This window comes from Populus trichocarpa, chromosome 1 (assembly GCF_000002775.5).
Source record: "Populus trichocarpa isolate Nisqually-1 chromosome 1, P.trichocarpa_v4.1, whole genome shotgun sequence".
Taxonomy (NCBI): domain Eukaryota; kingdom Viridiplantae; phylum Streptophyta; class Magnoliopsida; order Malpighiales; family Salicaceae; genus Populus; species Populus trichocarpa.
Genome location: NC_037285.2, coordinates 14,220,270 through 14,292,358, shown reverse-complemented (window position 1 = coordinate 14,292,358; position 72,089 = coordinate 14,220,270). Strand labels below are relative to the sequence as shown.

The 72,089-nt window shown below is 31.7% G+C and overlaps 7 protein-coding genes and 1 non-coding gene across 10 annotated transcripts; 2 read left to right on the top strand and 6 right to left on the bottom strand.

Moving 5' to 3' along the window:
- Nucleotides 1-20,640: 20,640 nt before the first annotated feature.
- Nucleotides 20,641-21,450, bottom strand: LOC18094716 (uncharacterized). The gene has a single exon (XM_006369069.3). The coding sequence runs from the start codon at nt 21,229-21,231 to the stop codon at nt 20,833-20,835; it is 399 nt and encodes a 132-aa protein (XP_006369131.2). The 5' UTR covers nt 21,232-21,450; the 3' UTR covers nt 20,641-20,832.
- Nucleotides 21,451-28,037: 6,587 nt separating this feature from the next.
- LOC18094715 (RING-box protein 1a) lies at nt 28,038-30,465 on the top strand. The gene is made up of 5 exons (XM_006369068.3): nt 28,038-28,287; nt 28,370-28,420; nt 28,500-28,559; nt 30,056-30,127; nt 30,220-30,465. Exons 1-5 carry the CDS (start codon nt 28,176-28,178, stop codon nt 30,255-30,257), a joined length of 333 nt encoding a protein of 110 aa, XP_006369130.1. The 5' UTR covers nt 28,038-28,175; the 3' UTR covers nt 30,258-30,465.
- Nucleotides 30,466-31,934: 1,469 nt separating this feature from the next.
- TRNAS-GCU (transfer RNA serine (anticodon GCU)) lies at nt 31,935-32,016 on the bottom strand. Its single transcript has one exon. It is a non-coding gene; the product is annotated as a tRNA-Ser (tRNA).
- Nucleotides 32,017-32,582: 566 nt separating this feature from the next.
- LOC18094714 (subtilisin-like protease SBT1.4) lies at nt 32,583-35,299 on the bottom strand. The gene has a single exon (XM_006369067.3). It carries the CDS (start codon nt 35,080-35,082, stop codon nt 32,764-32,766), a length of 2,319 nt encoding a protein of 772 aa, XP_006369129.3. The 5' UTR covers nt 35,083-35,299; the 3' UTR covers nt 32,583-32,763.
- A 3,765-nt stretch (nt 35,300-39,064) lies between these two features.
- On the bottom strand, nt 39,065-41,611 carry LOC18094713 (cation/calcium exchanger 4). The gene has a single exon (XM_006369066.3). It carries the CDS (start codon nt 41,212-41,214, stop codon nt 39,268-39,270), a length of 1,947 nt encoding a protein of 648 aa, XP_006369128.3. The 5' UTR covers nt 41,215-41,611; the 3' UTR covers nt 39,065-39,267.
- Nucleotides 41,612-44,464: 2,853 nt separating this feature from the next.
- Nucleotides 44,465-50,718, top strand: LOC7475079 (aldehyde dehydrogenase family 7 member B4). 3 transcript variants are annotated; one of them, XM_052455467.1, is made up of 15 exons: nt 44,465-44,649; nt 45,257-45,393; nt 45,629-45,715; nt 45,908-46,039; nt 46,195-46,267; nt 46,530-46,552; nt 46,641-46,704; nt 47,086-47,131; nt 47,877-48,057; nt 48,513-48,689; nt 48,778-48,946; nt 49,111-49,247; nt 49,547-49,644; nt 49,999-50,148; nt 50,329-50,718. In XM_052455467.1, the coding sequence occupies exons 2-15, from the start codon at nt 45,259-45,261 to the stop codon at nt 50,381-50,383; spliced, it is 1,527 nt and encodes a 508-aa protein (XP_052311427.1). In that variant the 5' UTR covers nt 44,465-44,649; nt 45,257-45,258; the 3' UTR covers nt 50,384-50,718. The 3 variants fall into 3 exon arrangements, with proteins under 3 accessions (XP_052311427.1, XP_002299720.4, XP_024444373.2); XM_002299684.4 differs by having other exon boundaries at nt 44,468-44,649; nt 48,778-48,942; nt 49,107-49,247; XM_024588605.2 differs by lacking the exon at nt 44,465-44,649 and adding an exon at nt 44,662-44,806 and having other exon boundaries at nt 48,778-48,942; nt 49,107-49,247.
- A 2,267-nt stretch (nt 50,719-52,985) lies between these two features.
- On the bottom strand, nt 52,986-56,071 carry LOC127904906 (protein argonaute 4A-like). The gene is made up of 4 exons (XM_052450017.1): nt 55,865-56,071; nt 55,573-55,771; nt 53,955-54,035; nt 52,986-53,759 (listed from the first exon to the last, which is right to left on the bottom strand). The coding sequence occupies exons 1-4, from the start codon at nt 55,913-55,915 to the stop codon at nt 53,692-53,694; spliced, it is 399 nt and encodes a 132-aa protein (XP_052305977.1). The 5' UTR covers nt 55,916-56,071; the 3' UTR covers nt 52,986-53,691.
- Nucleotides 56,072-64,746: 8,675 nt separating this feature from the next.
- LOC18094711 (uncharacterized) lies at nt 64,747-66,606 on the bottom strand. The gene is made up of 2 exons (XM_006369064.3): nt 66,152-66,606; nt 64,747-65,537 (listed from the first exon to the last, which is right to left on the bottom strand). The coding sequence occupies exon 2, from the start codon at nt 65,524-65,526 to the stop codon at nt 65,035-65,037; it is 492 nt and encodes a 163-aa protein (XP_006369126.1). The 5' UTR covers nt 65,527-65,537; nt 66,152-66,606; the 3' UTR covers nt 64,747-65,034.
- Nucleotides 66,607-72,089: the final 5,483 nt, after the last annotated feature.

The following is a 72,089-nucleotide window of genomic DNA, read 5'->3' as shown; positions in this document are numbered from 1 at the left end:
ATTATGAACTGAAATATCTCTTCACTTGAATAATAACAATAGTCTATTACATTGTTTATATAGACTAGTATGGAAACAGAATAATCAACGGTTAATTAACAGAATAACAAACTCTTATAACAACTTTAACTAACTCTAACAACTTTAACAAACACTAACTTCTTCACTGTTGCTTGCTGAAGAAGTTAACTGAAGATTGCAGGATTGCTTGTTACTATTGCTGCTAGAGATTTGCACTGCTGAATTCATTGTTGTAGCTATTGATGTGGAGAAAACAGAGAAGACAGAACTGTTGGCTTCATTGTGGACGTGAAGAAGATTGAGCTGCATGCAATTCAATACTGGTCAACATATGGTTAAGCATATATTGATGTTGGAGGGGAGCTTGCTGCAATACTAAACAAAGTTATCCGAAATATTCTTAAGGTTAAATAAAAAACAAATATTTAATTATGTTCAATCATCATCTAAACTTACATCTTGCCTAAAGTTGATTAAGTTACAAAAACAATTGAAAGAAATTAAAAGATATCGACATTTTATTGTTTTTTTTATTGTTAACAAAGAAATTAATGGACCGTTGATTGCTACACTGCAATATTCATAGTGGTTCTCTCTTCTTCTTTTTTTGTCTTCCAAAAACTATAAAATACACAATCATTGAACTTTATCATTTTTTTTAATTTTATAATTCCATGTTACGGTTATTGTGATTTTGTATTTTAGAATTTATTTCAATTTGTATACTCTATTGTATTTGAAGCATCATATAAATATTTCAATATTAAATTGAAAGGTTCATATTATAAAATAGAATTTTAAATTATATTTTAAAAAAATTAAAACAACAAGAACCAAAATTAAAATTTAATTTTTAAGGGTAAAACTTGACTTTTCAGTCATTAAAGATAATCAAAAGTTGAACTAGAAAATAATGTGTCGTCCATTTATTAAAAATAAAAAAGGATGGACAACTTGCCAACCATTCATTTTAAAAAAGAAAAAACAAGGAAAGCTAGGTACATAGGACTTACCTTCTAAGCTCATGCGCGTCTAGGCTTTTTTTGATTATGACACCAATGATATCATCAAAAATATTTTGACAAAACGAATACAACAACAACAAGAAGGTTATTAATAATAACTAGAGTGGGCTACATGAATCGCCCACAAAAACAAGTGAGTCTTATCATCTTTATGTAGCTCGTGTGACCACTTCATTCACAATTAATACCTTTATTAGTATTGTTGGTTTTACCTTAATAAATTTTTTTAATAATTTATCATCAAAGTTCAATTAACCTTCTCTCCTGTTTGCCTGCATTCCAAAAAAAAGAAATCTCTAATTTTTCAATCAGAGCTTCTCGTTTCTTGTGCAATCACTTTATGCAATGTTCAATTGCATCATTTCTGTATGTGTTTCAATAATCAGTTCACTAGCTCTAAACATGCCCTCAAAAGCTGGTTTTATAACATCTGAAATGCCCCATTCTGTTTTGGACGTAAAAAAAATACACATATTGTAATTCGACGAGTGATTAACGTATCTATATCTACATTCGTAATCTTTTTTTCTTTTCTTTTTTTAATACTTGTTCAAGCTGAGGTCTCTCACGTATTATTTTATGCTTCAATTTCAACTTTTCAACCGAATGCCTTTCTTTTGAGAGGATATATATATAAAAAAACAATGACAATATTAATGCGAAAGTGACAAAAAAAAAAGGAGCTGTTTTTTGTTGAAAAAATCCCCACATAATATTAAAGTTTTAATTATAAGAATATTGGATCCACAAGATAAAAGTAAAAGAATATCAATCAGACAACCAAGCCGTTGAAAATATGGTTGCTCACACAGCATGTTTCATGCACAAACAGACTTTCTGTAATATGATTGAAAGCGCTTTAATGAAGACGAGAGGCATGACCACAACCAAAAGAGGGCAGCTGCCTGCCGAATAGGAAAGCAACATGATACCAAAAGAAGAAGAAGCAGCAAAATATATATCATCTAAAGAGAACAGGGAAGCAACATCAACCACATGGCCACAAATCCTTCCCTGCACTGAAGAATTATTTCCTCGTGTTAAATGCACTGCTGAAACTTAAGGTATCGATCTGAGATCTGTACAACAAGACATGTTCATCACATTTAGTATAAGAGTCGTGTTGGGTCGACGAGGATGTTGAGTGATAAATTGACTATATTGTTCATTATTTTGATGATTTTGTTAAGATTTTTATTTAACTCACAAACCTTAAAATTATATATCAATAGTGTTGGGAAATATGATGAAAATTGTATTTTTTTGTCAAGAGAAACACGTCTGCCCAAATCTCAAAGCCAGGCTACTACTTGACCCCATTGCTCCAGGCACATGCTCTTCTATCTTTCTAAGAAACTCCCCCTCCACATCTTCATGTCCAGAACTTCATTTCACTCTTGTTTTTTAATTTTGTCCTTTATGTTTTTTTAAATTCAATTTTGATATACTAATTCATTTCAGTTATTTTTAATTACTTTATTTTTTAAAGAAAAAAAAATTTTCACTGGAATCCGGCATAGAGAAATAAATCGTTGTTTTTGCAAATTTTATCCATCAAATTGGTTGATGTTGGTGTCCACCCGGCATAGAGAAATAAAATTGTTGTTTTTGCAAATTTTATCCATCAAATTGGTTGATGTTGGTGTCCACGGGTTTCATTTGATGAAAGGAGTTGAATGATGGTTGTTTCAAACCTCAGTATTACCTAAAAAAATAGATCAAGGTTGAAGAGGTTTGATTTCATGTTTTGAGGTTGTTTTTGAAGTTTTTTAGGTTGCTAAATTGATTTCTAGGTGTTGTGAGGGAGTTTATGAGATGTTTCTCGGTTAAAACATGTTGAAAAAAAAGGATTTTTTTAGCAATAACACTTTTACCTCGATTTTTCGGCCACCACAGTGGTGGTCGGATTTTGGGTAAGCAGGCAACACATCGTCTGCTTTAACAAGCGACGTGTCTCCTGATCTTTTTTCTTAATAAAAGGGTTGGATAACAGGAAGTCTGCCCCTTAAAAATTAAAAAAAAAAATATAGGCCATAGGCATGCAGGCCTGCCTCCTTTATTCATATGCCTAGACGTGTTGGGTCGCTAGGCCCGTGCACCTGAGATTTTTTATGGGTATTTTTTTGCAATTCTTTTTAATCTTTATTTAGGTGCAACATAAATTTATTGAATAAAATTATCAGACCTTGTTGAGCCCTTTATACAAATCGCTGATTTGATGGGTACACATAATTGAGGGCTTTTTTAATACATTTTCCCTTTAAATTAAAAAAATAATATTAGCCCTTTTTTATCATAGATTTTTTTAAATTTAACTTAAATAAATAAATAAAAAAATTTCATTGTTTTTTATCACTTAGCTTAAAACAATCATGTCTGATTGGGATCATATTTTGACCTGGATTCTAAATTTTATTTGTTGATTAAAGTTGACTAAAACACTAGTATAATTTTTAATCATCGTTTCAGCAAAAGGCAAAAATAACACTATTTATATTTTTTTAATGCAATTATATGTTTTTATTGCGACTCGCAGAGAAGCGCAGGCTCAAAGCCTAGTAATATACTAAAACCCCTTGGTATTTCATTGTAGTAGTGAATAGCAAGGCATTGTACACTTTAGTCCTCAAAAATAAAAATAAAAACAATTTGAGAACTGTTTTTGTTTTTTTAGTGTTCAACTTTTTTTTTCAATTTCATCCTCCAATATTAGGTTTACTGGGTATTAGACTTCATACTTTATTTCAATTTACTTTCCATGTAGTTATCCTAGTCTCCTCACATGGGTTTGATAAGTTAAGCCGGGTTAAGTCGGTCATTTTTTTATCCTTTTTTTATTTGATTTTATTTTCAATTTAATCATTCAATATTAGATTGAATGAGAATTGAGTTTCATAATTTATTTTTTATTTGTTTCTATAGGGTTATCACAATCTTATAACCCGAGTTGCGGGTTAAGCCAGTTGACTTGAGTTTTTTTCTCTTTTTTTAGTTGATTTATTTTTCAATCGTATCCTTCAATATTAGGCTGATTGAGAATTAAGCTTTGTAATTTGTTTCAGTTTGTATTCTATGAGGTGTTCCTGGTCTCATCATCCGGGTCACGAGTTTATTTTGTTGACTTGGGTGATTTATTATGTCTTATTTTTCATTTTTATAATCTAATCCTTCAACACTCAGTTGATTATGAATTAAGCTTCATAATTGATTTTGATGTGCTTTTTATAGGGTTATTACAATCTCATGACTCAAGTTTGAAAGGTTAACCTGGGTTGACTTTGCTTTTTTTTTTTAATTGAATTTAATTTTTAATTTCATTTTTCAACATTGGGTTGATTGAGAATTGAGTTTAAATTTTTTTTAATTTGCTTTCTATAGGGTTATTAGGGTCTTATGACCTGAATAACAGATTTGAAAAATTAACCAGAGTTGATATAATATGTTATCAATTTCTATACTAAAAAAAAAGTTATCGCCTTGATTTTTTTTAGTTAAACCATATTTTTCTCGGTCATCCAGGTTGTCTATGAACTTGCTAGGTCGACTAAGTCACATCAAGTCAATCCCTATATAATTTTAATTTTTTCATTCTAAAAAACACATTAACAACATCTGGATATTTTTTATGTCAATTTTTTAAAAAACAATTTGACCTATAGTTTAGACAAGAAACTTATGTAGTAATATACTAAAACCCCTTGGAATTTCAACGTAGCAGTGTTCAATTTATTTTTTCAATTTCATCCTCCAATATTAGGTTTAGTGGGTATTATAGATGTACTTTGTTTTAATTTGCTTTCTATGTAGTTATTCTGGTCTCCTCACCGGGGTTTGGCATGTTAAGTCGAGTCAACTTGGGTTATTGTTTTTATCTTTTTTTATTTGATTTTATTTCTAATTTAATCCTTCAATATTGGGTTGAATGAGGAATCAGCTTCATAATTTGGTTTTTTATTTGCTTTCTATGAGATTATCACAATCTTATAACCTAGGTTGCGGGTTAAGTCGGTTAACTTGGATTTTTTTCTTTTTTTCTTGATTTTTTTTTCAATATCATCCTTTGATATTAGGCTGACTAAGAATGAGGCTTAATAATGTTTTTTAGTTTGCGTTGTATGAGGTTTTTTAGTCTCATCACCCGGGTCATAAGTTTGTTTTGTTGACTTGGGTGGTGTTTTTTGTCTTTTTATTTTTTATTTTTTGTAATTTCATCCTTGAATATGGAGTTGATTGTGAATTAAGCTTCATAATTTATTTCAATGTGTTTTTTTTATGAGGTTATCATGGTGTCATGACTCAGGTTTGAAAGGTTAACTTAGGTCGACTCGACTTATTTTTTTAATTGAATTTAGTTTTTAATTTCATTCTTTATCATTGGGTTGATTGAGAATTGAGTTTAATATTTTTTTAATTTGTTTTTTTATAAAGTTATCAATGTCTCATGACTCGAGTAACAGATTTTGTAGGTTAACTCGAGTTGATCCGAGTCAATTTAATATGTTATTATTTAAATACTTAAAAAATATAATCTTGATTTTTTTTAGTTAAACTATATTTTTCTCGGTTATCCGATTTGTCTTTGTACTTGACAAGGTAACTAGGTCACATGAAGTCAATCCCTATATAGTTTTATTTTTTTCTACTAAAAAACACATTAATAACACCTAAATATTTTTTTATATAAAAAAAATTTAATCTGATTCGCAGCGTAGCGCAGATAATTATTCAGCGTTACCTCTAAAAAGTTGTAAGATTGAAGATGAACGAAGACATTGAGAAATTATTTGGACTAAATTTGGACAATGATTTGATTTAAGTGTGTGATAGATTACAATTTGTTTTTTCACTACAATAGTTGACAATACAGTAAAAAAAAAAAAGAAGACCAGACAACTTTAGGCCTAGCTCAATGCTAGCCAGATTGGCCACTTGGATTACTGCCCAACCAAACAATGACAAACTTGTTGGGCAATTTGTTAGGCCCAATAACCTAACCAAATAAAACTTTTATGCCAAACACCCAACTAGGTAGAAAACGAAAATTAAAGGAGAAAAGGTTATTATGCTAAATAATATTTATGCTCATATTGCCAGAACATTCTTGGTTTTTATAGTGCCGCCTAACACAACTAAATTACCTATTTTAGAAGTTATAAGTGTGAAGCTTATGAAATACATTGTTTCATAAGTTATCACATATACAACTTGTATTATTGGTTAGCAAAGTAGTCATAAAAGATATCCAAGTGGGTCATACATTATCGTCCAATTAAACAATTCATTTTATTGATGAGTTATGTAGATGTTCAATAAAGATATTGTTCTCCAAGATTTCTCCTACAAGTAGATTTCACAATAAGCCTATAACCTTATTCATTTGTAAGTAAATCCATGTGATCAAAATAATCAAAGATTGTATAAATAATCAAAGGTTATAAGTGCTGGGTTTCTCAAAACATATATACACAACATGAATGGTAAATTTACTATTTTTCAAGAGTTATAAGGATATTGTTATACGAATCTAGAATTGATTAGAATTTATCGAATATTACCTGAAGATAAAATGTTTTTTTAGGCTTTTAATAATTGTTTCAAAGTTGGGTTGTCGTAAACAACAAGTCATTCAAATGTCCGACCTTTAACGGTAATTCACACAAACCACTAGTGAGAAATCTTTTAAACCCTTTTAGGAGAGAGGGATTGCTATGCTTTTAAGTGTTAACTCTTTTCTTTAGTGTTTTTTAAGTTTTCTATAACCTGTTTAGTTTTCTTCTCTCTATAGAAAATAAAAGGCATAACATTTTATTTATAAGGAAATCGAAAAACCGTATAAATAGAAAAATATCAATTTGCCCCTTGAATAATATCACATATATTATTTTAGAAAATTATTCAATCAAGTCGCTACTTGATTTTTTTCTCGGTCTCGAATTGTAATCGCCTATATTAACTATATTTTAGCCCTCAATTTCTAAAACTTATTTATAATCAACTCACACTTGATTAATCATCCTAGTTTAATTTCTAACCAATGGTTCTTATATGTGTGGCCCATTAGGTTCCCTAATAAACTGACTCGCTATAAACCATAATCCTAAATAAAATAAGATTAAATAAATTAATATATTATCATTTCAATAATTGATAAATTTATATTTATAGATCAAGTAAAATGTCTAGCAATGTGTCATGATCCCCAAATATTAGAAAAGTCATAAGTGTTTTGAATTAACCTTTCAATGACCAATTTCTCAATGTAATTATTATCCCTTTATTAATAATGTTCTAATTTAAATATTATAACGTGGTGTGTATCTATTATGTCAAATCATGTTTGTTCTCAACACTATAATCATTGATTTTTTAAATAAGATTTAAAACTCATTTCAAATCTCATTTCACCTTGCACAAGAATATACAATCAATATTTTTAAGGATATATGAAACATTTTCTCTAATTCACTTAGGATGACGAATCTTTCTTGATTACTAAAATACCTTCATATAGTACCCAGTATCTATTTTCTTGTTTGTTACCTTTGATTAGGACAACGTGTAGCAGAATCAAAGCATAACATTCTCTATATAAAATAATTTAGTGATATCAAGTTTAAGGATTACTTACATAATTGTCATATAAGTCTTTCCATAGACATAATTGATCTCCCCATATAGAATTTTTGTGTGGGTCAATTCAATTTACATGTAATCTAATAAGCATCTACATATTAGTTCTAGGTATCCCTCGTATATTATTTTAGGAGAACAACTGCTTCCTTTCATAAAGAAAAGAACATAATATGTACTAGTCGCAATGACTTTAATTAATGTTCAATCTTAATAAAGCATTGACAAGGAACATTTAGGAACAATGCTTTTATACAATAGGTGTAAACCCTGAGATAAATTAAAAATAATATAATAGAATTTAAGCTATAATAAAATGAAATAGGAAAAATGAAGAGGAAAAAAAGGAAAGTTAAAAAGAGAAAAGGAGAAAGGTATATGACCGAGTATGTAAATTGTTCTAGGATCATAAATGGTCTAGCCACTTTGAGAAATGGCTAAACCGATTTAATAAAATAGTCAAACCATTTTTCAAAACGGCTAGACCGTTTTGGCTATTGGATTTCTTAAAGCCAATGGTGTACAATCAAGAGAAAAAAAAAAGATGTTTTCATTTTTTCTTCTTTCCTTTCACCTTGAAGGGCTAAAGAATGGTGTTTAAGAGTAAAGAAAGAGTATTGTGAGAGAGAAGAACACATCCACACTAGAAATTAAGAAAGATCAAAGAGAGAGAATATTGTCTTACAGAGAGAAAGTGAAGAAAAAAAAAGGAAAAAGGAGGAGGCTTGGGAATATTTTAACTGATTGGTGTTTGAAACTTAAATTCTAACCAAGTAAGGTGTCTAGAACCCATCTATGTCAATTTAAACAAGAACTAGATTTTTATCAAAATAATAGCAAAAATTGATTGGGGTTCTAATATAAAATTTAGGGGAAAGTTGAATTTCCTTGAAATTAAACACCTAGGATCATTATGGATTGATGAATGAGTGAGTTTATGAAGGAATAATGAAGAAATTTTGGTGGGCTAGGGAATTCCTAGATGGTCGACCAATGATAGAGTTATTCGATAGTGATGTATTCATGATATCTCTTATAAATTGTGTTATTGATAATGTAAATAATAATTATAGATGATTGACATTATTTTTAGATAATGAGAATGAATTTTTAATAACTTGAGAATTTAATTCAATTGGAGAAAATTGTTGGATGAAAGATAAGATTTGATTATGTTATACTAGATTTTTATCAAAATAATAGCAAAAATTGATTGGGGTTCTAATATAAAATTTAGGGGAAAGTTAAATTTCCTTGAAATTAAACACCTAGGATCATTATGGATTGATGAATGAGTGAGTTTATGAAGGAATAATGAAGAAATTTTGGTGGGCTAGGGAATTCCTAGATGGTCGACCAATGATAGAGTTATTCGATAGTGATGTATTCATGATATCTCTTATAAATTGTGTTATTGATAATGTAAATAATAATTATAGATGATTGACATTATTTTTAGATAATGAGAATGAATTTTTAATAACTTGAGAATTTAATTCAATTGGAGAAAATTGTTGGATGAAAGATAAGATTTGATTATGTTATACTAGATTTTTATCAAAATAATAGCAAAAATTGATTGGGGTTCTAATATAAAATTTAGGGGAAAGTTAAATTTCCTTGAAATTAAACACCTAGGATCATTATGGATTGATGAATGAGTGAGTTTATGAAGGAATAATGAAGAAATTTTGGTGGGCTAGGGAATTCCTAGATGGTCGACCAATGATAGAGTTATTCGATAGTGATGTATTCATGATATCTCTTATAAATTGTGTTATTGATAATGTAAATAATAATTATAGATGATTGACATTATTTTTAGATAATGAGAATGAATTTTTAATAACTTGAGAATTTAATTCAATTGGAGAAAATTGTTGGATGAAAGATAAGATTTGATTATGTTATATGCATGACATACTTGAATGAAGATGTGTTTGGAAATTAAAATGGAACATTGAAAATGGATGTTATAAAATGTGTTATGGAGGAAAAGTTATTATATTGGAACGTGCATTTTCAATTTACTAATAATGGTGTTAATCAATAGGTAAATTGATTCGAAGGGGATACTTTGGCAGCTAGACCATTCGCTCAAGCCAGAACAGGGACTTCGAACATAACAAGTAAATACCTAACACCTATAAAATTATTAAATTAGGGCATTGTTAACATTATTAGAATTTATTTCTTCGTCTTCAATATTGTTGTGTAAAGTAAGTAAACCAATGAATAATGGAAGAAAAGAAAGGACATGGGTGAAAAACATGATTAATTACTCCTAAAGGGAGGCTAATTAAGTCAATGGACTCTTGACATTGGTATTAACTAAGGACAAATTAAAGCATTAAAAAGAATTTGATTCGCTATTTCGGGTTTGAATAGCTAATAATATCAATTGGTTGCATTGATATCATCATTAACATGAAGTTTGATTAGCTATTCCGAGTTTTAGATAGCTAATAATATCAATGTGTTGCATTGATGTCTGTATTTTTATGGAACTTGATTAGTTGTTCCTGAATGGAGGCTAATGATGTCAAGGGATTTCTTAACATTAGCGTTCTTAAATGACGAATCAAGGTACCTGTAAGAGTTTGATTAGTTACTCTGAAATTGGGTAATTAATGATATTGATGAATCACATTGATATTAGCATTATTTTTAACCTTGATCAGTCAATACTGGGTAAGGGAGACTAATGATACTAATATATTTATTAGCATCGACATAACCCTGAGGAATGAGAGAATGGAAAGGAACTTGATTTACTATTTCCAAGAATTTAAGGAAGCTAATATTATCATAGGATACCTTGATATTGGTGAATTTCTAAGACTTGGAGTAAATTTCTAATGAATGATAACAAATTGATACTAGTGACTTAGTATTAGCACATTCTTGATAAAACCTTCTGTAAAGAAGGAAAATGTTACCCATTAATGATTGATAATGAAGTCACAAATATTATTTTAATTCTAGAGGATCAAGGAAGATATGGGAAGTTAGGGAGAAATGCATAAAATAAAGAGAAATGCATAAATAAAAAAAAAATCATTATTATATACTAATGTTTTAGTATTGTGTTGAAATCACAAGAATGAATATAGCGATATTGTTTTAGTGTATTTATTATTGTTATAGTTGCTTCATTATTGTAATGTTTATGTTGCACTTTTCAGAGTCATCTTATTCATATTAGGAGTATTCCCATCTTATTATGGTTTTGTTATCATAGACTAGAAGTAATATGTATCATTTTAGGACCAATTGTATGTACTTAATGATGTAATAACTATGTTAAACCTCTATTTTTGATGCTTGAATATAGACAAATTCTATTATTAAGATGTTTTCATGAATTTTATGTGTATGTTTTGATTTTTATTTTCCTTTAAGATGCATAATTATTTGCGAGTATATTCTTATGGATTTAAGTGAAATAATTAGTAGAATTGATGTGGGTGAGATCCAATATGATTGGATCATGGATGGAAAATGTGAATTAGAAGTTTAAAGGTCATTATTGATAACGTAGGACCTTCTATTATAGGGGAAACTGCTAAAATTTTGGTAGATTATAAAAAAAGATTATGTATTTTAATAAGCTTGATTGTGAGTTTCTTTGTCATGGTTATTTTGGATTGTTACAATAGAAATCTCATAGTTATAGTAACTTTATAATTTTTTTTGTAAATTTTTTTTTTCTCATGGATATTATCCTTACACTAGATTCATTAATCAAATATTTAATGAATATGTTTACATGAACAAAGTTAATGCCACATGTAACCAACTGATTGCTTATAAGGCATATATATTAACAGTCTTCCACTTGCACTAAAGTCAATTACTCATGTATCAAATACCATACCACTCCACTTGATTATAATGCTTTTGTTGGGACAATAGTTTTGTAAAAGAATTTACAAGATTCTTTTTAGTGGATACTCGCTCTATCTTTATATCTTTTCTTTATATTACTCTTTAATAAAATGAAATTATTTAAGTAATACACTTTTGTATCCACCGTCGGCCACCGGGCGAAGTGGAGGCATCTTTTGTTTGCAAGAAAACAAAAATCAAGCATGGGAAGCAAGGCAAGCCTGCAAGAAAGGCCCAAGAGCCAATTGCTTCAGCATTCTTAAGTTCGTACATGCCGTCGTGGGGCAAAACGTTATTGCATGGCCCAAAACTTGTAAGCGGCTACACATGGCGTAATTGATTAATTTATTTTGATGGATTTCGACAGGGTAAAGCTATAAATATTTATTTTCGAGAAAGGAAATATAACTTCATTAATTCCAAATATATCATTAATTGTTCGGAGAAAATTTATGATACCCAAGAAATTAGTTATTTTTTAGATACAAATACAAAAAATAAAAAATACAAAAAATTATAATTCATCAAAATTAATAAAAATATCCCAACCTAATATTTTTTTTATATATATATCTTAGAGAGTAATTAATGAGATCCTATTAGTTATTTCATAAGCTTTTTATAAAAAGATAGGCTCATGAAATAATTAATAGGATCTTATTAATTTAAAAAAAAATAGGCTCATGAAATAATTAATAAGATCTCATTAATTACCTAATTCTCAGGTCATGAGACTGAAATAACCTAATAAAAAGCAAACCAAAACAAATCATGAAGTCTAATTCTCAATCACAAACAATATCAAATGATGAAATTGGAAAAAAAAAAGCAATTAAAAAAATTGAGTCAATTAGGTTAACCAGCGAAACTCATGACTCAAGTCATGAGATAGAGATAACCCATAAAAAACAAATCCAATGTTGAAGAATTTATGACTCGGATCATGAGACCGAGATAATCTCTTAGAAAAAAAAAATGAAAAAATAACATGATTTAACTAGGGTTAAATATATCAAAATCCATGACCTTGATTGTGAGACCAAGATATCCCCTTGGAAAGTAAATCATAACAGATTATGAAGCTCAATTCTCAACCGACCAAGTGTTGAATGATGAAATTAAAAAAAATTAAAAAAAAAGATACAAAAAACAACCTGTGTCAATTCTGGTTAAACGTTAAGCATTATTCCTGGGTCATGACACCAAAATAACATAATTGAAAGTAAAAAAAAAAACAAATCATAAAGTTTTATTCTCAATCAACCCAATATTAAAAAATGAAATTAGAAAAAAAAAAGTTCATTAAGAAAAAAAAAACATGACTCAACTTGGTTAACCCACCAAACCCATGATCCATGTCATGAAAATGTGGTAATTCAATAAAAAAACAAATCTAATATTAAATGATGAAATTAAAAAAAAATATGCATTGAAAAAAAAAAGCAAAAAAAAAAAGAGCATTATTCCAATGTATAATGCTTTATGAGGATGGACACGGTAAAACCCCATCCTCTAGTTAATTAATTAGTCAATTGGCTTGCCAGACTGATTTTCTTGAAACCTTGTAATCTAACTATTTACCTAACTCGAGTTTTCAAATAAATCGCGCGGGAACTAACCCGAATTAAATTGATTGATTTCATGGGTCCAAATAGAATATTTGATGATTGGTAAAAACATAACTTAGCTTTTAAAAAAAATCCAAGATGATATATTTTTTCAAAAAAACATTATTGAAACAATGACATATTGGCTCAATTTTAGTCCCCAAGCGACTCGTGTCATGGATTCCATTGAGTTTAATAATGTTTTTTAACTATTTTTTTAATTACATTCGTATTTTATTTCTCAACCAATTCAATATTTAAGGATAAAATTAAGAAAAAAAACTATTAAAAATAATTAAAGGACCAACAACAAAGAAAGCATTCTCGAGCAGTGGGTGAACTCATCAAACCTATAAATCAGGTAACTTAGGCTAACACGCCAAACTTGTGAACTGGGTTATTGACTCCAGTGAGATTATAATTTGTATTTTGAAAAAAGTATTTTTTATTTAACTACATGATAGCAAAAATAGACGATCACAAAATCAAACACCAACCTAATATTGAGATGTTGAAACCAGTAATTAAAAAAAGAAAAAAACTTGTTAGACCTTTTCTACGAAACTATTTTTTCAGAGTATGAGAAAAAATAGATGATAAAAAAAAGAGTCAAGTTTAGTGAGAGAGAGAGAGAAGACACCTCAACAAAACCATTTTGGGTTAGTAGTTTTTTTCTTAAAGAAAAAAAACAGAAACTTTGATAAAAAAATATTGATCAATATATTTAATATGATAATATGGGTAATTTACCGGTTATATTTAATGAATTTCTTTATTCAAATCAAATTGAAATTGAAATTGACAAACAAATAAGATTTATTGGATAAAATAAAAAGAAAAAATTATTATGCAGGGCTGCCATATTAAAAATATCATAATATATTAAATATTTTTCATTTCTAAAAATAAATTTAATATATAAAAACTATTAAAAAAACTACAAATGAATAATACAATCTCTTAAAAAAATAAACAAATCCAATATAATTAAACACTAATCTCTATTTAAAAGAGGATAAAAAATTATAAAAAATTACAGAGAAGTAAAATACAAATTTAAAAAAAAATTCTAAAAAAAAGAAACTAAAAAAAGAGCAAAGAATAAATCCAAGCCTAGTGTCCGGCCCATGACTAACGGATCTTTAGGCCCAGTCACACTAGCCTATTTTTGTAAGATAATGGGTTGGGTGGTATGTTGTCCACCCCAATTCAATTTGAAAAAAGAACGATGATGCGTCATTTGGCATATCCCAATTCAACCCAATTTGAAAAGAAAAAAAATAACACCTCATTTGACATATCCAAATTCAACCCAATTTGAAAATTAGGATGCTTAGTTTTTGTCCTTTAAACACCAATTTTCAACCTCAAACACCTAGAAAACACCTTCATAACCTTGTTCAACCCATCATTAACCTTTAAAAACGCAAAAATCCAGTCCAAAACCAAGTATCGACTCGGAATCCAATTTATTCCCTAACTCAAGTATGTTTTTTTAGGCATTTTTAAGGTAATAAAATATCTAATTTAAACTCTTCTCATAATATGGAACTATTTAGAACAAAAATCTAATGTTTTGGTGGTTGGAATCGTTGAAATGACACATTTCTCTCTATGCCGGATTTCGATGCTTGGCTCTCTCTCCTCTCATCCAATAAGGATTGAAAAATGATGAAATTAAAGTTAAGTATTGAAATGAATATTTAAAAAATGCAAAAAGTTGGTCTCCTTATAGTAAAAAAAATATAGGGGAAAAATGGTACTTCACCAAAAAATTTGAACGCATCACTTATGTTACTTGTGTATTGCTTCTTGTCACATGTCTTGCAATTCAACCCTTGCCTAAATAAAAAATGAAATTAAATTCTAAATAGGGTTTAATTGTGTAAAAAAAATGTTTGAGTGTCAAATTATCAAAAATCCCACTTTTGTAATTCATAATAAAATATAAAAGGGTGAAGAATGATATGGCTATGGTAAAAACACCATGCCATATAACTTTACAAATAATAATAATATTTAACCATCTAGGTGGTGACCCAGTGGTAAAAGCTTGGGATCAAGAGGTTTGCTCCCTCTGTGGTCTCAGGTTCGAGCTTTATGGTTGCTTATATGATGGCCACTGGATGTTTACATGGTCATTAATTTCAGGGCCCGTGGGATTAGTCGAGATACACGCAAGTTAGCCCGGACATCCATGTTAAACTAAAAAAAAATATATATAATAATAGATAACATAATATAGTGTATCCATATTGTCAGCCTATGTCATTGAGTATTTATATTACAAACATGGAGCTCGGGATGGGACAGACCCCTCTACTTATGATCCCTTCCGCATAACGTGACATGTTCATCTAACTTTATCATCGTATATCATGCTTTTGTAATTAAGTTTGTTCCATTATTGGTTGTTGGTACGTCCCCGTCAATATTGTCAATTCTGTTTTATTTAGTATTTGGTTTTTTTCCAATTTGAACACATTATGTTTTAGTTTTGAAGTATTTTCACGCGCTGTCTTGAAATTGTATTGTGTGTGTATATAATTTAAATTTAAATTTAAAAATAAATTAATTTAAAATTATATAATTTAAATTTCAAATATAATTAAAAAAAGTAAAAGTTGAAGTGATATGACCCAATAGACTCGACATGTCCAAAAATAATTTGGACAACTAGTAAAAATATTATTTAACTAAAAAAATTTAAAATGATATTTTTTTTTTCAAAAAAAATATTGAGACGATAATATATTGGAGCGACCCAAATCAACCTGGGTTAACCTTTCAGATCTATGACCCGAGTCATGAGACCATGATAACCACAAATAATACAAATCAAAACAAATTATGAAACTCAATTACCAATAAATCCAATATTGAATGATGAAATTGAAAAAAAATTGAATCTAAAAAAAGGACACAGTAAAATGACCTTTCTGAACAAAATTATGAACTTCAATAAAATTATGAAAATATCTTTGACAGTCTCGTAAAGCCTTTCTAAATTTTAATTGCCCTAAAATTTTAACTTGAGATATAAGAAGACTCCTCGTAAAATTTTAATCTGATCTAACAACCAGATTAAGAGATATAATTCATACTGTAAAACTAAATATTATTTAAAAAAACCAAAATAAAAAAACACTATTTGGCCAAAAAAACAATATGGCCAGAACGGAACCAAAACATTCTGATCAAAATTTAGACGGAATTAATTTTTGGAATGGGACAAGATTCTGAGTAAGATAAAATATATTCTAGTTTGTTATATTTTTTGAATTGAAACAAGATATACCAGCTATTTCAAATGAAATAGAACAAAATTAACAATCTTTTTATTTTATAATTTATAATTTATCACATTTCTTTAAAAATTATCGACACACTGTGTTAAACAAATCGTTTTTTTTTTTATGAATTGCTCAAAAAGTTTCTATACCAAACATCGCTTCATTTAATTATTGTTGTATTTGTTTTATTAATAACATGACTTGAAAACCAAGTTCAAAAAAAAAAAATAGAAATGTCTTTTAATAATTTATATGCTGTTGTATGCAAAAATAAAGGAACAATCAATTTTAAGAAATTGTATAAAAACCTCACAAAAAAATAGATATTTTATTCGAGGAACTTTTTAAAGAAGTATTATGCATATTACTTTTATATATAAATATTTATAAAGTAACTACTGACATTACCATTAAAAACCTATAATCTAAATTGAAAAGTATGATATTATTATATGATTTTTAAAATATAACTGTAATTATTTTTTAAAAAGATTTTATTTATAATATTCAATTTTTTGAAAAAAAAAGGGTAGACCAACCAAGTGTGCATGAGGTCAAAGTCTAGGCCTACATGTCTAGGTTTAAAAAGGAAAAGGCATAAATTTGCGTGCTTGTTTCATTTATCTTTAACAGAAATGGATGACAATTCATATGTTTTAGTTTTATTCTTTCATAAATGCATAAATGATACGTCGTCTACGTAGATAAATGTTGTATCATCTATTGTTAAAACTTTTAACCATTAGAGATGGCTGAAAATTAGAGTTTTGATAATTTAATCCTTGAAATCCAAAACTCAACCTATTTTTCAAAAAAAAAAAAAAACTCAAAGAAATATCATAAGAGTTTTAATAATCTAATTTCCAACTCAAAACACTTCATAATCGGTCTAAAAATTAAAAATACCAAACAAAATAAAATAAAAATAGATTAAAGAGCAAAATTATCTTCATTGAACTATCTTCTTCAAGGTGAATACATTGATTAACAACAAAATTATGCTTTTTATTTCTAGAATGTAGCTAGCTAAACGCCTTCTTTCTCCTTTCTTGTTTTTCTATAACTTTCTCTTTCATTTCTTAACATGAATTAGAATATAACTAGATGTCATGTCCGCGCTATGCCGCTGGCTTATGGCATGTTTGTACGCTGTCATGAGTTTGTAGAAAAAAAATTATATTTGAAAAAAACTGTTGCAATTCATAATGTTTTCAAGAAAAAAACTACAAAGCTAAATTTTTAACCAGCTTAATATTAACAAAATAAAATCATCAAAGAAAATTTTGGAAAAATTCATAACAAAAAAAACAAAAGAACAAAAAACCATGTAGGGAAATCTTGTAGCAATCTATAGTGTTTCATGAGGAAATCTACAGTTGTAATTCTTAACCAGCTCATTATTAAAAATAATAAAATCAATAAAGATAATTTTGAAAAAAATCATGTGTGAGAATACTGTAGCAATCCACGGTGTTTAAAAACAAAACTACAAAACTAAATTCTCAACTAGTTCAATATGAAAAAAATAAAATCGCAAAGACAATTCTGGAAAAAAAACAAAAAAAATCATAAAAAAAAATTATGTGGGGAAACACTATAGTAATCCACAATGTTTTTTTTTTAAAAAAACTACAAAGCTAAATTCTCAATCAGCTCCATATTAAAAAAAATAAAATCAATATAAACAATTCTGAAAAAAAAAACCAAAAAAAATGAGAAAAGAAGACAATTTTGGGGAAAAAAAGCAAAAACAAATGAAAAAAAAAACATGTGGGGAAAGTTAAAGCTAAATTCCCAATCAACTCAATATTAAAAAAAATCGACAAAGATAATTTTGAAAAAAACATGTGGGGAAACACTGTAGCAAAACAAAAACCATGTGGGGAAATACTGTAACAATCCACAGTGTTTTTTTTAAAAAAACTACGAAACAAAATTCTCAATCAGCTCAATATGAAAAAAAAAATGCCCGATGTTGCGGGCTTGTGGCATGCTTGTGCGTTGTCGTGGGTTAATTTGTGAAAACAATTATATGAAGAAAAATTATTGCAATTCACAATGTTTTCAAGGAAAAAACTACAAAGCTAAATTCTTAACCAGCTTAATATTAAAAAAATAAAATTAACAAAGAAAATTTTAGAAAAAATCATAACAAAAAAAACAAAAGGAAAAACAATCATGCAAGAAACACTGTAGCAATCTATTTCATGAGAAAATCTACAGTTATAATTCTTAACCAGCTCAATATTAAAAATAATAAAATTGATAAAGATAATTTAAAAAACCATAACAAAAAAAAAATCATGTGGGGGCATATTGTAGCAATCCACAGTGTTTTAAAGAAAATAACTACGAAGCTAAATTCTCAACCAGCTCAATATGAAAAAAATAAAATCGACAAAGACAATTCTAGAAAACAAACAAAATATCATAAAAAAAAATCATGTGGGGAAACACTGTAGCAATCTACATTGTTTTAAAGGAAAAAAACTACAAAGCTAAAGAAACACTAAAGCAATCTATTTCATGAGGAAATCTACAGTTGTAATTTTTAACCAGCTCAATATTAAAAATAATAAAATCAATAAAGATAATTTTGAAAAAAATCATAAAAAAAAAAATCTTGTGGGAGAACACTATAGCAATCCATAATGTTTTAAAGGAAAAAACTACGAAGCTAAATTCTCAACCAGCTCAATATGAAAAAAAAAATCATAAAAAAAGGAAAAAAACATCATGTGGAGAAACATTGTAGCAATCCACAGTGTTTTAAAGAAGAAAAACTACAAAACTAAATTTTCATCCAGCTCCATATTAAAAAAATAAAATCAATAAAAATAATTCTAAAAAAAACACAAAAAATGAAAAAAAAAAAGACAATTTAGGAAAAAAAAAGCAAAAGAAATGAAAAGAAATGAAAAAAAAAACATGTGAGGAAAGTTAAAGCTAAATTCTTAACCAGCTCAATATTAAAAAAAATCAACAAAGATAATTTTGAAAAAAAAACTTGTGAGGAAACACTGTAGCAAAACAAAAACCATGTAGGGAAACATTGTAACAATCCACAATGTTTTAAAGAAAAAAACCACAAAGTAAAATCAATAAAGACCATTTAAAAAAAAAATCATAAAAAAGAAGCTATGTAGGGACACATTGTAGTAATCCATGGGAAAAGTTAAAGCTAAATTCTAAACCAACTCAATATTAAAAAGAAAATTCAACAAAGATAATTTTAAAAAAATACTTCATTTCACCATCTGGGTTTTGCTTAATTAGTAATTTTGAAAAAAATACTTCATTCCACATCTGGGTTTCGCTTAATTAGTCTTAATTCAGTTTTTTAGCACTAATAATTTTTTTTCTTGCTTTGGGTTTTTTTCTTGCTCGAATAAAGTTGAAGGCTTTACTTTGTTTTTTCAATTTTTGGTGCTTGTAGCTTTGTGAGCATAGCACAACTTTGGTGTCTCATAGATGCTGTTTTATGTTTGAGCTTGAATTTCCTGTCTTGGGTTGTGTTTGGATAGAGGGGTGTTTTTTTCTTGGTCTGGTCTTAAGTGCTTGGTAAAGGTTAGTTCAACTTTGAAAAAAAAAAAACATGCGGAGAAAGTTACAGTGCTTTCCCCACGTGTTTTAGTATATTGTTAATAAAAATAAAATTTAAAACCAAGATATAAATATCTAGAACTACATGAACCAAAAATATAAAGATAAAAAAAACATTTAAGAACTAAATTGTATTTTTATAGGCCTTATAAATAATTAGTTATAATATTTACTATAGCAATCCATGTATGGTGCATTTATATTTGCCTTTATAATAGCTAGCACAATAAGTGCTCGATTGAGAATCACTACTTTGGATGTGCCTTTATGCTTGAAATGTTTGGTAATACTTTAAATGCTAATATATCAAGCATTTCCATGTGTTATCTTCAGAAACTATAATTTATAGTTTTTCAAAGTTCACGAGCATCATAGTTAATTAAAACCCTCAATTTTTCCAAATAGACCCTAAACATGCTAATTCTTTTTTAATTCTACAACCAAAAAACAAAAAAAAAACTTATAATTCGAAGAAATTGTATAGAATAATAGAAAACGAAAGTATTAGCACACCAGCCATTCTATGATCTTAGATTTTCTACCATAAATATTATTATTTTCTTTTCCATCAAATGATCAATAAAACATAATCCTTTATATAAATGCAATCATAAACGAGACAGAACCCAATACTACAATTAATATTAAAGAAAACGAAAATATTAAGAAGCAAAGAAAGAAAGAAAAGATTCACAATTAATGTAACATTATTGAAATTAAACTTAATTACGATCAGTTTTTTTTTCTTAAAAAAAAAAACACGTTTTACACCATGAACGATCGAGAGGGATTGGATCCAGCCTGAACGGAAAGAAAGTTGGAGAAAGTAATACCCATGCCAGGAACAGCAAAAGAGGTCTCCATTAAAAGCCTTTGTTGATAAGCCTCTATAGTTGCTCCAGATGCCGACAGATCGTTAATAAAATTACGATAACATTCCTTGAGCTTCTTTAACATGCATAGGTATCGCAATTTTAGCCACCTCAACCGCGTTCCTCTTAACATCCTCAATAAAGACATCCTTCGTCGTCGAGGCTTCTCTCCTCCTAGACGTATTATGGGCAGTTTACGCCTACGTAGGGAAAGTCTCCGTCGAAGCGGCCACCGGGAGGTGGTGGTGAGATCGGTGTTCCTGGGAGGGATTCGGTGATGATCTTGAGCCATGTGATCAGTGATCTAGCAGGAAAGGAACGAGATGTGGGAGAGAACTTATTTGAAGGGAGAGTCAGGATATTATTAGATGTGGTTGGTCTGACTTGAGAGGGGAATTGAAGGATATGATAAGGGAGCGCATGGCCTGACTTGAGAGTTGAGGCTTAACACATGCAGTTGAGACGAGTACAGTACAGTGGTTACAAGTATAAACATTAATTAATTGCATTTCCCATCTCCACATGATCAATGTACATTAATGGAACTTTTTTTTAAAAAAAAAATCTCTTTTTTCCTTCAAAGATCATCGAAGATCATTAATAAACATTATGTTTTGATTTTCTTTTGATTATGATAATAGACCATCAAAGATCGACTATCAAACGAAACGATTTAACAGCCAGTTGTTGTTGGGTTGAAAGACCACTTAAGCTATTTTTTATTTTTTTTAACAATTGGGATGACACATTATTTATCTGGGTAAAAAATATATCTCCTACTATAACAAAGTCTGACCATCCCCAGCGGCTAGAAAATTGGAGTTTATGTGATTTAGATCCTAAAAATCTAAATTTTAACTATTTTTACCCTATAAAGACCTATACAAATCCATTTCGACCCCGAAGAACCCTCTAATGGGTTAAAAACTTAAAGTCAAACTGAATTAAAAAAATAACATTTTGAGCCTTGATATATTTTTTTGACCCTTGAAATATTATTTTTAAAATGAATTTATTGATACTAAAATTAATTTTTTCGAAGTTAAAATGTAATCAACCAAAGTTTTGGTTATTTTCTCTCTCTTTTTTTATTAGTTTTTCTCTCTTCATTCAGCATTAGGAGACTAAAACACAATAAAAAGAAATTAAGCTTAGGATCTTGTAGTTTTGTTTGTAACTATTGTAATTGTAACTGTGATATTGTTGTCCTAAACTCCATACAAATGAGCAGAGTGAGCGGCATCTTCTTCCCGTCCACAATGTCCCGAGACAAAGAAAATGTCCATATCAATTGTTACTTCAAAATATTAATGTCTCTTAAATTAGCTATTTGACATCCAAATCATCCTTATCTTGCTGAAAGTGCATTTTTCGTTATGTCACTCTGATCATGACAGCCTCCTTCTCTTCTTCTATTTCTTGATTAATTCCTTTTCTTTTTCTTATTTTTTAAATAACATCCCAACAAACAACAAACAAGGGTAACCACTACCAGAATTTTTAGATTTCTCGATGGAATTTTTTATAAGTATTTATACTCACAGTTTGTGAGCACGAAGCTTACCAACGGGCTCACAAACAGAACTAATCCATCAAAAAAATTCTCATATGTGATTTGTGGTCCGTCGGTGAATTCGTTGAAATAATTTTATCAATGAATTTACTTATGGACAAAGCACGCCAAAAAAACATTATCCGTTTCATTCCATCGGTATTTCCATCGTTGAATATAACATATCACCGACAGAAAAACCGTATGCCATTCAATCGGTGATTTTTTTTTGTCCGACGGTATTTCCATCGAGAAATTTAACATATAATCATCATACAATCCGTCTGTTATTCTGTCAGTGAGTAAACGATGGCAATGATATTTATAATAACTTGTTTCCAACTCTCTAGAATATACTGACGGAATAAGTCCTTCAGTAACCTCATCAGTAATAATTTAAAAATATATTTTTAAAAAAATCTATTAAACAAAAATAGAAAATAATTAAAAATTAAATAAATATAAAACTCAAATATTTATTATAAATTTAAACATTTATAAGTTAAAATACAATTAATCTATGTTCAAATACAACATTTATAAGTTGCAAATTTTATTTCCTCGATACATTATATGTCAAAGCCCTGGAAGACTATAATTTTTCAACTCATCAATTATCAGACGAAAACAAACATCATAGGAAAAATTCACTGCAATTTATCAACAGAAATATTTTATCGATGTGTCTGTTTGTATTTGTCAATTTTCAAGCATTGAACCAATAAAAAAGCTCAAATTTTATTTTGATTGAGAAACCAGATCATGTATACAAATTTCCTATTAGCTATCGAATATGTATTTTGAACGCAGACTATGATGGATATATATATATATATAGCAAGCCGATCTCTTAGGATGCTAGTACTGTGACCATTCAAATAAATGCTTCCAATTTTCATCGGTCCCCGTTTCCGGGGACTGGTCCTGCAATTAACTACTAGAGGAGTCCAAAAACTTTGGTGATCAGTAATTTTCATGTGATATAATTTTCTGGGTGGGTTGGTTAGGTTGATCAGTAATACTTAATTAAAACTTTATTAATATGAATTGGTTGGGTGACAAAAGAGAAAACTTATTCAATTATTCACATGATGACATCATTCGTATAAACCCTTCTAATTTTGGATCTGAATATTTTAAGGATAAAAAACGTACGTATTTTTTAAATCATCTGGGAAAAAAAATTGATTTACGTACAATCTGGTTTGATAATATATTTACTGTAAAATAAAATAAAAAATACATAAAGAAAAGTTTATCTAACAGTTTCTTCAACACAGACTGCATTGGAAATCAGAGATTTTGATGGGCTTGGAGTTGAAATAAATGTTTGAGATTGTAAACTTTCATGTTCATTCTTTCATGGCAATAGCTCGACCAATATACGTTCAGTTTTGGTAAATACAAGTGTCCATTGTCATTCGTTATTTACCTACATCTACCAAATCGTGAACCAACTTGAACCAACTTTGAGCTTGGTTTCCTAATGTTTTAGGGGCAGTTTAGCAACGCGGTTTAAATTGTTAGAGAATAATATAAACTATATCTCGATACTTGAGAGAGTGTGTTAAAAAATAATATAAATTATATCTTGTAACTTCATCTAATAGCTTAAAATTTTATGTTGAAATGGTTTTTTTAGTACAAATAACTTTTCATAAAACATTATTTTTTTTTTGTTTTTTAGATTGCTTTGATATTTTAATATAAAAAATAATTTTTTAAAAAATATTTATTAGTGTACTCTTAAACACCGACATAATGTATTTGAAACGAGATCTACGGTATAAACTTAAGATGTATCCAATCATAAATGCATTAGAAGACAATTTTAAAGAGCGAAGGAGACCCAGATGTTGAAACTGGTGTTTTACTAAACAAAGAGGCGAGCTAGGTCCCCAGGAGCAGCTGAAGCAGCAAAAGGGAAAGAGTTAAATTAAGAGAAGCTGACCTGGGTTTGGATGATTCTCAAAATCCATTTTCGTTGGCATAAGAAGCAATCAAAATGTTCGAAAATGGTCATCATCTTGTTTGTTTTGGCCATTCTTCAAGTGGGTGCCTGCAAACGCTGAAGCTTTAAAATGCTATATTTTTTATGTTTGTTTTTGTATTATAAAAATATTAAAAAAAAATTATTTTTTATTTTTTTATTTTAAATTAATATTTTTTGATGTTTTCAGATTATTTTAATGTATTGATATTAAAAATAATTTTTTTAAAATAAAAAAATATATATTATTTTAATATATATTTTAAAAAATAACCACTATAAAAATCTAATATCGTATCTATTTGAAAGAATGCTCATGCAAAGAATGCTGATGCTATTGGCATGAGCCGGGCAAAGAAAAACTACATCGGGCATTATCTATCATATACAAGGCAAAGTATACGAACCGCGAATGGGCATTTGCAACTACATCTGATATAGTATAGTAGGGAGCCAAAGCTGATGTTATAATGTATATGGTAGAGAATAATATAAATTATATTCTGAAATTTTATTTAACAGTTTAAGTTTTTAAGTTGAGATGGTTCTTTGACATGGTATCGGAGTTTTGATGACCAAACGGTCACGAGTTCGAATCTCACCATCCCTATTTATTTGATAAAAATTAAGCACAAGGTAAAGTGGGTCTGTGCAAGTTTCAAGTTCAAAGGGCTTTTACTTGAGGGGGTGTGTTAGAGAATAATATAAATCATATCCTGAAATCTCACCTAACAGCTTAAGTTTTTAGATTGAGATGGTTCTTTGACAGCATAATTTTGTAAATAGTAAAGAGTCTTGCTTGTTCCCTGATGTAAAATCTAGCACTGTTTTTTTATGGCTGCCATTCTGATGAAACCTTTTATGTGTTGAGATTTTCTTTCTTTACAATTTTGTTTTTGAATTTGAAGTATTTTGAAAATTTTAAAAGAGATAAATGTATTGAAAAAGTATTTTAATTTATAATTTAAAACTATATAAAAAATAAGAATCAAACTAAATTTCAAAAAAATATGGCACTTTTAGATTTTGCATGAAAAACTTCATTTAAGTTTATTAATTTTTGTTCATTGTAGTTTCTATAATGCATTTTATTTGTTTAACTTTGAGTTCCAGAGTTTTAAAGAGATAGCAAATTGCTAGAAAAAAAAAAAAGAGAGAGGGATAGAAGACAATTTACCACTTTCTGACTGTAAAAAAAACCAATTTTTATATCAATGATAATGTCATTAGGTTTTTTAAAACTTTTATTTTTCTAGAAAAGATATATCAGAATTTAGAAAGATTTTTTCATTCAATTTAATTTTGGGGGTTTTTTTACCAAAGTTTAAGGATTATTTTTATATTAGGATGGGTTTAATGTAGTGTCTATAATGTTTATTAGCTGTTTTTAAATGAAAAAATGTTTAAATAGGTTTTAAGAGTCTAAAAACTTTTAAACTAACTTTTCAATTATTAGAGATACTCAAAATTTACATTACATACAACATGTCATCCATTTATTTCTATTTCCAAAAAACATTAAGGTGGGTGCTCAGCGCCTAACCTCACATGCTCATGCATGTGGCCTTTTTTTATTAGCCAAACATGCCTAGCTTATTTTTATAACATTTAAATCTTTTTTTTCAATGTTTTTTGTTTTCCTCTAACTTTGTTTTTTTATTAAAATCCATTATAATTAAAATAATATTCAAATTATTATTCAATTTCTCTATAGTTTTTAAAACTGTAGAGCTTATTATTTATTGTTGTTTACTATACAAATATAAATATATTTTTGTGTGTGTGTGTGTATTTCTCATAAACAACAATTTAAATTTTAGATGAAAAAATATAAATTATTATATAAATTATTCTCTTTTTTATGTATTTTTTATTGGAATAAAACAAAACAAAAATTATTAACAACATAATTTTTTAATAAAGATAACGACAGCTAAAACAAATGTTCTAAAAAAACTTAAATAATTTGAAATAGGTATGAAAATAGTATCTCTTAAATATAAATTATATTAATTGTAAAAGAACTTGATGAAAAGATATCTCAAAAAATGACCCATGATATAGATATAGTTCGAGAAAATAACTTCATTTTTATCCAAAAAAATCTTTGTTTATGCAATTTTTTATCCCTTTAATTTTAAGCTTTTAAATTTAGATTCTAAACTATATTTTTTAAAACGTTTCATCCGAGAGGAAAAGGAAAATCAACAAAAAAGAATTTAATGGTAGAGAATGGAGTTGCTTGACCATATATTAGCCACAAAACTAGTCAATTTTTGTATCGATTAGTTTATTTTTTCGAGAGGGTTACCATCGAAGAGTTTTGAAAATTTCATCTTGCTTAGAAAAGTAGATGTTGACTTAATTTTTTTTTATCCGGTTTAATTTTTAGTTTATTTTTTTTTTCTGATTTATGGATGCTTTTAATTCAAGATTTTAACTTTAATGACATGTCAACTTTTTTTTTTTTTTTAAATAGAATCAATGTTGTGTTGTGTGTTCACTAAACAAGAAAGGAAAAAAACTAATTTTGAATGGTAAAGTTCAACTAGTCAGATCTCAAGTTTGTTCCCTAGAGGTTATTAGTTCGAGTCTCACAAATTTCAGGACCATTGAAAGTTTACATGGTTGTTAATTTCAGGACTTATAAAATTAATCGAGTTACATATAAGCTGATTTGAACACTCATATTAAAAAAAAAACAAAAACAAAAATCAAAACCAAACGTGCAAGCCTTGCCTAGAAGTGCTAGAGCTTGATTGTATTGGGTCAAACGTGTTGCCCATCCTTCTAGCTATAAGTGGTTTGTCTCTTTTTATATTTACCTTTGTTTTTTTCCTTAATTATTATTACAATACACTATAAATAAAATAATAATGTTCAATTAAGTATCATTATATTATATTATGTCATGGATTTCAAATAGGATTAAGCTTTTTATTGTTATATTAACAATTATTTTGTTAATTATTATATATGAATCTAATAGATTTTGTTTTCAAATGTGATTATAAATATTCAATGAAAATAAATTTTATTTTATTTTTTTATAATCTTTTTTACATAATTTTATATTTATTATTTTCCCCCTTAATTTCATACAAAATGTTAGAGACATGATCTTTAATATTTTTTTTATTAAAGCTTATATTTAAGATCATAATAAGTTTTTTATTTAAAAAATAACATTTCTAATAAAAACAAATTTGCATTAAAAAAATGCACTAATAAAAAACAAAATCTGGATTAAAGAGATATATTTTTTACTTATTTCAAATTATTAATATTCTTACAAGAATTTATTTCAATTGCCTATGCTTTTTATTAAAAAAAACATGCTATTAATAGAAACTCATGTTTCAGTAAAAAAAATGCATGAATAAAAGAAAAATAATTCTTCTAGTAAAATATATACTTTTCTCTGTCTTTTTATAAATATTTATTTTGACTGTAAAAAAACTAAATAAAAATAAATTTGAAAAACTACCTCCAATTTCTCTAGTAAAAACATATGACTCGGATAAATAATCAGTACCACGCTAGTAAAAAAGAAAACCCCATGATTAATCCACCTTCTCACGCTCCTTTTTGATTTTCTTCGTTCCTTCCCCAATTTCTCTCTTTTGCCTTCACAAGAGAAAAGAAAAGAACAAACCAAAAACTCTCTCTCTCGCTCTCTAGAACCCAAGCCCAGATGGACACGGACGTGACGATGGTTACGGCAGGCGAGGCAAGTTCGTCTTCCTCAAGGAAACCGAAGCGATTCGAAATCAAGAAGTGGAATGCTGTCGCTCTTTGGGCTTGGGGTCTGTCTCTTTGATTATACCTACTTTCTTTATTTTAATTATATTCTTCATGTTTTGTGTTAATTATTTGATGGGTTTGCAGATATTGTTGTGGATAACTGCGCTATTTGTAGGAATCATATCATGGATCTTTGTATGTCTCTTGCTTTCTCTCTTTCAAGATTTCCAGGGTTTTCGTTTTTCTATTTATTTATGTATGTATTTTTGTGTAGGCATTGAGTGTCAAGCAAATCAAGCGAGTGCTACAAGCGAGGAGTGCACTGTTGCCTGGGGTATGTGTTCTTCTTTCTTGAATTTAGGGTTTTCTCATGGATTGGTAATTTGTATTCTCCTTCTTGGTTTTGAGCTTGGTTTCATGACTGCATGTACTGAGCTTGGTGTACCTTTTTGTGACTTTATTATTTGCATTGAAGACGGATTTAATGTGATGGGGGCTTTATAATTGTTGGTGACAGTGTTTGTTAGATTAGTGTGGCAGAGTTTTTCGTGCTTGGTATGGTTTTAATTATTTATGTGGTTCTCTTTGTATCTTCTTTGAAGAGATTTAGAAATCAAAGGGCGAATATGTCCAATACCTACTAGGAGTTTGCTATGGTTGTGTGTTTGGATAGTTACCCGAAAGTCCCAAACCTAAGGATATCTGCCGTTAGGTGTTGATGACTACCATTATGTCTGTTTCAAGGAGTTGGTCTTTTTGTGAGTTTGATGTTTGGAGAATTCATTCTCTTAACTACTAGACTTCAGTTACAAGATATTTTCACCCTGAATATCAAGCTACTGACTTAGAACATTCTCTTATGCTAATTATCCCAGTTGCGGCAGTTGTCTTAGGCCTTTCATTTTTTTTTTAGATTCTCCCTGGATATAGCATGCATTGATTGGTAGTCTGCTCTTGGGAATAGGTTGTTAATTTGAGCACCTCAAACTGTAACCATGTTGGTTTATATCTAACTAAAATATAACCATTTATGTTTTAGGGGTGTTAAATGAGGTAATTATATAGTATTAGTAGTACCTGATATGCCAGCAATTACAACAATTATGCCCCTGCGACCGAATTTAGTTTTTGGTACATTCATAAGCAATTCCTTTTGTGGGAATGTGTGCCATGTCTGGCATGCTCTTGCTATTTGAGATTAACCTGATTGAGGTCACTGCCTTCAATTTCTTAGATGGCACTTTAGGAGAAAAGAGAAATCTCTTGGCCTTATATTCTGCTTCTTTTTCTTTCTTTCTTTTTTTGTGGCTGACACCAATTATAGCATGTATGAATTTGCAAAATTCATGGTATAGTTTTTGGAAATCCACAAGAATGGTGAGGGTCAAAAGGGAGATCTTGATTTTGTTTAATTTTAGCTCTCAAAGATATGGGTTAGAAATGGTAGGTTAAGATGCTGATTCTCTAGCCAACCCCTCTTTCTCTTTATTATATATATATATATATATATATATATAGATCTATTGATTCTGCCCATTAATCTTGCTGCATTTAAACCATGGTTCCTTTGGTAATTTCTTATCACATCTAGATTTGTTACATGCATACAAGCATGACACTTGATCTAGGGCTATTTGTATTGATTGCTAACCGTAACAAATTTCTATCTGTATTGGTTTATTCATGTTTCTGTTGGTGGATGTGAAGGTTCAATAGTCTTGCTTATGTGATCAATTTGGATATACTGCTTTAGTTTGTCCTGTAGGTTTGTGTTTTATTTGCTGTCAATTTCCTTAGACGTGCTAAGAGACTTGGTTTGTGCTACCACAGGTGTGTGCAATCATGCCTTCCACTTCCACTGTATCAGCCGATGGCTCAAAACCCGCCAAGTGTGCCCTCTTGGTATGCTGTAGTGAATGCATAATTTTTTAATTTTTTTTTAATTTCATCTATCAAACTCCTCAGCACTTATTTGGCCATTTAAACGCTTGCAGATAATAGCGAGTGGGAGTTCCAGAAGTATGGCCACTAAAATTGATGGAGCGAGCAGAACAGCTGGATGGGCTTCTTTTAGGCCAGCACTTGGAAGTAAAAGAACCTGCAGACAGAGATGTCTCTAATGACTTGACATTATGTTAGATTATTATAAGTAGCATATCGGAACAGTATTAATATTTGTATTCTGAAGTTTTTCCAGTTAGACCCAGTTTATGTTATGAGATGTTGTGCAGTTTGCTCTACTGTTTGTGTGCTCAAATTCATGTGACGATCAGATTTGCAGTTGTGCAGTCTCGGAGTGGAGATTTGTTTTCTCCAAATGCCAAAACCCAAAGTCAAATTGTTTTGACTGCAGACTGGTTTTATATATAGGTCCTGTCCGACAACTCCTTGTTCATGGCCTTGCGAGTAGCAAAAAAACAAATAATTGACCTGGTTATTTGTTAGTTTCTATGGCGTCTAAGCAGGTTCAAAGTGATCAATATGTGAATACCTTGAGAAAAGGTTGTTAAAATTGCGATGTTGTATGATTTTACGAGTTAATATATATTTATCGTGCAGAATCGTTTTAAAAATTTAAAAATTTTAAAATTTAAAATTTGATAAAATAAGGTTGAAATTGAGTGAAATGAGTAAAATAGAATGAAATCGTAAAAACTCACGATTTTAATACTGATTTTACGATTTTAACACTGATTTTACGATTTTAACAAAAACATATACTGCACTGCAATAGTGCAATATATGTTTCCTCCCGACCAATAACGAGATGCCATGCCATTTGTCCACACAAAAGATGCGCTGCCAGGCGCCAGCTACGCCCCGAAGGGGATGACATATATGCTGCAATAGTGCACTTCCTTGTGAGGCTCAATTCCCAATGTATGCCCTCTTGCCTTCACTTCAACGGGCATGACCTAGGCTTAGCTAATGTGTTCATGAATGCTAACAGTACTAGCCAATGTGATCTCGTGTAATATTTTTTTAAATTTATTTTTATTTAATTACATAAACATTAAAATATATGTTCATAAAAAAAAATGATTAAAATTTTAAGTCAAAATTATCTCTGCTCACGAGTAACATGGTTTATGAAATAAAAACCACTGACAATTAAATACTTGTTAGAATCTAATAACTTGAATCAAAGAGGAAAGAAAATGTTTATTTATCTTTAATAAAAACTCAATTTCTTTATTCATGTATTTCTTGTTTTTTTTAATTGTTTTGATGTATTAATATTAAAAATAAAAATATATATTATTTTAATATATATATATATATATATATATATATAAATTTTTATTTGAACCATGTATTTTAAGGTTCTTGAACTATATATGAATTTTTATTTGAACTATATATTTTAAGATACTTAAATTGTGTATGAAAAAAAAATTTACAATTTTACGATCCGAGTTTATTTTATATTTTCTGTATCGTGTTAAAAAAAAATATATTTTTAACAACTTGAGAAGCATTTAAGTACATCAAATGGTCAGAAGTTAGTAGTGCTGGTTGACCAAGTGGTTCTTGTGAGAGATTTGCATGGCTTGTATTTTACCTGCTGAATGCAAGCGGAGTTGTAAAGATGAGGTGCTCATAAACAATTACCAAATTCCAACCGTAGTAAAGATGAGGTGTTCATAAAATGCAGTATTAAGGCAGACGAATCAGCAAGACATGGGAAAAAAAAAAGGTAAAAATGAGACGACGCCTGAGAGATTCGAACTCTCGCGGGGAAACCCCATGTACTTAGCAGGCACACGCCTTAACCACTCGGCCAAAGCGTCGTTGATGCAATCCACTTCTAGTTTACTTCTATTATTACTTTCTCATTTACAAAGAGTCCAGTCAAATCCACCAGCCTTCTCGTTTCCATATCGTTAATCGTATGGTGCTAAAGCTCTATGTCCCACTTGAATTGGCTAGCTACTCATTCAACCATTTTCGAGAAAAAAAGAGCTCGACTAGTTCCTTGTGCATTTTCTCTCTCTCTCATCACCAACGTACTTGGTGATGTGCGTAATTTCCCCCGTAAGGTGTAGACAGACCATGGAGGTGCATTTGAATTATCTGTCTGTGTCAAAGCTATAGATCTTAGCTTGTCATTCATCAAAATAAACAAATACATGAAGTCAAGCCAGTGGCTATGTGTTTGCGGGTGTATTTTTTCATCACCTAGTGACTTTGGATGCAGGCATTTTCCCACAAGATCATGGAGATGGAGATGCCTGCGGGTATGAATGGTTGATAATCTTCAACAGCTTAAAACAGGCACAAGTCGCTCCTCATTCACTCTCTTTTCTATCGCATAACCCATTACTGCTTAAAACTCTTGATCATTACAATTGCAGAATCAATTAAAGCATTATTTGATCTAATTCACTGTGGAAAGTATCGTTACGTTACATTCCACAATCTCCAGATTGAAATCTTGGTAAAATGAAAACTTAAATCATGATCACATAACTTTTACATGAGGCAGACGATGCCCCAAGTTTGAAACTATTCCAAATAACTTCTCCCGTGTCCAGTTCTTAAATGTAATCCCTGGATGATCCTTGACGCCACTTGACAGCAATTGGACCTCTTACTCCATGAATCCCATCGCTCCACTCGATTGATCCAAATGTTGATGGGATAATGGTAGGCCAATCCAAGCTAACACTGGAGAAGGTAATCTCATAGGACAAGGTCTTATTCTCTGCACTGAACACAAGCTTACTTGGTGATACCTTGATGTCAACGTTCGCCGGAGAATTCACTTTAACCTCATAAACTGCATCAAGAGAACCCCCAACATTTTTCACCACTCTCTTGTAAGTAACCACATCACTAGTAGACTGGAAAACAACAGAGATTGATGGATAGTTGAGATTGCCTGGACTGCCCACTTTTCCACTGCATATGTCCGAACTAGGAGGCTCTCTGACGAACACTGCAATTCGATTAGAATCATACCCGATTGCACAAAGGAATGAAATATAGTCACTTGTGTCCATATCATACACCAGTCCAGGATCAAGAGCACTATTGGGATCAACATGACCAGCTCCATGAATGAAGGGTGTTGATTCTTCACCACTAGCAAGATCCTTGATATTCTTGCCAGAATTGTCTAAAGTATAAGCAGTGGTCACTAAAGCAGATTTTATAGCAGCTGGGGACCAATCTGGGTATGCTTTTCGAAGCAAAGCAGCAATTCCACTAACATGAGGACAAGACATTGAGGTACCTGATATTATGTTGAACTCAACCCTTCTAGGATCAAGTTCCAAATCTGTTGGTCCAACGAATCCAGTCCAACCAGCCAAGATGTTAACACCAGGAGCAATAACATCTGGCTTCAGAATTTCCGGTGTCAAATAATTTGGACCACGACTTGAAAAGGCAGCAACCTTAGGAGCTGCAGGTGAAGTCCCAATTATTGTTCCACGGAACAGAATTGTTGCAGTAGGAGACTGGTCCGATTTGATATATTGTCTAATCTTATTGGCAGCAATTTCACCAACCTCAGTAGCCGGCAGAAGATGAGAATCAGCAATCAGCTCCTCACCACTATCTGCTGTGTTTGCCAAGATCATTCCAAGCCCACCAGCAAGCTTCACTGCAGCTCCTTTCTCCACTCTTGCATTCCCTCCGCGATCGCATACCACAATCTTCCCTTGAACTTTTGATGGACTTATACTCCCCATATAGCAATACCTGCTCCCAACGTCACCAGCATACACCAAAGGAAGCTTGTGATCAACAAGTGGGTCACCAGAGTAGAGTGAGACCCCACTAAAAACCCATCCATTGCCCAGGACTACATCGGCCGGAAACTCTCTATCAATTGTTGAAGCACCAACAGTAAGAATCCATGGAGCAATATTAACAGCAGTATATGGACCTGGTCCTGCATTCCCAGCAGAGCAAGACACCACAATTCCATGCTGTGATGCACTGAAAGCCCCAATCGCAATCGAATCATGATCATATTGAGGAGCATGACCAGTAGCACCAACAGATAAAGAAATCACATGGACTCCATCATAAATAGCCTGATCCATCGCAGCAAGAATATCAGAGTCATAACAACCTGAACTCCAACAAATCTTGTAAGCAGCAATTCTGGCTTTTGAGGCCATACCACGAGCTTCTCCTGTTGCATACTGGAAAAGGCTCGCGTTATGAGCTAAAGATCCAGCTGCAGTTGTTGCTGTGTGGGTGCCATGACCTTCAGTATCTCTTGGAGATGCAGATTCTATTGATTCATTAATAGGCCTCCCTTTATGAGTTATATAGCCTTTATGAAAAGCTCTGGCGCCAATAAGTTTCTTGTTGCAAGAAGAGGCTGGAAAGTCAGGTCCCGTCTCGCAGATCCCTTTCCAGTTGGCAGGAACATCAGACAGACCGGAATCCGATAAACTCTTATGTTCGGGCCAAATTCCAGTGTCAAGAACTCCAATAATCACACCATCACCATAACCAGAATTTTGCCAAAGGCGAGAACTTTCTGATAGGCCTAAGAAAGTAGGGGTGTGCGTGGTGTGAAGTTGGCGAATTTGATCAGGAATGACTGAAAGAATGCCCGGCACAAGGCGGAGCTTTGCCAGTTGGGTGGGTGTGAGGTGGACTGAGAAGCCGTGGATGGCATGGTTGTAGTTGTAGAGGATCTTGGCAGGTTGAGGTGAAGGAGGGAGGGATTGAATGATAGAGGTGTACCAATCATGGTGAGAAGAGAAAAGGGAGGGCTTGTGGGATTTCGAGACGTGGATGATGAAGGTTTGTGGATGGTCCGATGATGATGATGATGGTTGGTTCAAGAGGAGGAGGAGGAGGAAGTGAAGGAAGGAGACGGGGGAAATGGCCATGAAGTTTTTTCTGATCCCTGGGAAATCGTCGCCGTCGTCGTCGGAGGTGGTTGGAGATTATGGTCTTTTTATTGGGAAAAGGAGCATAGGGAGCAAAAGAGACTTCAATTGGGACCACATGTGTTCCATCCAGCCAATGGCAAAGTTTAGTTGATATTTTTATTATAGAAATGTTTTATCTGAATCATTATTGCATTCGCGGCTATGTTCAAAATTCAAATACAAATTATTTTTCTTTTGTAATGGTAATGACAAAGATGTATAGGATTTATGTTTTTTTCTTCTGGTTTAATAGTGTTTTTTAAAAAATTTAAAATTTATTTATTTGTTTAAAATTTATTTTTATATATATTTATATTGTTTTAATATACGGATATTAAAAATAAATTTTTTAAAATAAAAAATTACAAATAATCACATGACATATATTAAACTAACTGAGGTTTACACTAATATAGTTTAGAAACATACTAAATCAAAATAATAGTACATGGACATCCTGCCATAAATCAATGTAATAGAAGAAGAATTTGAAACTTCAACTCTTTTTTTCCCTACTTATATTTCTCATAACTTTTGAATGAGGTGAGAAAAAAACCGAAAAATCAATTAAACCGAGAAAACTGGAAAAAAAAATAACCGAAAAAATCGAACCGTGAAAAAAAACCGATTAAAATTTAAAAAAAAAACAAACCGGTTCGATTTCGATTTTATAAACCTGAAACCGAAAAAACTAAACCGAACCAAACCCAAACTGGAAAAAAAACCGAGCCAAACCGAAAAAACCGAGCAAATCGATTTAAACCGGTTTTTGTTCTAAAAAACCAAACCGAACCGAAACCAGTCAGTTTAAACCAGTTTTGGCTTTTTTTAAAAAAAATCGATTTAATTACTTTTTTTTTTTAATAAAAACCAAAGCGAACCAAATATAATCACCCCTAACTTTTGATTTTAACTTTGAAAGTATCTCTCAAATTTGCATCTAGTTTATTTAGTTTCTTAATGAAAGTCTTGAAGTTATGTCTTTAATAGTAATTCTATTTCAAACAATACATCACATCATTTCATTATGAAACAATTGAACGATTTAACTTTCAACACAACACTCAAAGCACAAAACAATAATTACAATATAGCACAATGGAAGCCAAACAATCTAACAAGTATCCAAAACAATATATTTCATAAAAAAGATAATTTGTTTTACTACTTCTTCTTTTTTTTTTAATCCAAACCTTAGATGATAACATGTATTAAAATTTCCCATTGCAAAACAAAAATTTTCAAGAATTTGGATAGAGATTGCCTATTCCACTATTGTTTCTTGAGATTAAAATATCCAAAATAAATAATTTTTTTCTTACAAAAAATTAAAATTTTTCAACACTTGTTATAGCTTGCCAACTCAATGTGATGAGTTGGAAAACCCACAACAACTCGAAAAGAAATAAATATTTTACTAGTTTAACAACATATAATCAAATAATATTATTTAAAGCTTATATTGTTTTGGACAAAATGGGGAAAGTATTTATGTTATGTGGTATTTGAGTATAAGATTTTGTGTAAATAAGGGGTAAGTCTAGAATATCATTATTAATAAATACTAATTTTAGATTCCATTAGATTTGAGTAAAAGAATCAAAATTATCCATTCAATATACATTATAGCTAAATAAGTGGACTTCTTCGATGACTTTAATCAGCCTTACTAAGAGCGTGTTTGACAGTATGGTTGCAGATGCTTTTCAAATAATTTTTTGTGCCAAAATGCATGTTAATGATTTTTTTTATTTTTTAAAAATTATTTTTGACATCAGCACATCAAAATGATCCAAAACGTAAAAACTATATTAAATTTTAACAAAAAAAAATTCAAATTTTTTGAAAACACAGGATGAACCGCGTTCCCAAACGCTTCCTAACAAGTTCACCTTCCGTTTGGATTCCATGAACAGGATCCCAATTAGAGAATCAAAGTGAGAAGAAAATTTATGTACTAATTAAATAAACACATAAGAACATAGACCTGATCATGAGTACGTGGAAGCCATCAAGGGGACAAGAAGGGGAGCCTTCCTTCCCATATAATATGTATCCTTTGGAAGGATCCTGCAAAAATTCCAATCAACTAGCCAAAATTACTAAACATGCTAAGACGCATAGGTATTTTACGGTAAACTTTTTTAACATCCTCAATTTTATTTTAATTTTTTAATCCTCAATTTCTTTTTTAATTGCAATTTTTTAGTGGCTAGAGTAATGACGAATTTATGATAAATTGTTAAGGATAGACTATTAAAACACAAGGGACAAAAGTGTATAACATGGAGAGAATGCATGGTCAATCTAAAATTCTTGGAAAAAGTTATTTTTAGTCCTCATTCTTTTTTCTCTCTATAATCACTTTATTTTTTATAATTTCAATTTTAGTCTAAAATTCATTTCTTTGCATTTCACTTAACGCGTTAGGTAGAGGAAAGAAAAAGTCACATGAAAATAGAGAGGAGCGAGTAAAACGTTGGTTTGATCACTTTTCAAGGATATAAATTCATCGTTATTAATGTTAATGAGTTTTATTCGACGAAAAGAGTTTGATGATGATGGTTTGTCTCTCAACATATATGAAAAAGAGGTCAAGTTTTTTTTTTATTGATTTTGGTTTTTAGGTGTATTGAAGTCGTTTAAAAAGGTTTTTATGATGTTTTGAAGGTGAAAATAGCTTGAAAAAAATAAATTATTAACCCAAAATAATCATTTTCTTGATTTTTCAACTACCACCAATAGTCAGAATTTTAGTTTCAGTAAATGATGCATCTTTTGTTATTTTTTAAAGGAGAATGACATGTCATTTACCTCATTAAAAAAATAAAAATAAAATTGAAATGGCCCAAATGTGTACCCCTAGGCTTTTTTTTAATGGTCAGACGCACTAGGCAATCCAGGTTAGGCTCGCATGCTTGTGTCTATTTTTTTTTCACATTGACTCTTTTTTTAAAAAAATTTATAGGGTTTTCAAGTTTCTTATTTTATATTTTATTTCTTAAAAAATTAATTTTACTTTTAGTTATTTGAAAGGCATTTTCATTAAAAAAAAATGAATGAAAATTTGAATATATAAGGATGAAGAAGTTTAATTTTTTTTAAAAAAAATTATTTCATTAGATATTTTAATTGCTAATTAAGAAATATTTTTTGTTTTTCTAAAAAAAACATCTATAACAAAATACACAACCTAATATATATGTGCAACCAAATTAATAATTAAAGATATATTTAAATTGTTAAAATATAATTATTTTTTCAAAAATAATGTTAGAATATAGTAATCACCACGTGAAATGTACAAATAAAAAACTGATTAAAGTATCATTTAATTAATTTTTATAATACAACTAATAATTAAATAGTTCCAAGAAACCATAAAAACTAAATTATAAACAACTCTTAAGTCCATATTAATTTTTTAAAAAATTCATATATTAACCTCTAGTTTTAATGTTTTAAAAAAACCATTTTAATTTTTTTTTTTTTACATTTAAAAATATTTTGATCGTAGCGCAAAGAGTCACCTATTCTTATCCAAACTCACAAGGCAGCAACTAGAATCTTTGCCCATGCAGCCCCAACCAATACCGTATCTTTTATCTCATCCAAGACCATCATACCTTCAAACAAACCTATGCCCCATGCTCAATAAAATCATTTCATCCTCGGAAGCTGCGTCCTTTGTCGAGAAGGAAGGCAAAATATGCTAAGCATCAGAAGCGATTCAAAGCCAAAATACTCTTGGAACTCTACATAAGAGAAGACATCAATGAACTGTCTATGATAACAGCCCTGTGATTCATAAGAAAATATCATATATCAATCCTGGCTTCTGGCATTGCGATTCACTTCTCTACAATTGCTCATTCTCGCCCAGAAGCCTAGAACAGGAAACAAAACCTAGAAAATAAAAATTACTTGACCAATACAGCAGTGAAAGGTAACCTCTTGGCACGACAATAGTTCTTTTACCATGTGAAAGTTTGAGCCCCCTGAAAGGGAGGTCATTCAAAATTTGACAGCAAGTGTTACTAGAATATACAGGCGCTATGATAGAGTTGTCAAATTGCATTTTACAAGTAGAATGTCATGACAATAAAAGTCTTGACTCTAGCATTTCTGAAAGATAGCAGCTGGTCAACTAGCTGCGTATACCATGGCAGCGGTCACCCTTGCTGAGAGAAAAATTACATAGAGGGTTATAAGGCCCACCCCTAACATCTTGCTAGGACGCATGTCGTTCCTAGGTAAAACAACAAGTGCCCAAAGTAATCCAGATATGAGAAATCCCATTGTGTAAAACAAGCTACTGTCTTGAGGAACAATGTATATACCAGTGCTCTGTGACCAGGCTCCAAGCAGCATTGAGATACCCAAGCCAACAAGAGTATTGAACATAGGACCTGCATAGCATCCGGACATTGCAATCTGTGCACTGTCACCACCATTCATCGCCAATGCAACATTTGAAACTAAATCACCCATCGAGTTGCCCCATGCTAACACAGTTAATCCGAGGATTGATGGATTAATTCCGAGGACTATGCCAAATGCAACTAACAGAGCAACAAGCTCATTAGCTATTATGTAGAACCACACGATGCTCATAAAAAATCCCCCAAGAACCCAGGCAAGCAAGAACCTCTGAGGTGGATGATTGGAGTTTGCATGCTGATATGCAAGAACACCAAGCGTGCAACCAACCACAGTGCCTATAAAATACACTAGAATTCTGCTTTGAGGACCCACATCATCTTGGCTATTCCACAAAAATGCCAGTAAAAGAGGAGCCAAGGCAGCACTGGCTACAGCATATGGCTTTGACCATGTTTCATCATCAACTAATGGGATTGTTAACCGTCTGGGAACTGTCAATGGCAACTCCATCAGTGACAACAAACTTGAACATGAGAATGAAGAGCTACTGATTCCCATGCCCTCATCAGTCCAGCCCCATGGAGGCCTTTCTTGATCCAGCAAACTGATTTTTGACGAATGATTGGAATATATGGCCACATTTGAAGCCCACATCCACGATGGCAGGGAAGAAGGTAGATGGGGCACATCACTGTCAGTCTCAAGGTCAAGCAGAGAACTATAAATGTTTGCATCCTCTTCACTGCTTGTTTGGGAAAATATACTTCCTCGCACGGGAATCAATGGTGTAACAGCATCCAATTTCAACCTCCCTGCATGTTTCCTCAACATCTCATTAGCAACCACGGAAAATGCATAAACCACATAAATCAAGACAAAACCAATTGCTGCCCCGACACTCACCTCACCAACCATCAAAATTATCAACAATGCCATGAGTGTAAAAAGGAAGAAACAGATATCTCTAATGAAGCATCTCCTGTCAATCTTAACTTCCCTATCCGCAACACATAATGATACAGCCCCAGCAACAATGCAAGTAACAAACACTGCACCACCCAACACGCTATTAAGACCCACATCACCTGCATCCTTTCCAACGAAGGCAGCAATACTTGCAAACACATCTGGTGCTCCATTCCCAAGTGGAAGGAGTGCTACACCAGCAACAGTAGGAGGCAACTTCAAAAGATTCGATAACTTTTCCAATGAACAACAAAAGTAATCAGCAGCTGTATTCCCCAACAAATAAAACAAAGCAGCAAGCCAAATACCCAACACCACATAACCCAACACTCTAAAATCACCACAATCACAATACAAAAACTTGATATAATCAAAGAACCCACCCGATGAACACACCGGGTTAGCTTTCAAGTACTCGCACTCATTAGCATAACCATCATGATCAATCAAGCCATTACATAAAGCCGGGTTCTTTAAGCTCAAATCATTTTGATCACCAGTCACATTAACCAAACTCGATGAATTAGCATTGATCTCAATGATTTGTCTATGAATTATCGAATTACCCCTCGACCCATCACCAAAATCACCTCTTTGAATAGAATTGTGACCAATATAAGGATTTGTAAGTATATCTACCCGATTGTAAAACAAAAACAATAGGATCACGGTACAGAATCCATTGAAAACCCCTTTCAATTTGGGGTTTTTTGAACTATAAAAGCTATTAAAACCTATCATTTTAATCCTAAAAAACAATGAAATAAACAAAAGAATAAAAACCCAGATGGAGAATCCAGACCTAGGGTTTTATTGTCATGTTTTGGGAAACGAAACCCTAGTTCTCAAGCAAAGTTAAGAACTTTGCCTAGAAAGAGAGCCTGTATAGAAATTAAAGGGAAATTTTGAAGACTTACCAAGAATTTGAAAAAGTGTGGGAAAAGTTGTTAAAAAATACAGAAGATTAGGATTAAAGAATGGCAGCGTTGCTGAAGGAAGCAGGGAGAGGGAGGGAAATGATAAGAAATTTTGGGTTTGGGTTTTTTTGGTTGATCTTTCGTCGTCTGTTTGTTTCAGACAGACCTCAACGAGGATATTTCACACGTTTTAGTTTACCTTTGTTTTGATTTTCCAAGAACAATAATTTGGACTTTGTTTTGATTTTTCAACAACAATAATTTGGACTTTGCCTAATTAGTAACATTTGAGATTATTGTTATTTAAAATATTTTTTTTATTTAAAAATATATTAAAATAATATATATTTTTAATTTTTTTTAATAATATCGTATCACAATAATTAAAAACTACTAGAAAGTAAAAAAACTTAATTTTTTAAAAAATTAAAAAAACAAATATATCAAACTTTGCCCAAAAGGACAGGATAATTACATTACAATTACAACAAGTCAAAACTGAGCAAATTAAAACTACAATGCTCTAGGTTCGTGGTCCCTCAGTTTTACAATTTGTACAATATGGTTCTTTTACATATTCGATCCCTATAATTTTTTATATTTATGTTTGAATCACAAACTTTATTTTTATTATATTCTAGTCTTTAAATATTGAGATATGAGAGAGAAACTTGTTGAAAAAGGTTTTGGATAATTATATTTTGATAAAAAAAAATTTAATTTTAATGTTAATATGTTCATTTTGAAGAAAGAAGTTTAATGAAGATAGGTTTTCATTTTTTTTTAGTTTAACGTGGGTGTCCGGGCCAGCTTGCACGCACCTCGACTAATCTCACGGGCCCTGAAGTTAACGACCATGTAAGCCTCCAGTGTCCATCATATGAGCAACCACAGGGCTCGAACCTGAGACCACAGAGGGAGCAAATTTCTTGGTCCCAAACTCTTACCACTGGGCCACAGATAGTTTTTCATTTTAATTATACTGAAAGGGGTAGAATGGTTTTATGCAAAACTCTCTTGATTTGACTTTTGACTTTTTTTTAACCAATTAAAAGATATTTTTGGATTGAAAATAAGTTATTTTTGACTTCTACAATGTTTTTAAGATGAAAACCGTTGAAATTTAGGTTTTTAAGACTCAAATTATTTGGATTTTAATTTTCAAACATTGAAGATAACTGAAATTTATCAAAAAAAAAGCGACATGTTGTTTATTTAGATGGATAACGTGTCATCTCATTTGTTTAAAAATAACAGTTCAGGCTGATAATACACGTTGTTAACCTAATTTTTTTTATATAAAAAAAGATGTATGAGCATGAGCTTCCATGTCTAGATGTGTTTAGATTTTTTTTTATTAATATAGGTGTTCAGGTCAGTTTGTGCGCACATCGACTAATTCCATGGGTCCTAAAATTAACGATCATGTAAGCTTTCAGTGATTCTGAGATTTGCGGGACTCAAACTAGTGACTTTTATAGAACAAATCTAGGACCGAGACTCTTTTAATAGGTTAAGTGTTCAGCGTTTGAACTTTTTTTAGGCCTTACGTGTTTTTTTTATTTAATTGTTTTTTTTTAATTTTACCATGAAATTATTTTTTTAATAAAATTCTTAAAATAATATATGTTAAATCATCTTTATTATAAATGTTTTCAAATTAGTTTAGAGGTTTTTATGCTAATATTAATAATCATTTTATAAATAATTATATGTGAATATAATGTGCAAGTTTATTTTTAAAAATATTGCTAACAAATATGAGAATAATTTTCTTATAAATTATTTATATAATTTATCGGATTAACTATTCTTTTATCTTTTCATATAGTCACATAAAAATAAACAAACTTTAATTCTTTTTTTTTTGAAAATTGTTTTATTTGAAAAACTATGTTTTTTTGATAAAAAAATACATGCTTTTATCAAAATAAAAAGAGAATAAATCAACAACGAAAAGAGAGCTTTAACTAAAAACACAATTTTTTTATACTGAATTTCAACCATCTAATTTTTTATAATTACTTATTTAATTGCTTTAATTTTTTATCCAAATAATCATTTTTTACGCTTCGATGTGCTGTATACTTTTAACATCTATTTTTATTTCATTTTATAGTTATTAAAAAAACATTTCTAAGAAATCAGATGATAAAAATTCTTGAGTAAAAAATGTATTATTTTAGTCAACATTCTACATGGCTAATCTGTTGATTTAATTACATGGCTAATCCGTTCATTTAATTAAATTAAAACTAGAGGATGTGTGGTCTTTTACAATGGTAGACGATTAAATTTGTATCTTATAAAAAACGGTCCCGTATCAATTTAAATTAAGGATCATAAAATTGAAATATCAAGCATCTAGTTATCCTTTCTAAAATCACTCACCTGTGCTTGTTACCATCAAACCTTTTTTTTTTATAATTATCTTATCTTAAGAATAACAAATATATATATTTTCAAACTGACCCGAATATACACTCACTTGAAATATATATATAAATTATTTTATTTAATAATGCAACAAATCAAAATATAAATTTAATAAAATTATAAGGAATATAACTCAATTGATCAGATCCTGAATTTATATGATTATCAATTTAAATTTTACAAACTTCAGGTTCATTAGATATTTATATGGTTATTAATTTCAAGGCTTATGAGATTAGCTGAGGTACGTGCAAGTTAATCTAGATACTTATATTAATAATAATAAAAAAAACATAAATTTAATGGAGAGTCATCACAAGAAAAGAATGGAATTAGATTTGAGCGTCCTGCTAAGCACCTAAAATCATCCCCCACAGAAAGAAATTGATAGTCACACTCACAGCTGGCCGAGCAAGCAACATTACGTCGCCGATTTCCCTTCTTCAAAATCTGATGTGTGTGTGTGTATTAGAGGGGATAGGGAGGAGGCACATCAGATGACGGGATGCCATAATCGTTTGTTTCCTTCAATAATCATAAATGGACAAATCATCAAACTCATCCAAACACACTAACCCTCACGTCTCTCTCTCTCCCTTTTTTGTTTTTTTATTGAAGTAATATATCAATATATATATATATATGGAGGCACGGCTACTCTCTCCGCACTCCTCTCTTCCGTCTGTCTCCGTTCCATACCCAATCAATCAAAACTATCAACTCATTTCATACCCCATTAGCACGTGACGCTCTCTCTTCTAATATCCTTACTTTGCAGAGTTTCTCTTCTCATTCCAGAAAACAACGACGACGACAAATCAAAGTTTGTATTTTTTTTTTTGTTTTGATCCTTCATTCTCACACACACATGCATCACCCCTACTGGGTTTTCTTTTTTGGTTCGGAAAGCCAATAAAATGAGAGGATCGCAAGTGAAGATTGAATAGAAATAAAAACTGGGTTCTCTTTAATTCGTATTAGTATTTTTGTTTCCCTTCTCCCTTTTTTGTGTTTTAGGCATGGTTGTATTCTTCTTAGAGACTTTGATTTCACAGTGAATGAAAATATGTGAACTTCTTGTTATTTCTACATGTGCTCTTATTTTCTATTATATTTTTGGTTTCTAAGTAATTATTGCTGAAAGCTTTGATTTTGAAGCTTATAATTTTCTCGTTTTTGGAACCCTGATTTTTTTTCCAGCTCGGTGTTTGGTTACTGAGAAAGTTTAGAAATCTGAAGGCATGAAATTTTTAGTCTCACTTCTGAACCGTAATAATTAATGAAGCGCCTGCATACGTGTTTCAATTCTAAAAAAGAAAAGGATCGATTGTAATTATACGTTTCAATTCTAAAATCATGGGGTGTTATAATTTTGAATTTCAGTTTTAATGTGTGAAATAATAAATTATTTTGTTAATTTGTTTATGCAGAGATGAGTTTTGCTAGGAAAGATTATGAGTTTTTGAGTGAGATCGGGCTGAGCTCTCGCAATTTGGGGTGTTATGTAGATGGCACGTGGAAAGCAAATGGCCCTGTGGTCACCAGTGTGAATCCTGCAAACAATCAGGTTGTTACTGATTCTTTTACGTATGTATAACATGTGTTTCTGTATAATATATGTGTATCTGTGTGTGTATCTATTGTATTCTTCTGTGTATTTGCTTGTATAAACAGCTTTTATGCTCCAGTGCTAAGTTGCTATGAATCACAAATGAGGCCATTTGAGGCGCCGTGGAATTTACTAACTCCTTGCCTCACAACATCCATCGACTTTAATCATTTTCTTTTTTGTATTGATCTAGGCTATAGCTGAAGTTGTGGAGGGTTCTGTTGAAGATTATGAGGAAGGCATGCGAGCTTGCAGTGAAGCTGCTAAGATATGGATGCAGGCAAGTATTTTTTCCTTGCTGTAGAACCTATTAAAATTTTTTTGGGGGACAAATATATGAGTTTGATGCATTATAGAGTTCTCTAGCACGTGAACTTCTAATATGCTTACTAGCACTATTCTATCCCTTGCATATATTCTGTTTGTGATCAACTGTTGAGACCTCCCAATTGCCTTGCATCTTATTTTGCAGGTTCCTTCTCCAAAGAGAGGTGAGATTGTCAGACAGATTGGGGATGCTTTGAGAACTAAACTTCAGGAGCTTGGTCGTCTTGTGTCACTTGAGATGGGAAAAATACTTCCTGAAGGAATAGGGGAAGTTCAAGTATGTTGCCTAGCTTTAATTTGCTATTTCATATGAAATTGTTTATAGGATTTTCATTTCACTTGCTGTAAAACCATCTTTTGTGATTTATTATTCGTGATACATCTTGTTCTTCAATGAGCTCTTCTAACATCATAAGCACCTATATTTTGCAGGAAATAATTGATATGTGTGATTTTTGTGTGGGCTTAAGTCGACAGCTGAACGGATCAGTAATACCTTCTGAACGTAGGCTCCATGATTAGTTCTCACCATTTTATGTATAATTTGTGGTAGTTTTTTTTTCTTTCATTGCCTTTTCAAAATAGTTTTCAAGTACATATTTAAGTGCCATAGTTCAACTGGGTGCAGTATGTTGTGGATAATGCTGGAATTTAGGCATTTATCTCCAGCTGTCATTTTGTTTCAAAAAATCAACTCTTGAAATTGGGTATCTTCCCCAGTTTTCTAAATGATAGTCAATGAATAACTCATTTTCATCTGTTAACAGGTCCAAATCATGCAATGCTGGAGGTGTGTTGATCACCTCTACTTTTGAATTCAAATCACTGCTTTAGTTCTTTAATACTGTTGACATTTTCAACATTTGTTCTGTGCATAGATGTGGAATCCTCTTGGAATTGTTGGTGTGATTACAGCTTTCAACTTTCCATGTGCTGTTCTTGGTGAGTGTTATATCCTGTTTTAAAAAATATTAGCCTTAGAAATAATCCAGAAACACACACACATTTACATTTGGCAATAAACAAGTATATGGAGATATATCCCATGTCTGTATCATGGGAGGTTGCTGTATCCAAAACACTGTGTTTGTCTTCACAATTATAGTTATTTCTTCTGCCAGTAGTACTTTTCTTGATGGTGAAGTGCGTCCTTTTGGATGCATCGTGACTGATAAAGTAGTGTAACTTGAATGGTATTCAAACTTTTTACTGGTATTGTACCTCTCTAACATCAAAATATTTTCACCATTTGTTTTAATGAAGTCATCAAATGGCTTTCTTCCAGTTATGACATGGATTTTTATGTGTGCTGCTGTTCTGCAGGATGGAATGCTTGCATTGCACTAGTATGTGGCAATTGTGTTGTCTGGTAAGTCACTGTACCTGTCTTGGCTGGGACATCATGCTTTATTTCGTTCTTAGATAGACATAATGTGCATTTCATTACTGGTTGAATGTGCGCACTGCAGTCTAGTTTCTTTTCATTAAATGTCTAATTTCAGCTTTTGAAGCTCATAATTACATGTCAATTTGTCCTTATTCAATCAAATACTTTCAGTGTTTTTCTTTTCTTTTTTCTCCATTATGTGATTATGCCATCCTGAAGGGTTCGGGTTTCAGTATCTTATTGGTGGACCACTAGCCCATTGTCCATTTCTTTCCTTGGGTTGTATTCTAGAAAGATCTATGAACTGTTTTAGGGAATATTTACGTTGACTTGCTTAGCATGCAAATGATTAAAAATAGGCAGCATAAAACCTGTCCTTGCTGTGGTTTCTGGATGGTGTCATATTTAACAGGCCTATCCTTTCAAATTAACCAATAATTGAAATTTGGATAATCCACCTTTTCTCCATAATCAGATAGATTATGTGGGTTCAATGTCTAATCGGCATCTTTTGCCTTAGAAGTGATATTAGTCCGCTAAGCTTTTTATGCTCCCTTATTGGCATACTAGTTCCCACTTTGACCTCATTTCATAGCTGCTTATTGTGATTATCAGCATAAAATTATATGAATAAACACCTACATCTACTTTGCTTTCCTTTGTTGCAAATACAACTTACAAAAGTTTTGTTTGTGCCTGACTTTGAATTGTTCCTTCTTAATTATAGGAAAGGTGCACCAACAACTCCTTTGATTACCATTGCAATGACAAGGCTGGTAGCTGGGGTGTTAGAGAAGAATAACTTACCTCCTGCAATTTTTACATCCTTTTGTGGTGGTGCTGATATTGGCCAAGCAATTGCCAAAGATACACGCATTTCTCTGGTTTCTTTCACTGGCAGTTCAAAGGTGTTTAAATTGTTCTCGTTAGAAAATGTTTATCGTTCATGATCTTTACTGTAAGAGAAACATTTCCGTTCTTGGTCAAATTATTTATCCTATTTGATCTATAGGCCATTCTCTTCATTCATTATATTCTAAGGTTTCCTAATATATTAGTCTTATTCCAATAGTATCGCTATAATCATCTGCTGCATGTATTCAACACTGAATTTGGATTCATATTCTTTCTGCCTGTGCAGAATAAATTACTGAATTTGTGGTTTTGTAATGTGATTTATTGCAATATCAATGACTATTACTTGGATAATGTTTCCTGGATATTCTCTCTAATTTGTGCCCAGATGTTTGAGTTTTGTCACAGTTTAGAACATGTACATACAAATTTACTCTTATAAAAGGGGAAATTTTGATAATTATAATTGGTACATATTTCTTACACGCAAATTCTACATATTGTACAGGTGGGCCTAATGTTGCAACAGACAGTTAATCAGAGATTTGGTAAATGCTTGCTTGAGTTAAGTGGTAATAATGCTATAATAATCATGGATGATGCTGACATCCAGCTAGCTGTTCATTCGGTTCTGTTTGCTGCTGTTGGGACAGCTGGTCAGCGCTGCACAACATGCCGCAGGCTGGTACTCTAAAATCTGACTTTTCCTTGACATTCATGCATGTCAATGGTAGTCAAAATCAATATTAATATTTTTCTTGTTTGTGCTGAAGCTTCTACATGAAAGCATATATCAGAGAGTCCTTGATCAACTACTTGATGTATACAAGCAAGTTAAAATCGGGAATCCATTGGAAAAGGGCAACTTGCTTGGACCATTGCATACTTCTGAATCAAGGAAGAGCTTTGAAAGGGGAATAGAGATAATTAAGTCCCAGGCATGTTCTGTTTTTCACCTATCTACTGTGGTTATCCAGCTGTTCCAATACTTTAAATATAAGCTTTCATTTGTCCTTTATGTTCCTAGTTCTCTAGGTGAAAAATGACTGGAAATACAAAAAAAAAAAAATAAAAATAAAAATCACTGACTTTCATTTTGCAGGGAGGTAAGATCTTAATAGGTGGTTCAGTGATAGAATCCGAGGGGAATTTTGTGCAGCCCACAATAGTTGAGATTTCTCCAAATGCTGACGTTGTTAAAGAAGAATTATTTGCTCCTGTTCTTTATGTTATGAAATTTCAGGTACATTCTTCATCCAGCTCTTTCCTTTGGTGAGTTTTTTTTTTTTAAACTGATTTTCTTTCTTTCGTGAGATATGAAGTACGCAAGACTAAAGTTTCTTTCTTTCTTTCCTTTTTTTTCCCTTTTGATAACTAATCTCTACTATTTTTCCTACAGTTATTTTATACATGTAGAGATTGCTGAATAATTAATTTGCATTTGGTGTTTCATTTGTTGGGTTTGCACTTAATCTAAATTCTGAGTTTCATTTGTTGGGTTTGCACTTAATCTAAATTCTGAAAGCTGAACCCTCTCTGCAGACTTTACAAGAAGCAATTGAAATAAACAATTCAGTTCCCCAAGGATTAAGTAGTTCTATCTTCACCCGCAAACCTGAAATTATCTTCAAGTGGATTGGGTGAGTTTTTCCATAGTCATGTCTGTAGAGTGAATTATGTTATTCTATGCTCTCTACATGCTAAAAAATCCTTGGATGTGAATTATGTGATTGTAGGTTCCATTTTTTATCTAAATAAAAATATTTTGCTCCTGAATTTGGAGTTTTTCACTCCCATGCAATTTCTGAAGGCTGTTCTTGATTCTCACTCACCTTAATGATCTTCGTGAAAATATTTACAAGAAGTGACATTTTTGTTGATATTTCTTTAATTCCTGTACACAGCCGAGTTCCTTAAAATGATTTGTGTGTTTTATAAGTATTCCTCTTTTGTTGCTTAGCTAAAGAAATTCCTCACTTGATTACCTAATGCAGGCCACTAGGAAGTGATTGTGGAATTGTGAATGTAAATATACCAACCAATGGTGCCGAAATTGGTGGTGCTTTTGGTGGCGAAAAGGCTACAGGGGGTGGCCGTGAAGCAGGGAGTGATTCTTGGAAGCAATATATGCGACGCTCAACTTGGTAAATCTAAGAATCATTGACAGTTCTTGGATTTCTCTGTTTGATGCTTGAATCGAACTCTAGCCCTTTTCACGTTGGGAAATTAGATATAACTTTTTTTCTCGACAGAGAAAAAAAAATGCAAATAAATAGAATTTCCAATAAAATTGCCACTGATCCTTTTTATTAATTATTTGACAGTACAATCAATTACGGTAATGAGCTACCACTGGCACAAGGAATCAATTTTGGGTAGACACCCATCAAGGTCCAGCATGTCCACTCTTCTAGCAAAGCAAAATTCCTGAAGGATTCTATATTTCCTGAAGGTTCAAGAGCTGTTCTGTCACCCTTTGGGTATTATCATCAGGTTTGCTGGCCTGAAATGTTCTAGCAGAGCTGTGGTCAAAGATCTTTCCTGTTTACAACCAGCTTTTCCCTGGATTAATTAGAATTACTTGCAACAAATAATAACAATGATGTCTCCCAAAGAACAAAGAAAATTGATGTTTCATTATAGCGATTCTTTGGTGTTCTTGTAGCTGTAAAACACGATTTACATTTTATTATTTCACGGACAACTTGAATTAATGTTCTGTGGACTTGGTTTGCATTTCTCCAATATTTCTCTCTTCCCTTGTGCATTATGACTAAAATATTCCATTTAACTTGTAGATAGCATGCAAAATTACCCAGTACCTTGCTTGTCTAACTGTAAACCTTGATATGGGAGATTATCAGTTCAAAATTGCATTACAGGTGACGTTCTTCTCTTGTTTGATCAGGCAAGGGCCTTCTTTATGTACAACCATAAGTAAAAGAAAGAAAGAACACTCAAGAAAGGGTTAGGAGAACACAATATAAAGACAAGACTCGCATAGGAAGGAATACCGATGGTCATTAGAAACTAGAAAGCGAAAGAGATACAGAGCTAGGGAGGAAATGGAGTCGAAGAATGATATGCTGAAGCTTATAATCAATATCAATGAAAGGCCATTCAAGTGCTGATCAAACAAGAGAAGAATGTCACATATAATTACCAAAACCAGATATGGATGTAACTTTGATCTCGTATTTCGTGTCCTTTGCCAAAGCTCCGTGCTCCCGATTCCCTACCGGCGAAGCCATTGTTTAGGCTCCCTGCCAATATTCAGCCCCAGCCCCACCGCCCTAAGGCGATGGTATATATCAGCATTTTTAATGTTTCTTGATGGCTAATGCCTTCAAGTTATGAACTGTACATTTATTTGTTGCGAAATTTTTTAACTAATGACTCCCTCAGTGTCTAGCTACTTGTAAAGATGCAGTTCAATTGGAATTGAATAAGCACCTATCATAGGTTCATGATCGCAGGGTTAGCGGGTTAATTTTATTTAACTCAGATTGTTTTTTATAGTTTTTTAGAAAAAATAATTTTTTTTGAAACTTCACCCTTTAACATTGGGTTATTTAGTTATTGAGTTTCATGATTTTACTCAATTTTCTTTCGACGAGGTTATCCTAGTGTTATGATCAAGTTGCATATTTATCATGTTAATCTGAATAGGCTCGAGTCTAGTTTTATTGGCCTTTTTTCATTGTTAGCTTTTTTCACTTTATTTATTGTCATTAATTTTTTTATAAGTGTTATTAAATTAGCTGAATTTATTAAATTCAATTGAGTCAATGACTGAAGTCTTAATTTTATTTTTTGCTTTTTTAGAAAAAATTGCATCGCCTTAACATTTTTTTTTATATTGAAAACAAATTAAGCTGGCCAACAATGAATATCACGTCACCTATTTTAGTAAGAGGTGTAGATCAACTGGTTAGACCTTGAGTTTGCTCCTTAGAGATCACTAGTTTGAGTACCACAAACCTCAGGGCCACTGGAGGCTTACATGGTCTTTAACTTCAAAACCCGTGAGATTAATCAAAATACGTGTAAGCTGGCCCGGAAAACCACGTTAATAAAAAAAAAAAGCTAACCTGGAGGTGGTAAATTACCTGGAATAACAAGTTATGAAGTAGCTGGAACTTCAATAAAACACACATAATTTATAGGAGCCAATAATATATCCCAAAAAAACAAATTAAATTTAAGGATTAGAATGTAAACTTTGAAAAAAATATTAGGCAACCACCGAAGGAGGACTGTTGAGGAGTCAAGGGTTGTGCTAGGTGTCTGTCCATCCAACTCGCATAGCTTGTGCGAGAGGGCCATCAAAGTGATCCTGGTTGTTTATTTTTTAAAAATATTTTTAAAATATTTTTAAGTAGTTTTCAACTAAATTTGTTTTCTATACTTTGTTGCGAGTTGATAATTTTTTTTTGATATAAAAAATATATTAAGAAATTTTGTTTTTGATAATTGAGTTATTGGACCAATTGATAATTCAAATAATATAAATAAAAAATATAACAACAATAAAAAAATTGATAAAAAATTTAACGATAAAAAGTAAAATAATCCAACATGAACCGAGTATAAAAAACCTCAATATTAAAAGGAAAAAATACAAAAAATAAAAATAAAAATCCAATTAAACCGAGTTAACTCACAAATTCTAAGACTATAGATATAAAATTAAGATAACTTCATAAAAAGAAAAATAAGAAAAAAAATACCACTTGAAAGGAAAGGAAAAAAAATAATAAAAAAAATGATAATCAAATTTAATATTGATAATATATATATATATATATATATATATATATATATATATGATGTCAAATAAAATAAATAGTAATAAAAATAATGATGATTAAATTTAAAAGATTAAAAAAATACATGAAATTAAAAAATATTTATAATTTTATGATACAAGCATGTTCTAATTTTTTTTATAAAAAAATATGATCTGGGGTATAGAAAAAAAGACAAAAAAAAAAAAATCTGAGTAAATTTTTAAAATCTAAATAAATATTTCAAACTCGTAATTTATTAAATCTTAGATCGGGTCTGATGTGCAGTTAATGTCCAGTAATAAATGATGTCCCACCAAGACTCGAATACATGTATGTCGTTTCATCGAACTTGATAAAATCGTCGATCTGGGTCGCTGCCACGTGGGCATTGTTAGCTATAAACTTTCTGTCAATTCTGCTAGTACCAGATAATATCATGTTTATCTCTATTCGAAGTTGAACTTATCTCTTCTTATCTCATTGTATCTCTCTGTTACAATTCAAAAGATTCTGTACTATCTATAAATATAATGAATAATAATAATAATAATAATAATAATGTGAGGACGAAGCTAGCTGGATTGCTGCAACAAAACGCAAGTAATTAATGATTTCCAGTTTCACTCTAAACTTGCAGGGAGAAATTACTTTTACTCTTGTTTGAAAAATAATAGCCTGACCAAATTACTGTGAGCATTGAACTGCTTTCATGAGCGAATATAATTGGAGAGTAGCTGATTTCCAGTTCTAACCAGTGATTACAGCACAAGATAAACGAAAAAATCCTTGCAATAATCATTCTGCTTGCTTCAAGAACTGTTATATACAGAATTGAATTTGCTAATTATGTCCTATTTCCATGAAATCTTGCTTCACATATGACAAGGAATGCACAGGTTATTGCAAATCATCTGCAGAAAAACCAAGCTCGTCATCTGCAGGAATATGCAGGCCGAGCTGCTCCCCTTCATTAAACAAAGCAAATTCATTAGCATCTACGAAGACCACTTTCTTCATGAGAGCAGAACCAAGCAAATATATTTATATACCTACGGAGAGGAATGAACACCAGTACACCACACAGCTGGTTTAATGGAGGTGAAAATATTCAAGCATTTCGCTCAACAGATTGAACAGGAAGAATAAAAACAACATTTTGCAACTCACAATCATCCCAGCATGAGCACAAATGTAGAAGTCATTATTTCTTGGATGACAAATTTTGTTGTCAATGACAGTACCTGCAGGTAAGTTCAGGCAAAATTAGAACCAACCTTTCTTCCTATCTTTTTGTGTTAATGTTAATTTTTATTATTTTGAATTTTATTGTTTGAATATTAATAATTAACTTATTGGGACAAATTTACATCTTATATTCGTGTTAAGAAGATGCCACGTAAGAGAGGTGGTGCTAAGTTATGTACCACAATTAATTAATTAATATTATTTTGTGTCACGCTCTAAAACACAAAAATCATGAAAAATATTTTTTTTAGCTTGACAATGGCGCATACTTTATGAGAATGCAAGACATCTTAACACCAATTAAAAAATTATACTCAAAATAAAACCCCATTAAAAAAAAATACCTTGAATTATAAATTAAATAAACCCAATATAAATTATCTTCCATCATAACTTAAATTCAAAGTAAAAAATAAAAAATAAAAACAAAATGCATTACAAATCTAAGATCATAAACTGATGTAATATTTGAAATATTAAAATCTAGAAATCAAGTCCATAAACTTCTAAAACAATCACTTGACATTCTAAATCTACTTCAAACCAACTGAAAAAAATAAAAAAAATAGAAGAGGAGTATCACATACTCAATAAAGAACAATAATTCATCTTCTTAGCTAGACCAAACATGTCAAACTTACTAATACATACAACTCACAATCAATTCATTTATTATACTAAAATTTTAGTTCTTTCAAAGATTCAAAAGATAAAAAGCACATTTATAAACTTAAATAATTCAAATTAATTATTCTGAATATATACAAACATTGATTGCATACTCATATTCAAAGTCAAATTTAGAGTAAAAAAACTATAGTTACTCTAACAACAATAAATATAGGTTATATTTTGTCATAGGACTAAACATCAAATTCTAAATGAACATGTCTATAAGTGCCAATATTTAACCCTCAAAAATCGATTCCAAAGCATAATCAATCTAATTTATACTCATATGCAATCCATGAATAAGTTCACATAAAACAAAACATGTTCAAAATACTTTTGCAATTGTAAACTTACTTTTACAAATAATTTTCACAAATCATTTATCATATATGACCCACCTAATTTATGAAATAATAAATATTTTTAGAAAATAATTTATCAAGTAAATAAATTAATCTTATGCACTCTTTATTAACCACTAAATTTCAATAATTAGAAACATTTTTTCATAAACACATTTTTTTTTCTCATGCATAATAAATATTTACCAAATTCTATGAAATGTCCTAAATATTGCCCCTCACCTATAATTACTCATCAAAGGATAATATTGTTAAGGTACTATACATACTTTGTTTGTAAAAATGCTTATAAATCAGGTTTTTGCGTAATGGCTTGCCATGCTTTCTTTGTCTCACCATTTTTTCTTGCTAAAAGAGATTAGAACAGACTTTCTATTTGCTCAACTGACATTTGAAACCATTTTGTTGCAAAACTCGGAAGCAGCTCTCAGCAAAGGACAAGCAGCGTATCCGGCCAGTACAAGCTATGCAAGCATGAAGTGTTGCAGCCACTTCATACGCAGTGCGCATGCTATCAGGAATGACCTGATCATTCCTTCATCTGCAGTTTTAGACACAGGCTTGAATAGATTGGCGATCATTTCAGCTCTTGGTGATTGGGTACGACCTGAAGCTCCATAGCGAGAAAATAATGGCCAATTCATGCAACTTACCGCCAAAAAGTATGGAGCATGAAAATATAGATGGAAGAAGTAAAGCTTTTACATAATGGAACACAATTTGAAGCACGAATAATTCTACGAGCTGAACATATGATGAAAGAAAATTAGAAAAATTAGCAATTGAATTACCGCAGCAAAAGATGCTGCAGGCCGCCCGTCCAGGAGAGCCATGCGAGACATCCTTCCCAATTGTTAACGTGGGAGTGTTGGACACCAAAGTATTGAAGAAGAATGCTTAGTTGGGTTTGCTTTTTAGAGATTATTAGTTCGTGTGTTACAAACATTTTTTTTTTGATAACCCGGGATGTCCGGGCTAGCTTATGCGTACCACAACTAATCCCCGGGTTCACTGAACATCCTGCAAGCCCAGTGGGCATGTAAGGCACCGCGGAGGTGACAGACATGCACAGAGAGGATCGAACCCGGGTGCAGAGGGAGGAAACAAGTCCCTTCCCCCGCTAGGCCACGACCTCAAGTGCAACTTTAAGGTTACTGGAGGCTTATGTAATCATTAACTTCAGGGCCTCATAAGATTAGTCGAGGTGCACGTAAGCTGACCCGGATCCCCACAGTTAACCAAAAAAAAAAGAAAAAAAGAAAGAATGCTTAGTTGTTAACAGAGAATTCATTAAGTAACAATTGAATTACCGCTTGGCTGAAAAATAAACCAAAAACGGAGACGGTCGAAAAATAATGACCAGTAGCTGTCTCCCCCAAAATGTGCACAACCATTCCAAAATAATATTGAACATTTTGCATGGTAAACAAGATTTGTACGAAGATAACAAGCAATATTCAATGACAAAAAAAAAAAAAAAGATGAAGAAAAGAAGAATTAGAAGGAATAAAAGAGAAATATTGTCGTGTATTTCATATCGCACTGTATTACATTCTATCACATATATATACACAGTTGCATTTATTACAAGAGTAATTCTAGCTATGTCACTAATATTTCTTCTAAGATAAAGCCTAAGAATTTGTAAGTAACAACTCATAAAGGTAAGAAGAATCATAACAGAAAGGTAAGAAGAATCATATCAGATCATATTAGATTTATCAGCCAATACTCCCCCTCAAGCTGGATCAAGAAGATTGATTGATCCAAGCTCGGAAAACAGCAATTGAAATCGAGCGAAGGACAAGGCTTTGGTGAATAAGTATCCTGACTCCTAGTATATTGAGTAACAATCATCTGAGACTGAACTTGTTCCCGAACATAATGACAATCAACTTTGATGTGTTTGGTTCGTTCATGAAATACTGGATAAGAAGCAATATGCATTGCGACTTGATTATCGCAGCAAAGGGATATAGGTTGAGGGTGAAAGACACCGAAATCAGCTAGCAATGCTTTCAACCATATAAGTTCAGAAGCAATGGAGGCCATGACGCGATATTCAGCTTCAGCGCTGGAACGAGCAACGACTAATTGTTTTTTTACTTTTCCATGAAATTAGATTTCCTCCAACAAAGATACAATACCCCGTAGTAGATTTGAGATCAAGATTATTTCCTGCCTAATCCGCGTCAGTGTAACTGAGTACCTGTGTGTGACCATGGTTTTGCATAAGGATTCCACGTCCAATAGTGCCCTTGAGATATCGAAGAATCCGTTTGACAATCATCATATGGGCTGCAGTAGGTGAGTGCATGAATTGACTTACAATACTAACCGAATGACTCAGATCAGGTCGTGTGATTGTAAGATAGATAAGCTTTCCCACCAATTTTTGATAAAGCTGAGGTTGATCAAAAGACTCCCCATCCAAAGTTAGCTGGAGTTTGCTATCCAGAGGTGTCTTTGCAAGTTTGCATTCAAGCATATCAGCTTCACGCAATAAATCTAGTATATATTTGCATTGATTAAAAAACAACCCTTTATAAGAAGTAACCATTTCTATGCCAAGAAAATATTTAAGAACTCCAAGGTCCTTAATAGCAAATTGCTGATGAAGAATACTCTTAAGATTGGTAATAGCTGCATGATTATTACCAGTAACAATAAGATCATCAACATAAATTAAAACCACCAACCTTTCATCAGACTTGATACGAACAAATAACGAGTGTTCAGCGTTGCTTCTGGTGAACCCAAGCCATAGATAGATTTATGCAATTTGCAGACCAACTTTGGATCATTACTCTGAGGATGGCCGGGTGGTAACTTCATATACACTTCTTCTTGGAGATCGCTGTGTAAAAAGGCATTTTTGACGTCAATTTGAGGTAAAAACCAACCATGATTTATAGCAACTGAGAGTAGAGTTCAAATGTTGTTTATTTTTGCAACTGGTGCAAAAGTTTCCCTGTAGTCTATGCCATGTGTTTGAGTGAAGCTTTGTGCGACCAATCTTGCTTAATGTGTTTCAATGGAACCATTTGACTTGAATTTGATCTTGTATACCCAACGACTTCCAACAACCTTCTTATTCTTTGGAAGTGATATAATACTCCAAGTGTGATTGTCATCCAAAGCTTGAAGCTCCTCGTGCATAGCCTTCTGCCAAACAGTTTGATGACAGGCTTCATGAAAACTTCGTGGTTCTGTTGCTTTGGCGATAGTGCTGAGATAGGCTTCATAAGATGAAGACAATCTATGATAGGCTAGAGCAATGGTTACAAGATGCCTCACTGTATACGTCACATAATCATGAAGCCTGAATATGATTGTCTACGGTTACGAATAAGATTACGCCTGAGGGATGAACTAATGTCACCCTGATGTTCAATCTGCAGATCAACACCCTCTGTTATGACTGGAATAGGATCAGTATGGAGGTCCATTCCTGTATTGCAGTAAGACTGGTCTGGGCAATATGCCTCGACTACTGGAGTTGGCAATGAAAATAAATATGATGAAAACTCCCCCTGACTAATGATCTCACTGGAAGAGGAATAATAAGGTGTGTTTTCATCAAACCAAAAATCCCTGGTAACAACAAGCTTATGAGTGGTGTGATTATAACACTTATATCCCTTTTGTGTTGGAGAATAGCCCAAGAAAATGCACTTGACTGCTCTGTGATCTAATTTGTCACGCTGAGAGGATGGAATGTGCACATAACAAGAACAACCAAAGACTTTAAGATGTGATAAAGGTGGCTTATTCCCTGTCAATAACTCAGCTGGAGAAATAAACATTAGACTTTTACTAAGCAATCGGTTTACAAGGTAGGCAGCTGTGAGTACCCCTTGAGACCAAAATATTTTGGGAACATGCATTTGAAACATCAATGATCTTGTTTTCTCTAGTAAGTCGTGGTTCTTTCGCTTTGCTATTCCGTTTTGTTGTGGAGTTTGGACATAACTAGTTTGGTGAATAATGACATGCATGCTCAAGTATTGTATCATGATATTGGACATATATTCAGACCCATTATTTAATCATAGAATTTTGATTTTGAATGAGAATTAAGTATGGACCAAATTATAGAAATCTTGAAATACAGTGGCAACTTCACTTTTTGCTTTTAACAAATATAACCAAGTAAAACGAGAGAAATCATCAACATATGTAACAAAGTATTTATAGCCATCAAAAGACTCAATGACTGGTCCCCAAACATCAGAATGGACTAAATCAAAAGGTTTAACTGAATAAGATGTGGAAGAAGAAAATGGTAAGCGAGTAGATTTTGACAAAGGACAAAAATCACAGTTTATTGACTTGCTTTTCAAATTTGGAAACAGTTTTGCCAAAATAAGCTCTGAAGGATGTGCCAAACGCTGTTGCCATAACTGTTGCTCTGAAGCTAGACAACAGTTACTTGAAAACTCTTGGGTATGCAAAAATCTTTAGAAAGGTAATAGAGACCTTGAAAGAGGAATCGTTCACCAATCATCTTCTTGGTGACTAGATCCTGAAACACAATATTGTGAGGAGAGAAAACAACACGACAATTTAGTGATGTTGTAATTCTTCCAACAAAGAGTAGTTTAAACAGGAAAGAAGGAACATACAAGAATGGAGATGCAATTGTTTGAGAGAGTAATTTAATCTTTCCTTCCTCAAAAACTGGTGCATATTTACCATTGGCAACAAATATTTGAGATGGTGGAGAAAAATTTTTAAAGTCAAGCAATTGATTATATTTGTTGGTTATGTGATCAGTGGCACTTGAATCTATGATCCAAAAATCATGCACATTACTTACAATAAGAGCAGAAGAAAAGGCATTCAAAATACCTGGTACATCCAGAGCCAAGACATCTTTATTTGCAGCTAGAAATCCTGTAAACTGACCAATCAGTGCTAATGAATCTTTGTTCTCCTCTAAATCACTTACACTCTGTTTTGCACTCTGCTTTACGTGAAGATAGGATGCAAATTCGTTGATGAGGTAGATTGGACTAGAAGTAAATGTTGATAATCCATTTGCTGACTGGTTGGTCACAGAATTGGCTTTATACCTCGATGGTTAAAAAAGCTTATGTCCTCCCTTGCTGTCTCTTGAAAACTTTGGTTTTAGTTCAGGATGAAGATCCCAACATCGATCAACTGAGTGTCCAAGATTGTTGCAATGGTTACATTTAAAATAGGGTCTTCTACTCTTATACCCTTTTCTCTTCATAACGTCTCTGATAGGATACAAATGCTCGGGCTTCAGATAAATCAGATTTGATGTTCAAGTTCATAACCTTTTTTTAAGTTTCCTCCCGTTGAATAATTGCACAAACATTTGCAAAAGATGGTAATTCAGAGTTCATGAGTATACGGCTACGAAGATCTTCATAGTCAGTAGATAAATTGGCCAAAAATTGAAAGATTTTATCTTCTTCAGCTCGTTTCAGCAAGGTTGCAGCATCTATGGTGTGAGGTCGATAAATTGCCAATTAATTCCACATGTTTTTCATATTCCCAAGGTATTGGACATATAATTTTCCTTCCTGGTGCAAGCATGAAATATCTTTCTTGAGCTAAAACACACGGGCAACATTATTCTAATTTTCATACATCTCTTTGACTGCATCCCATAAATCTGCAGCAGATTCAGAATAGCTGAAGATTTCAGCAATGTGTGGTTCCATAATGTTGAATAGCCATGACCAAACCATCTGATCGTTAGCAAACCATGATTTGTACTGGGGAGATTTGACATCAGGAGCAGCATTACTTTTGTCAATAAATTCGATTCTTGACCTTCCACCAAGCGCTAATGACACAACCCTTGACCAAGGGAGATAATTGAACTCATTCAATTGAACAGAATATAGACGTTGATTTGAATTCAAATCAGGAAGATTCAAATCAGAACACAGACGTTGGTTTAATAATGAAGGAGCAATAGAACTTTCCATATCCTCCAATCCACGAGAAGCCATCTAAACAAATAATATATGAGACAGGTAAATATGAACCTGCTCTGATACCATGAAGAAAAGAAGAATCAGAACGAATAAAAGAGAAATATTGTCATTTATTTCATATCGCACTGTATTACATTCTATCACATATATATACACAGATTGCATTTATTACAAGAGTAATTCTAGCTATGTCACTGATATTTCTCCTGAGATAAAGCCTAAGAATCTGTAAGTAACTACTCATAAAGGTAAGAAGAATCATGACAGAAAGGTAAGAAGAATCATATCAGATCATATTAGATTTATAAGCCAATAAGAAAAGAGAATGGACTACACAAAATAAAACAAAAGAGAGAAAAGAAAAGAAAATAAAATAAAAAAGAATGATAAGACACTAAAGACTCATCGAAACTCCAATAACAATATCTTTAGGTTATTTGAAATATATCTCAATAAGATGATTCTATAAATACTATCTTTGAAATCGGTGATGAGTCATATGCACTACCTTAAAGCAATGATATGCTCATATATTGGTATCTGTATAATATGTGTCAATCATAATTTTTTTTTAAATAGCTTGTTTGGGACATGGCCTGAATGAGTTGCTTTTAGTTGATTTGCACTAGCCTAAACGAACTCCCTTTCATTCTCTCCTATTTTAACCTGAAAAATAACTTGGCCCTCGACCCGGTAACATTAAAGAATTCCTAGCTAGGGCATGATTCACAATGCAAAGTGACGAGTTAAAAGACAATGCGTTAATGTTCTCTCTTGAATCATTTACTACAATGCCTACCTTTTTCTATCGACTAACTGCTACGATATCAACCATCTATCAATAACACCAACACCAATAAAAATCACCAACATTTTAATCAATAACAAACATGATATAACAATTAGTGACTCAACTTTTTATAATTTTTTTTCTTTTTCATGGAATAAGTTCAAGTAATTGAGTGTGTAAAATACATTCAGCCACAAGCAAAAAGTAAAAGCGTGTCTGAGTTGTTTTGGACTCCATACACTCTCTACATTTGTTAATTTAAGTATTAGAGGTTACATGTTCAAACGAGTAACTTGTTCTATTAAAAAATCATGAAAACTCAGCAACGAACATTAGTGATTTTTATACTCACACATGTAGAGGACTCTCCTGCTCTAGTAGTACTGTTATGAGGACGACACCATCAATGTAAGATGTGAGACATAACATTTGTTTTTCCATTATTATACTGGCTTTCAACTATATATTTACTTTGTGAATACTATTAATTATAATCTTGATTAGAAGTGATCATGGGAGATCTGCTTATAAGTTGTCTTTTAGCAGTTTTTCACATTTGTCTGTCTTCTACCCTCTCTTGGCGCTGTAGTAATTAAGATATTGTTGGTTAAATCCTTGCTTTATGACCATAATTAATTTCTATGGTCAAAAGATAGCGCACCCTGGAAGTCTAACTCCAATAAGTGAGCAAGAGATTGCACGGCAATAGCCTCCAATTGTGCAGGCCACATTTTGTTCCTTTTAAATTAAATACCTAAATATTATCCGATATATAGGTGTTAGCTCCTAATAAACCTTCTCAATCTGTTTTCATGGATAAGGAATATTATCAGCTTTTTTTTCACTAGCTTCTTGACTAGAGTTCCAAATATTAAGCTGCCATGTCGCTCTGAGTTGGAGATGTTACATCTGACTATTTTTTGCTTAGTGAGTTTCGTCTAGTAATTATTGTTCAGCCCACTTGGTTTTAATCAGGAAAAGAAGGCAAAATAAAGCCCTATTAACACTCCCCTAATTGATGTCCACACTCTTCCCTACCTTGTCGTGGGTAAATACCCTAATTTTTCATGTTAATTGTTGTACTCGAATCCATAATTTTAAAAACCAACAATATTAATTATTTAGTAGGTGATCCAATAATAAGAGTTTGAGATTAAAAGATTTTTTTTTCTTGTGGGGTCAGGTTCGAGTCCTATGGTTACTAATATGATGATCACTGGAGGCTTATATGATCGTTAACTTCAGGACCCATGAGATTAGTCGAGATACACAGAAATCAGCCCGAACACCCACATTAATTAAAAAAAAACAAACAATACTCCCCTCTCGATCACAAACCATTAATTTATTTTATATAACTTACAATATATTAATGGACACCATAGTACTGTATCATATTTAATAAAGTATACATTCATAAATAATAAAAAAACATATGTAACATAATACACCTTGGAAGATGGGAAAAAAACCATTAAGTGGGCAGAACAAATCAGACTGATCAATCCCTATTCAATAATGAATAAGGACAGACCGTATTCATATATATTAGCACATACAAGATCTCTGACAAAACAAAATAGTAGTGTTTTATTTCCTTGAAATAGCCTTTTATGGTAGATATAAGCCCGCAAACAATTTTGGGTTCACATTGGTTTTGATTTTTCAAACATCTTTTTTGTATCTTTGTTACCATAAATATATTTTACAACGTGTATAAAATATTTTTTTAATTAAAATATAGTTTTACTTTTTTTAATCTAAAACTTCACAACCTGATTTTCTAATGACCAGAGATCACTGAAATCTGAACATGACAGACAACATATCATTTGAGTTATTTTATTTTTAAAATTTTAACGTCTATTAAAAAAATTAAAAATAAATAAGACCTAAACACTTGAATTGCTCTAAGCTTGCGTGCCCGAGTCTTTTTCTCGAGGCCCATGTGCTCTAGGTCAACCAGATCCAAGTGCCTGGATCTTTTTCATTTATTTTTTTTTTTAAAATTTAACCCATCACAATTTAATTTTTTTCGTTGTTTATTTTTTTTATTTTCACTGTTTAATATTTTATTGTTTATTAATTAAGTAACGTAATTTGTTTTGCTTTAATATTTTTATCTAATTGTCTTGGTATTTAGTTGGTTCTTTCCTTTCATATTTTTTTTGGGTTGCATTGCTAGTTCTAAATATATTTAATTAAATGCATATATGAACGTTTTAATTTATAATTAAGATTTTTTTATATTAAAAAACATGTAAAAAATATTGTTATATTAAAAAAAATTATTAACCCACAGTGAAATGAAGAATCAAATAAACAGGAAGCAGTAAAGCATGTTATCTATCTTCGTTGGACTTGTAAAGAGTACATTGAATTCATTATTAGTAAAACCAAAAAAAGCGTCTTGTCTTTGGTACAACCTTACTAGTTGTTTCATTGTCAAAAGAGCGATGATCTTGAAGGTTGGGAAGATATGATCAATAGATTCATGCAAAGCCATTAGCCATGGGCAATCATTTTTGTCATATACAACACAGGAATACTTCACCCACGACACTATCTCCCTTTTTTTAGAAGAATCAAATAAAGAAATGCCATTAGTGGAACCTAGAGCACCGAGAGAACCGAAAAGTAGGCCTCCCACCATTAGAGAATTCCATGCTCACCAAAGCCTTCTGTGGATCTATTCGCATCCTCGATTTCTATGATCAATTTCCTTTGATTCTTTAATAATATCACACCAACTTCCAACCAAATGTTGAATTATGACAAATATCATGCGGGGACCAAATTATTATGTTTCAATTATGGTGTGAAATGGCTAGACATCAATACTGAATGGTCATCGAGAGTTTGAAACCATGGAAACAACTAATCTACGAGTTATTCTAATCACACCAAAACATGTCAAAATTACTAAGAAATATAATTTGGTAAAGAGGAAGCAGAGTTTCATAAGAGATAGATTATACATGCAGGTACAACTGAAACAAAAAGTTTCAGGAAAAAGCTTCTGACTAGAAGTTCTGTAACAACTAACAAGTAGCGCTACATTAGGCACCTATCTTCGATTATTTTCCCCTTTGATCTTTCTTGTTTTGCATCAGAATGAAATGTAATTTTCTTTTTTTCCAATATTTTCACTGTCATTTTATTGATCACCGCTCATTCCACAGAACCTCATTAGTATACATCAACCAGACAACGTAGGGAAGCAGCTTTCGGACCTAGTAAGCGCAGCAGCACGACTTTCTCCCTTCGTTTTGGTAGGACTACTTGGAGTTGACCTTAAACCTCTTGGTGAATCCAAGCTTCTTCTAAGAATTTGTCTCATGGCAGCTATCAAATGAATGGTTGGATCAGGAGGTGGCCCTGAGGAAACAAACTTCTTGCAGAAGTTCATGTGCTTTGCCATTGCTTCTTCAGTACTAATAAGCCTCTCAGTCCTTACAATTTCATCTTTTATAGCCTCTGCACATAACCCACAAATCCATTTACCATGATATCTTTCGCGTACTCTTTCAATGTATGCCGGTGTGCACTCTTCGGTTAGGCCACAGCAATCACATTTGGCAGACTCGACCTCAATCTGCGCGATGAGTTTTGTTACTGTCGTTGCTGCTGCTGTTGCTTGTGTTTCTGGTGCCGAGACCACCATAGGGTCACTGATAATAGTAGCAGACATTGCCAATTACCCTATAAATTCATCAAACAACGTTAATCCATTAATAAAGGGTTACACAATTTATATTATGTTTTCATTTCAACTTGGATGCCAGCTACTTGCAACTTAATCGATGTAATAAAAGACAGAGTTGTGAAATGCTCTGTTTTCTAAATTTGATTTCTTTGTTTCTAAAACATGAGGAAAAAAAGGCTTGATTATTGCGCGTAGAATGCATTAGGAAACCAGCTGGACATCCAAAAAAGGGTTTTGAAAACAGCTCAGCGTCTAGAAAAGTTGTGGAAAAAAAAGACAAAAAAGAAAGCCTTTAGGTTTGGTTTTCCTTCGATTCTCTGTTCAAGGAAAACAGGGCAGCAACACCTTCAATCATACAAATACAGCTCTTAAAACATCCATAGCAAGGAGAAAGAAAAGACACAAACATTTAAAACGATCAAGAAAGATGAATACAAGTAAAGAAAATTAAAACAAAAACATTTTTCCTAGAAAAAGAAAAAAAACAAAACTATACAGCAAAAGGGCTAACAAAAACAAGACCATATGCTTTAGTGCTTTGCATGAAAAAGCAATATATACAGGCGACTAAAATGAAAACAAAATCCTGATGAAGAATAACAATTATTACCAGAAGCAGCAGATCAAACTAAAACTCCTTAATGGTTTTTTCTTTTGTAGGTGTGTTGTTAATAAATGTTATGTATGTCTCTCTGTCTCTTTACTTCTGCTGGCTACCTTGGCTTTGGTGAACACTCTCTCTTTTTCCCACTCTCCTTCAACCTTCTCTTCTCCAGCAAAGAAGATTTCATGAATCAAATTCATTTCAAAGGGAAATCTTCTTCCTTTTTTTTTTTTTTTCTTTCTCTAAATCTTAAACTTGTATGAATCAAGATGCAGAACCCCTTCTCTTTTCTTTTCTTCCCTTTCCTTGATGACTAGCCGAGAAAGAGCCCAAACCAAATCTTCAAAAGAACAAAAACCCAAGAGACAGCTTTTTGTTTCTCCTCCACAGAAACAAAAAAAGAAGAAGTCGCACTTATATTATAAGAGAGAGAAGAACAAGAAGGAGAAGTGAGGAAAAGAGAACAATGATTGGAGCCTTAAAAGAGTAACAATCTCACGTCGACAGTAGATGCTGTCATTGAATTCTGACCGTTGATTTGCTGATTGCCAGCCAAGCATTTATCATGTTTTAGAAGAGACGCCTATTCTTAGACAATTGTGTGCTGTTTTAGAGGATTTTGCCTCTTCATTCTGCCATCCCTCAATCCAATTATGAGATGCCACGTGTAGTACACAAACTTGTAAGGTACCGGTTCTTGCCTTGGAGATTTCCTTTACAGCCAAGTTGCCATTTAAGTAGTTATTTTGTGTGTGTATAATATAGGGTTCTTGGAGTTGATGCTGATTCATTCAGATTGCTAATTTTGGGAGTTCGCAACTAATCAATTTGAAGTGCAGGGTTAGTGTGCTCTGTCATCTGTGATTCCCAAGCAATTATTGTGTCATTTGCTGGACTGTTCTGTACGTACCAGCCCTTTTCTTTTTTTTCTTTTAATTTGTTTCCAAAACCAATATTCTATATGAAAATTGGATCATAAAAGGAAACACAATATTATACCATTTTTGTGTCATTTACCAGAGGACTCCATGTACATGGTAACTCTGCTCACCGTGGACGAATCCAGTGGGTGGGGATCCCTAGTTTTTCAAACTTTCAGGGATCTTGAAGAGCGAATTGAATGCAATTTATGTGTTGTGTTATTAGGGCATTTATGAGTAATTATAGAGATGTCCGGGAATCTTGGTAAAATTCTCTTACATGGCAATTGATTTCGCCAAAAATTTAGGATTGGATTGGTGAGATGTGTGGTCTTCGGTATAGACTAGACTTCTGAGTTCTTCAGATAATCAAATTAAAACTGATTGTATGAGGTAAATATTAATAAGTGGTGTATTATGGATTTCACAAATTTTAAATAATTAGCTGAGTATAAAGTATAAATAAGAACAGAGTAATTATTGCACGTACGAGTTTGTAGGAAAATCTTGTATAATTTGTAAGTACAGCATTCCTCAAAGAAATTAAAGAGAAATTTTAACAAATTAAGCACGACTTTATAGCACGACTTTTTACTGCCTATGTACGTATACAGGACAATTGAAATACACACAACTTACTAATTAATTGCCATTGATTTCCCTAAGCTATGTCATTGCGTATAAAACCTCGAGACACAACTTTCTCGTTGAATTAATTTAGTGTTGTTTTCACATCTAGAAGTCTATCAGAAGCTTTGATGAGTTCATACCCTAACTACCCAGCTGTATAGAGTTAGATAGGCACGAGTTAGTTTTTAATATCTTTTTGGAAACCTGCAGCTAATATTATAAAATAACCCATGGATAATTTATTTTTTATTAATGTGGATGTTCGGTCCAGCTTACGCGCACCTCGATTAATCCTACGGGCCCTGAAGTTAATGATAAGCCTCCAGTGACCTTGAGGTTTGTGAGACTCAAACTGGTGACCTCTGGAAAGCGAACCTAAGACCTGACCAGTTGAGCTACACCCCTCAGAATTAATAACCCACTAATAATTAATTTGTTGAGCGGAAGCCTAATGGTATTCTCATGCAATCTTATAATTATTGAGTTCAATAAGAAGCTGTGTGACTCAAGCAACCCGATGAGGCACCCACTCCATTGTTTTTTCAAGCTCGGGTATATACCTTGTTGGCGATTCCTCAAGGCTCAGCGATCCTAGCTAGCTAGTTGTATATTGCCATAGTCAGTTGGTATTTGTTTACCATATAAGCATTGCAGAGCTAATAAAGAAAAGAGTGATGAAATGAAATGAGCGTTGGTATCAATTAATTGTGATAGAGACCTGCACGTCTTGCAAAGAAGAAGATAAACGACATTAACCCACTCCATTAATTAATTTCTTGTTCACATCTTTCCCATGAAGTTAGTTTTCCCATCACAAAAATAAGGGTTGTGTGCCTTAATTGGAACTGTGGGCAAGTGTGCTTTCCACACTGCAAAAAACCCAATAAATCACGTTCATGCATGTGAAGCATGCATCACCAGGCAATCTATGGTAAAGGTTTAACATACAAGGTGGGAAACGCTTCTATATACAGACGATGGGATTTTTCTTTCTTTCTTTCTGTTGGCCAATAGTTGATTTAATCACGTCCAATGTTCGTCCAAGCCAAGCCCTATCCTAGCAATGTTTGTCCGAAGTCGCGAGGATGCAAGGCACATAATTCATATATAAAATTAATTTATGACTTGAACATGACTATAAATCATTAGTGATAATTAACTTTATTTAGAATCCTTTGATCAAAAACATAAGATTCACAATTCTTTATTGAGTATAACATGTTTATGCTACATATACGTACCAATTTCTTTTCATCCTTCTATAAAGGAATGAGTTTTCTTTCTTTTATTTATGTCTATCTCATGTTCTTAATGTTCCTTGGCCTTTTACATTACATTTGGTTCATTATTATATCCAAACCCCTTCTACTGCTACAAGTTTATTTTCATGTGTTAGATCCCGCCTAACAAATTAAGCTATTGATCCTGTTACATTTGGTTCATTCCATTATTACATTCATATAAATTACCTTGACCACATAATATTTATATAATATCTTTTCTAAAAAATAATATAAATTATATCTTAGAACATCATCTATTAATTAAACTATTGATCTTGTTGTGCGTACTTTCAAGAAAACAGGTCGCACACCATATATGCTTCTCCTGCAAATCCCAACAATAACACTTAAAGTCCAGTTTAACCAATCACGCATATTTATTTATTTAACAATCAATTTAGCCCATCTCAGCCTTTATAATATAAGCACAATTTATTCATTCTTTATCAATAATATAAGTACATCTGGTCATTCATGCATTAACAAACATACAAACCAATCAACTTAAAAAGCCAATAGTGAATCAAATTAATTTGGTAAGATCAGATTAAAAGAAAAGAAATTTCAAAGGCAAAAAAAAATTAATGTTAATCTTTAAAAAGTAACTAAGAATATTACATAATAAATACTTTTATATATTTATTCACCAAAAAATTTAAATAATATAATTAAAAAGAAACAAAAATTAATATATTATATATTATTTTATTAAACGTATATCCATATATTTACAATAAATATTTTTAATTAGGAATTTTTAAAATTATTTTATATTTTAAATGAAATGTACAATCTTAATTAATTATATCTCAAAATACATCGATTTTCATGCTTTTAAAAATAAAAATTAATATGTTTTTATGTAGAATCACTTTCTACTTCTGAAAATTAAACGATTAAAATATTAAAATTCATATCAAATATTTATTTAATGATTTTAATTACTTACTTTAAAAAAAAACATTAAAATTTTAAAAAATATGATCTGACATGCTTCAAAAATCGGAAGAAGCTTTGCTTAAGGCTAGTACTATGCAGGGATTGAGAACGATAACCTACAACCTGTTTCCCCCTTCTTTTAATGACATTGATTTTTTTGGCTGGACTTCCAGAATGTTTTGAAGATGCTTTGCTACAAAAGAGTTGGTTTTTTTTTTTTTTTTTTTACAAAAAAATATTTTAAAAAATAATACAATTTGATCTTTGCAAACACATTAGCAAGTTGCAAGCTTTATTTGTGAGTTGGGAGTCACATGCAAGGCTTGTGACTCACTAAGAAAGCTTTATTTGTGAGTTGGGAGTCACATGCAAGGCTTGTGACTCACTAAGAAAACTGGTCAGAACAGTTTTTTTTCTAAATTCTCAACTCCTTGCCATAAAAAATCAACCTCACATATGCATTATAATTCATAAATATAATTAAAAAAGCAACGCACATCATAATTCATCAAATTTAACAGTTCACAGTTCATAATTAAATACAATGAAAATTAACATATATTTTTTTAAAATATTAACTAAATTTATAATTCTTAAAACATTAAACCATACATTCTAACTATATATAAAAATCACCACAACTCAAAAATGGGCCTAGAACGCTAGTGGACGGGCATAGAACACTCGTGGATGAACCCGAAATACTCGTGGATGAGCCTACACCATCCTAACTCATTTAACTCGAGGATGGGTCTATAGCGCCTGTATGTAATAGTTGGTTCAAAAATCATCTTAGCTCAAAGATGGGTCCGGAACACTCGTCAAAGGACTCAGCCTCCCTAACTGCATATGCATTATGCATGCTCAAGCATACATAACCAACTAGTCCTTTCTCGCATCCGTTAGGAGGTTTTAAAATTAGTTTCCAACCATGTCAGTTTGATGTTGTCATCTCTATAAGCACAGACCAGAGGCATTTAATAGACGACCACATATATTGTCTATGTCAACCAATCCTTCAAGTCTTGTCACTAGGGCACCGTTTATCAAGATGCTAATTAATATGACATCGTTCTGTAGTGTGGGTGTCTATCAACGCATAGGTAAAACATATAGGTCTCGCACCTCAATCAAAGCTACAATCAATATGTGGTCGAGATGTATGTTAAGCAACTGACTGATCTCATAAAAACTAGCTTTAATAACAAGTAGACGAACACGCTTGTGCAACTCCATAATGGTGTGATGACGAGGTGTCACATGATTAGTGCCCTGGAAATCAAGCAATTTATTCACAATTATTTAAGTAATTAAATTAATTATTTTATTAAATTAACCTCCCCATTTCAATTATCCTACAATATTAGTTCTACATGTATAAAACCAACATGTTATTTGGACTTGGCTGCGCAACCAAGTGATCATGCCAATTGGCAAATAGTATAAGTATATGAACCTCCTCTAGTTCGAATCATCTCTGTCTCAAGGTCCTGTCATGTCAAAATATGATGTTATCATTACAGTACAATTAAACAACAAAAAACTATAACATACAACAATAATTTATGATGGTTTGAAATATTGGTATTATACCTGGTGGATCTATTCAAATCAACAAGTAGCTAAGCTTATGTACTCACAAATAGTTTGTTTTTATGATGTCCTTTTTGCCCTGAGTTTAGATTCTTTTTTCTTTCCTTCATCAGGTATGATTTAGCCAAGGAAATAAATAAAGATTTTATCCTAGATGGATCTTCATTGAGTTAACTTGTATACTTTGTTGCATGTTAGACATTCACAATATGTATTAACATTGCAAACAATTCAGACAATATCAAGATATGCCAAAAGAAAAGAGGTTTGCTATGTCAAGTAACCATCTCAACCCAAAAGCTTTAACTGTTAGGTGAGGTTTCAAGATATGATTTATATTATTCTCTAACATACCCCCTCAAGTGAAAGCCCTTTGGGCTTAAAACTTGCACATGTCCACATTACCTTGCGCTTGATTTTTATCAAATTAATGGGAATGGTGAGATTCGAACTCGTGACCACTTGGTCATTAAGGCTCTGATACCATGTCAAAGAATCATCTCAACCCAATAACTTAAGCTGTTAAGTGAGATCCCAAGATATAATTTATATTATTCTCTAACATGCTATTCTATATAT

Excerpts from the sequence above, each read along its gene's own strand:
- LOC18094716 (XM_006369069.3), bottom strand. The coding sequence starts at position 21,231 with ATGGCTCAAGATCATCACCGAATCCCTCCCAGGAACACCGATCTCACC.
- LOC18094714 (XM_006369067.3), bottom strand. The coding sequence starts at position 35,082 with ATGGCCATTTCCCCCGTCTCCTTCCTTCACTTCCTCCTCCTCCTCCTC.
- LOC127904906 (XM_052450017.1), bottom strand. The coding sequence starts at position 55,915 with ATGTCTCGCATGGCTCTCCTGGACGGGCGGCCTGCAGCATCTTTTGCT. Across the intron at positions 55,772-55,864 it reads CTGCAGCATCTTTTGCTGCG|CTTTACTTCTTCCATCTATA; the intron begins GTAATTCAATTG and ends ATTATGTAAAAG. Across the intron at positions 54,036-55,572 it reads CCTGATAGCATGCGCACTGC|GTACTGTCATTGACAACAAA; the intron begins GTATGAAGTGGC and ends ACTTACCTGCAG.
- LOC18094711 (XM_006369064.3), bottom strand. The coding sequence starts at position 65,526 with ATGTCTGCTACTATTATCAGTGACCCTATGGTGGTCTCGGCACCAGAA.
- LOC18094715 (XM_006369068.3), top strand. The coding sequence starts at position 28,176 with ATGGACACGGACGTGACGATGGTTACGGCAGGCGAGGCAAGTTCGTCT. Across the intron at positions 28,421-28,499 it reads GAATCATATCATGGATCTTT|GCATTGAGTGTCAAGCAAAT; the intron begins GTATGTCTCTTG and ends ATTTTTGTGTAG. Across the intron at positions 28,560-30,055 it reads GGAGTGCACTGTTGCCTGGG|GTGTGTGCAATCATGCCTTC; the intron begins GTATGTGTTCTT and ends GTGCTACCACAG.
- LOC18094713 (XM_006369066.3), bottom strand. The coding sequence starts at position 41,214 with ATGATAGGTTTTAATAGCTTTTATAGTTCAAAAAACCCCAAATTGAAA.
- LOC7475079 (XM_052455467.1), top strand. The coding sequence starts at position 45,259 with ATGAGTTTTGCTAGGAAAGATTATGAGTTTTTGAGTGAGATCGGGCTG. Across the intron at positions 45,716-45,907 it reads CTGCTAAGATATGGATGCAG|GTTCCTTCTCCAAAGAGAGG; the intron begins GCAAGTATTTTT and ends CTTATTTTGCAG. Across the intron at positions 50,149-50,328 it reads TATATGCGACGCTCAACTTG|TACAATCAATTACGGTAATG; the intron begins GTAAATCTAAGA and ends ATTATTTGACAG.